Consider the following 72,089-nt stretch of genomic DNA (forward strand, 5'->3'; position numbering starts at 1 on the left):
TTCTTATACAAATGAATGCTTTTTAATGCTATTTTTTATAAATGCATATGTTTAGTGCTATAAAATTTGCTTTCTGTGGCACATAGTATTTATTTTGTGGAGTCAGGTTCCATGGCTTTCAGCAAAGACCTCTGATGAACAGTAACACTTAGGGGTGTTGGAAAGTGCCATTTTCCAACCTTGTCTACTAAGTAACAAGGCTTTTTTCTCCTGGCTCTGTGGGAGAAATCACTAAGGGCTAGGTTGGTCTAGAAAAAGATGTGGGGTTGAGCTAGGCTTTGAAAAATGGGTAAAATTTAGACCATCTGAGTGGGAAAAAACTGAGCCTCCAAGGTTGGGGAAGCAAGATAAAAGGAAATAGCTTCATTACCAAGGCCCTGGTCCACTTGTAATAAATTGGCTTTTTGTAGAGCTAGTATGTTTCTTTCTGTAGGCTAACAACCCTTCTTCTTGGCAGTAGGAACAAGGTTAAAAGTTCCAAATTCCTTGTTACTAATTTTCTTGTTCTTCTGTTTCAGGCTATTTCATATACCTATGTATATAGGTATTGTTTCCACATACCAGCCAAGAATCTATCAAATCAAGAGAGATTCACCTAACTCTAGATGTGTGTAATTAAGCTTCAGTCTTCAGGACCACTCAGGAGGAATCCATTTTTTTTTTTAGTTTCAGTTGTTGGCTATTTCCTCCTAAAGCTCTTCTGAACTCCTAGTTTCAGTGTTTGGCTTTATTGTTATTGGACTTGTGCCAAGGACCTTAGACCTATTTCCTTGACAATATTCTTGTTCCAGAGTTTATAGTCTCTTGGATTAGCCAAATAACCTCTGTAAATTGTTTTACCCTTCAGCTCTCTCTGTTGTAGGACATAGCATGTTGGATTTATGGGAGCCATATACTTAGAGGAACCTACAAATAACTTTTCTTCACCCACTACTTCCTGTGATTGCATCCCCTAAGCAAAGGAAAATAACTACAGGATGTCTCAGGTGGACCGCTGCGTTGTAGTATCTCTACTCTTCTAAAAAGAGTTGAGTCTGCTGGCAACAGCTTAAAAGGGATGATTCTAATAGGGAGTAGCTACTAAGCATCTTCTGGGAAGACCACTGAATGGTCCAGTATTCTAGATTCTGCAAAAGACTTGTTACCTTTTTTGTAGACCTTGGAATGGGAGGTTTGGGTTTAGAGATACGAAAAATCAATATTGTAAACCTCATACAGAAACTGAGGTACACAGCTGTGGAGCAACTTACTAATAAATGGCATTTGGTCTTAGTTAAAACACAGTCAGCTCCAGGAGGAGAATTTTCTACCCCATGATTTACGATATATCTTACCATTTGAAAATATCACCTCTGTGGTCTTTCTAGTTTTTATCTCACTGGTTTCCCAGCTCTGCTTCCCTAAGACATATACTATGAGCTTGACTAGTGGAACTGCTAGAAATGTAGCCAGCTTAGCTAAGGTCATGGGGGGAGGAAGGGGAGGGGCAGGGGGGAAGAAAATGGTCCCTAGGAGATTTGCTGGTATTCTCCATCTCTGTGTTTTCTTGATTTTCCATGGGTCTGCACCATTACAGTGCATCCCCCCTACTCTTTTACTTGGTACTCAGCTGCCACCACCAGGCTTCGGTACCCATAGTAACCCTTTATCAAGGCCACCATTTTCTCTCCCTTCAGGGACCATACTCTGGGGAATAGTCACTTCTTCTCCCAGTAGAACTGTATCCTTACATCCTGTGCTTGGAGACTGCTGCTTCTGACCCTCCCTCCCTCCACATAACATACCCCAAACCCCAAAACCTCCCCTATTTTTGTTCTGAAGTAAGAATTCCTAGTTACAACTCTGACGGGGATCCTAGAATTCAGAGCTGGGAGGGACCTTAGACCATTTTACATTTTACAAAGGAAGAAACAGGTTTAGAGGGATTAAGAGGGTTGTCCAGAGCAGGAATTTAAAACAAGGTTCTCAAATCTCTTTCCACTGGAGCACTTGTGCTGAACTAGAGCAAAATTTACATCTGCTATCAGAACAGTTTATAGCTCATTCTCCATGAAGTTGGGACAAAAATGATGAACCATATAATGAGACCCTTGTAATTCAAAGTTCTCAAGAGTAAGAACTTCATGGATACTATGTAGCTGTGTGATTGACGCTCAGAAAGTTGTATGGGATGATGAGGAAAGCATGTGCTTCTAACACCCTGACTGACATTCTATCCCAACTCTACTGATTCCTAGGATGTTCATAACTTTCCAGAGCACTGCAAACCCTAGAGTTGTTATGGTAATAATAATAATAATAATAATAATAATAATAATAATAATAGCATTTGTATAGCATCGATTATGTGCTAAGCACTTTGCAAAGATTAGATCGAATCATTTGATCTCCGCAATCCTGGGAGGTAGGTGCTATTATCAGCATTTTACAGTTAAGGAAACTGAGCCAAATGGAGGTACTTATTGTATTTATCTTGTACAACAAACACTATTGTATATATCTTATATATGTTGTAGGTGAATGTCTATCTCTGTGCCCATTTTTTCTCCACAGTAGAATGGAAGCTCCTTGAGGACGAGGACTTTTGTTTTCATCTTTGCATCGCCAGTACACGTACATTAGGTGCTTAATAAACCCTTTCTGTTTGACTATAAAAGGTATTCTACAAGTGGTAACATTAAATGGGAAGCAGTTGTTTGCTCTTGGTAGACTGGTAGAGTCTATTAACATGTTAAGTATTTAAACATAGGCCTCTGCTTAGGTCAGATGAAGATTTTCCCCAGTCATCAATGACTGAGGGCAACCTGAGTATGTGATGTTTTACTAACTGTACAAGGGCACCTGAGGCTTGACCTGTAATATCCTTAGCCCGGAATGCCTAGATGGCCCTCTCCTTTACCCTATCGGATCCCCTACTTTTCCTCTCCTCTTTACTATGTAGGATTTCCTACTGATACTCTCCTCTTTACCTCTCAATAATATGAGACTCCTCTGACTGAAAATTACTGACTTTTCAAGAATATACTCAATAAAGAATTTGGGGCTGGTACTAATCTAGTTTGCCATCTGTCAATTTTACTTGTATAGTGTTTAACACTTTAGGGTAAGATTTGGGTTGGAAACATGGTTGATAACCAGTAAAAATGAGGCGAAGAAAGAGGTAGGGAAGATAAAGGCCTTCCTCTAGGCAAAATCCTTCTATAGGGCTATCTCTGGGATAAATGCATGAAAGAGGATACAGCTCAATAGGGAAATTAGAAACCCATATTCCATTTCTAAGTCTGCTGCTAATTTTGCTATGATATTAACTTCCAAAGAACAGCGAATAAGATCATTACATTCAGGCCTGGGTGCCACACTTTAGGTGAAACAAATTACAGGTCATTCTAAGATTCTTGAGATTCACCAAGATAGTGAATGGTCGGCAAACCATCTCATTTGAAGAATGGTTGATGGGAACTGGAGATGTTTAACCTGAAGAAGAAAAAATATGATTGTGATCTTTTATTTTAAGGGATATAAAGTAAAAAGAGAGAAAATTTATTCTGTAATTGTCCTGTGCTCAGAACCCCATCCCAGAGTATTGTGGGGTGGGAGTCTTCTGTGATGTTAACTAAACTCCACTGGGCCCTTTGCTGTTTGAACCAATAGCAGAATGTAACGTCAGTTAGATATCGGTTATCTGATTAGAGTTTTGAGGGATTGTGGAGAAAAAAGACCAGAGCAAAAGGTAGTCTGTAGACTAGATATGTCAGAAAGATCCAGAAGAACTAATATTAAGTAAGGTCAAGTAAAGCCAGATAATCATAGGCCAAGAATTTTTGCCATTGTGGGGATCTAGCTCCTACCCTTCTGTCCTTTCAGATAAGCCTCTTCTACCACTTACATGGGACATAGTTCTGTCAGGACAGGTGACAGTTGGTGTCATGGGTGGGGATGGAGGCAGAGGTAGAACTCAACAAAGTGATCCAGTGTTGCAGGGAGGTAGATTTGAAAGCAACATAAGGTGGAACTTTTTATTAATTAGTTCTGTCCAAAAATGTAATGGGTTGTCTTTAAAAAATGGCATCCCTGGACACATTCCAGGACAGTTCAGAGGACCTCTTGTCAGCAATGTTGTAAAAGGACTTCCTGGAGTTTGGATTTTCTTTTTTCCATGACTACCCAAAGTGTACCATCATGCCCTATAGACTTGAATGAAGAGAATCAGACTGATTGAAATTTCTCCTCCTTTTTACCTCTCAAAATGCTTGTCCATGTCCTCCAGGATGCCCTTCTTCTGTCCTCTCAGTTAGTGTTCTCTCCTTCCTCACCTTAACTTGTATGTATTTGTTGTTATATCCTCCCTAATGAAATGTAATTTCCTTGAGGCAGGTGCTTTTCACTTTATCTGTCTTCCCCAGTATCTTGCACAGTGCCTTCTACATAGTAGGTGCTTAAATGTGTTTGTTAACTTGTTAACAAAGCAAAAAGAATTCCTTAACTGAGAAAGAACTATATTACCTCTAAAGTCTCCTATTCTATAATAAGATTCTGTGGTTCTAGCATAGGAACCAGACACTGGATCTCTCTCTCTGCCTTATAGAAGTCATCAAAATCCCTTGACCCCATAGCACTAAAGGCCCCATATAAAATGTAAAGGTGTTATTCATACATCATCCATGAGGAGAAGCATTTAATATATTTGTCTGAATCCCCCCATCTGGGGTTTTCTTGACAAAGATATTGGAGTGATTGCCATTTCCTTCTTTAGCTCATTTTACAGAAGAGGAAACTGAAGCAAACAGGGTTAAGTGACTTGCCCAGGGTCACACAGCTAGAAAGTGCCTGAGGCCAGATTTGAACTCATGAAGATGATTCTTCCTGACTCCAGGCCCAGTGCTCTATCCACCTGTGTGTTCTAGCTACCTTTCATTAAATATTAGTTCATTTTTGTAAACTTCCACTTTCTAAGCATCCCTGTCCCTAAATGTGTCCTTCATCTGTGATTAGTAGCACTAATGGACAGAGAAGCAGTTAATCTTGATTATTCCTGTTAAGTGGTTAGCAAACTTAAGGGGCAATGAGGTTATAGAACTATAACCTTTGCATTTCTCATTTTCAGCCTAGGGTTACAAATGATTATTGATAGACTTCTGGCCTATAGTTGAAGGGTGGACTATCTCTACTGAGGTGTAAGAGAATGGCTCAGAAATGAATAGAATCGATTTCTGGATTGATTTTTTTTTTTTTTTTGCTGATGTCACTGACTTGTATTGCTTGAGGTGGGGCGAGTTTCTGGACTGTAGTGACAGTGACTTTGGAGCAATGTTGTAAAGTTAACAAAAGGCCTTCAGAGCCTCCCCCCCACCTTGGTTCCCCTACCCAAGTGCTCTGTTGTCCCATATAAGGAAGAAAACTTTGGGGATGATTGGGGGTATCCATTTGGGGGAAGGCCCTAACGGGGAAGGATCGGGGAAGTCAGTGCCCCCAAATACGCATAGATTTCTCTCTTGCTATGATGGATTTGGCTTTCTGGTGTTTGAATAAATGTTTTGGTTCTGTCTTCCATGTGGAGAGTCTGTTATATTTTGCAGAACTATTCAGAACAGCGCCATAGGTGCTGTGAATATCACATTGGTGGACTAGGTGACCTCTAAGATTCTTCCACCTTTAAATCCTATAATCTTGTGAAGCCCTGAAGGAAGCCACCCCCTTTGAGTTAAACTTTGTTTTATTTAAGTGAATAGAAATCCTTGTTTAAAATAAAATTTTATTGATATCTCTTATTATTACATCACCCAAATGGAACCTCCTCCCAGAGATTCTATACTCTGTTGGGCAGCTAGGTGGTATGATGTATAGAGCTCTTAGCTTGGCATCAGGAACACCTGAGTTCAACGCTGACCTCAAACATTTACTAGTTGTATAACCTTGGACAAGACACTTAACCCCCTGTTTGCCTCAGTTTCACAAATGTAAAATGAGGATAATAATAGCCCCTATCTCCCGGGGTTGTTATGAGGATTTAGTGAAATAATATTTATAAAGTGTTTAGCATATAGTAGGCAATATATAAATGCTAACCATCATCGTCATCATTATTATCATTCCCTAGCTACTCAAGCCCCGTTAGGGTCATAACGTTATAGTATTTAGAGCTGGAAAAGGGTTATGGAAATCATCTAGTCCAATCTCTTAAGGCTCAAAGAGTGCGAGTGATTTTTTCAGGGTCGCACAAGTGGTTACTGGTTCAGCCCAATTTTGCTTAAAGGGACTTTTTTATCTGGTAAATAAAAGTGGAGTTATAAAGTATGTGCAGCTATGCCTCTGGGTGTAGAAATGCTAAAGAGGTGAATGGTAAAGTTACTGGAACACTTGGATTCAAGACAAGAAGACTGGTATGAAAGGAGGGTTTGTGGGAAGCAATTTTGCATAAACTAGGTGGGAGCTATAAGCTCCAAATGGATTCATGTATTAGATATGAAGGGAGACGACAAACAAATTACAGGAACAAGGAAGAAAGTACCTTTCAAACTGATGAATTGGAGAAGAGTTCATGATTAAACAAAGGGCTAAAAATATCAGAAGATAACAGACAATTCCAATTACATAAAATATAAAATATTTTGCAGGAACAAAACAAATTTGTAAAGATGAAAAACTTTGAGGGACTTGAGAATTTTGATCAATGATCAATCGTGATTCCAAAGAACCCATGATGAAATATGCTATTCACCTTCTGAAAGAGAGGGCTCAGGGCTCAGGACTCAGTTTGCAGATTGAAACATAATTTTTGGACATTGCCAGTACAAGAATTTGTTTTGCTTGATCATAGGTATTTGTTAAAAAGGTTTTGGTTTTGATTTTCTTTTTTTTTTTTCCAGTGGAGATTGGGAGAGACAGGAGGGAGAGAAAACTGATTTTTTTTTAAATTTTTAAATTAAATTCAAATCTTTTAAAAAATCAAAGAAGTGTTCAATCCAATGGTGTTGGGGTGAGGAGAGTGTGAGAGAGAATATTTCCAGTAGTGACCAAGATGTAAAAACAAAAGGCAGCAATAAAATTTATTTAAAATAAATAGGTTAGGTTAGAAGATTATCTATAAGGCCCCTGACTAGATGGGATGGGGCAGGAACTGTAATTGCTTTTCTTTGTATTGCCAGACCTTAGCACAGTGCCTGGCGAATAGTAGGCACTCCATAAATGCTTGTTGATTTGTCTTGAACTAAGAAGAAAAGGTGAAGCACAACTCTGGGAGGGTAGCCTCCTGTGGTTAACCTTCAAGGAAAGGCTCTTCAACTGTCCAAACCTCCATATCCAACTTGGTTCCCCACGACCCCTCCCCCTTTCGTTAAGGTAATTGGCCTAAGTTTGTTCAGCAGCCTCTGTAACTCCCACCTATCTCTAGGCCATTGCACCTTCTATTTCAGCTTATTTTTTTTTTAAGATCATGAAGTGCTCTATGAATGTAGGTGGTTATTTTAAGAATGCTGGCACAATTCTGACCTTCTGATAGTGGTAGCAGAGAGACCTTCAGAGACTAGCTCAGGGACTCTGATTGGAGTATCTAAAGTGGCCCTTGACTTACCTTTCACTCCTAGCCAATCAAAGGCCACCAGAATTGGGGTGTGTGCGTGGAGGGGCGGGGTGGGGGAGTGAGGGGGTAAGGGAGTGATAAAGGAGAGCTGTTTAGTTGAGACGGATACCAGACTGGCAAAGCTCAAGCATCTCTTCCTGCCTGGGAGCTCCCAGCTGGGATCGTTCCCTCCACCTCCCCTTCTGCCTTCCCCATAAACAGGTTAAGGAACCTGGCTTACTCCATTTCTTCTGGAGGGCGACTGCTCTGCTTCTTCCTCCGTGCCTTGAAAAGCTCTGATCTCCCTGTGGCCGGCTGTCGACCTTTTTGTTTTAATGCACCAGACGTTGAGAGGAAACCTCGCTCATCTCTGCACCCGGGAGACAAGTATCGACTATGCCTTGAACCGCCCAAGGATTGATCCAGTCTGTAGGCTCTCCTCACTTGCCTCTGGCTCCCAGCCATCTTAGACATTGTTATTCTGGGTTGTTGCCTTCGGTCGACTCCCCGCAGCAACTAAATTCAGGGAAGTTTTGAGGAGGGGAGGGGGAAATTCCTCTGAGATAAAAATGTTTGCTTCCAAATCCAATTCAGTTTCTCCTTCCCCTTCCATGGAACAGGCAGATGCCGATGCCCTGGACATCAGCACCAAAGTGCAGCTGTATGGCGTGCTCTGGAAGAGACCCTTTGGGAGGCAGTCAGCCAAGTGGTCCAGAAGGTGAGTTCTGAGGATGCTTGGGGCTTCAGCTGGAATGAGAGTGATGGAGGGGGAAAGAAAGCATGTTTTCTCCAGGGATGGGGGAGGAGTGGGGGGAGAGGGAGAGAAGGGAAGGGGAAAATGGCTCTTGGTTTTGAGGAAACCTTCTCTCGATCAGACAATAAACTGGGAGTGAAGACACTTGACATTTCAAACTGGCTCTGCCTGTGTCTTGTTACATGACCTTGACATCACCTTTTTCCACTTCTCATTTGCCCCTTCTGGAAATTGGTTTCATCACTTGACAATCTTTGTCCCCAAGTGTTCTAAGATAGTAGAATGAAGAGAATATTAGACTTCTGTTTAGGGGATATAAATGGAATTAGTACTTTGAATCAAGGACCAGTCCCAATGCAGACATTTTTTTCAGCTGTGAATTGGGGTCACCTCATACAGAAGGGTTGGGCTGACAGCACCTCTGCTTGGAAGAGATGGGAGGAGACTTCACCATCCCCATGTAGAGCCAGAAGAAATTTTCTTGGAGAGAGACCCTGACTATAAAACCACTTTTGGATTTCACTGACTTCATAAGCCTCACCACGTACCAGTATGCTAGGCTAAGTCCATATTTGTTGGGGACAGACTGGACCAGAGGCATAACTAGAAATTCTGGCATCCAGGGCAAATTCCATCAGTGGAAGGGTAGTACAGACAGACCTTAGAGGAGAGAGTCAACCAGATACAGTCCTTCCGGGAGAAATGGCAGCCTGGCCCTTCCTTTGAACTCCACTGGCCCAGTACCTCAATGCCTTGCCCTCTCCTGGGGCCTAACTTCACCCTCCAAACCCCACAGAGGACTCTGAACAGGGAGAAAAGGGAGAAGATGTTTATCTCCACACCAGCATGAGGAAGAAGTGCTCCCTGTTTAGATGCCTGGAACAAAGCTGCCCCATCCTAGTTTCAGCTCTAAACTGAATAGTTTAATCTTTCCTCTTCTCCCATATGCCCCCAAATCAGGTACTTACTTCAATCTCTTAGGCAAAAGATTAACAAGCCACAGTAGTTGGAAGGGTCTGCTTGTGAAAGTAATGCTTTTAAACGACTTGGGATGGAATGTTGTATATAAAATGTAGTGTATATGCATATATATGTAGTGTATAAAAACTAAGATTAGACTGTTCCCCCTCCTCCCCCTGCCCCCGACCCTGGGGGAGGTCTAACAAGAAACCTTTGGGAAGCTGGACATAGGGCCTGGAAAAAGTCCTGTGGAAATCTAAGATTAAGTGACCCTTTTGATCCCTGGAGGCAGTCAGAGAGCTGTGTACTCTTTTTTTTTTTTTGGAGGGGGGAAGGCAGGGCAATTGGGGTTAAGTGACTTGCCCAAGGTCACACAGCTAGTGAGTGTCTGAACTCAGGTCTTTCTGACTCCCAGCTTTGTGCATTACCCACCGTACCGTCTAGCTGCTTTGGGGGTATGAAGTGACCATATTAGATTGGGCTGCCTGAGCAGTAGTACTCCCTGGGGTTAGAGATTTCCTCTGACCTTCAGAGGCAAAACTATCCCTAGAATATGGCGAAAAGGGGGCATTAACCCAGGACATGTGGCATAGTTAACAAGAGAAAGAATCCCCTCCGCTCCCCCTCCATAGATGATTCCTTCATGCTGCCTATAGTCCTGGTGACACCTCCTCCTTCTGACCAACGCCCCTTCGTCATGCTTACACTCTAGGTTCCAGTGATCTCAGCTGTCCTCTGATAACATCAAATCCACCAATTTAGAGTCAGAGGGTTAGAAATGGAAACGCCTTCATCTTTCAGATGAGGAAACTGAGGCCTGGAGAAGTGACTTGCCCAAGACCACACAGGTGACAGAGTTGGGATTCAAACCCACAAACTCTAAATTGCAAGTTCTTTCTACTGCATCATGATGCTTCATGATTTCACCAGCATTATGCTGGGCAGGGGAGGAGGGGCCCCAGCACAGATTTGCCCCAGGACTTGAACCCTACTAAGGAATCATCCCACCCCACAGATACCAGCATCCCATCAAGCTAAGTTTTTGGAGAGTAGAGAAGAGTGCAAGTTTCTAATCCTCTGGGATTTGGAAAGGAAATAAAAATCTTCCCAGCATTGCCAGATTGTAGAAGAGACCCAGCCTCCCACTTTGCAAAGTGGAGCAGCTCTACTCCCTTCCCTCTCTCCCCATGGTGGGCCACACACAACTGCAATAAGCAATATCATTAGAACCATCAATGCCCTCTTGACAGCGCACTTGTCTTTAAAAGGTTCAGTGCTCTGGAATGTCAGGGGAAGCATAAATAACTAATAGGAGAGGATGAATCTGGTGCGCTGAGCTTTTCTTCACAGCTGTAGTCAATCCTCTTTTCTGAAATTGTTTCTGGCCTGGTCATCTTCTTCCTTGGTTCAAGGATGTCTTCTTCATCTTTTCCCAAGACTCTCAGCCATGACAAAAACAGCTGGATGCTCATTAAGTTAAATTCCTTCTCCTAAAAGCAGCAAAAAAGCCATAGAGACGTAAATAGAGACAGAGACAAAGAAACTGAAAGAGAGAGACAGAGACAGAGAGAGACAGAAAGAGAGAAAGATTCTCCCATCACTGCCCAAGTAGTTCTACATTTGTGGGAACTGGAAGAGGATGGCAAAGGAGATTTTCTGCTGGGAAATTAGTTTCTTTTGCAATTTCTAGAAAGATAAGGGACTATTTCTGAAATGATGGAAGGATTAGAGGAAATGCTGGGAATTGAAAATACGATGAATTTATATTTGCATCATTTATAAAACCCTTTGACATTTGTGAAAGGTTAACATATTTTAGTGGAAAAACTACTGCTGGATTTGGGGGTCAAAGGACTTGAGTTCAAATCCCCATTTTTCACCTCCTTTGCTATTTGATACCTGTATGACTTAATTTCTCTGGGCCTCAGTTTCGTCATTTATAAAATGAGAGGATTGGACTCAATGACCTCTAAGGTCTCTTCCAGGTCTAAATCTAGGAGCCCGGGAGCTTAAAGGATTGTAAACAGCAGGAGAGGTGGGTACCATTGGGGTAGTAACGGGAGTGACATGGCAAAGAGTAGTAGATCAGGCTCAGTGTAAATCAGTGAGTCAGCAGACTGGCTGGCATTGGGCCAGATGCAAAGCAGCATGTTCCTTCATGAGTAAGCAGTTTCCAGAGGTCTCTGATTCTGCATTCCCCTCCTCCCAAAACCTCCACAGAGGTAGGCAGCGGTATCACCTTCCTTCTCTTGTAGTCTCGGAGATGACTCTCTGAGGATGCACAAAGTGGGATCAGCTTTATTAATCTAAAGTACTAGTGGAGAAAGATCAGAGTTGAAATGTGTTATAGTGAGAAATAGGAAGGTAGGAAGGAAAGGCTTTGGGCCCAGAAATTCTAATGCCAGCTCTGAGATTTAATTGACCTCTGTCTGCTTGCAAAGCTGTGATGCTGAACTTCAAAGGACTGTAAAAAGAACCTAGGTTTTCTTCTAAAGTCCTTGGCCCCTCCATAGGATATAATCTAATATGATTCTAAAACTATTGGGTCTCGCTTTTTCTTTCACCTTCTAACTTGGCCTTCCCCAACAAACATTGGCTGGGAATTTGTTGTGGCTCGTGAACATAGCAATGCCAATATGGATGGCTGATACTAATAATGGGCAGCTAGGTGGTGCAGTGGATAGAGCACCTGGCTTGGAATCAGGAAAGTTCATCTTCATGAGTTCAGATCCAGCCTCAGACACTTACTAGCTAATGTAACCCTGGGCAAGTAATTTAACCCTGTTTGCCTCAGTTCCTCATCGGTAAAATGAGCTGGAGGAAAGTAATGGCAAACCACTCCAGCATCTTTGCCAAGAAAATCCCAAATGGAGTCACAGACATGACCGAAAAATGACTCACCAACAATACTAATAATAATTTCTTCTAATAATAGTGATAGGAAACAGCTAGATGGCCCAGTGAATATAGCGCTGGAGTCAGGAAGTCCTGAATTCAAATTCATCCTTTGACACGTACTAGCTGTGTGACCTTGGGCAAGTCACTGAACTTCTGTTTGCCTTAATCCACTGGAGAAGGAAATGGCAAACCACTCCAAGATCTTTGCCAAGAAAATCTCACGAGTCATGAAGAGTCAGACACAATTGAACAACAAAAATTAGCAGTAATATGACATCTTTCTTTATTGAAAATGGTCTTTACCCGCTCTCTGTGATACCTCCCTCCCCTACCTTCCACTTTGAGAATTATGTTCTGGTTACTTAGTGGTCACACTGTTGATACTGCTAGGTGAAGCCCTTTGAACAGTGGTTTGGTAATCCCTTGGAACCCTCCAGAATAAAAGGATCTGCTACGCTACCCTAAAGAGTTCAGCAAAGATAACTAATGCAGGGAAACAACAAATACCTCTTTAGAAGTAAATCCCAGGGGAGTCAGGAACCCTAAAAGAGTAGGTCAGAATTCTTTAGTTCTCCTGTTACTGTCCAAACCCCCTAGCCTGACTAGTTCTCACACAATTAAATTCCCGGCCGGGCTTACACATAAGAGGTATCATTGACTATCTGTGTGGCATGATAAAGGCCCTGCTAAAAGCTGCTCCCTCTCCAAAAATATTTCTCCCACTGGCTTGTTGCTGTGCCTATAAATTCCCTCTATTTGGAGTTAAGACCTTAGGGGTTTCAAGGGTCCACTTTTTTTTTCAGGTTTGGGATAGTTATTTATTTCTTCTATACATTAGTAATACTCAACATATGTAAGATCTATAAGCATGCATTTACAGAAAGACAAAACAGGATTCAGTAATTTATAACAACTTTTAGACTCTTCTAAGATGTTAAGGCCCCCAAACCATCAAAACATAAAGCCTTTGACAGAACTGCTGAATAGGCTTTTTTTTTTTTTTTTGCATTGCACCTTAGCTCCATGTGGTCCAAACAATTCAAAGCAGGTACATGTCTTCTGACAAATCAGACCAGGAAACTGAGCTCTATTTCCCCCATCAGTGGTGCCCTTTCTAATACAACTCCTTCTGCTACCAGTTAGTTCAGAGCAAGGGACCCAGGATCTTCAACACCTTGAATTCACAAAATAGTCTTCAAGATTACATGTGTACATCTCAGCATCACTCTCTGGTCACCTGTACTTTGGAGAGAAAAAAACCCCCACAAAGTAGAAAAGGGAGCCAGGGGCCCCAGGCCCAGTCTAAATTTCCCTAGCCAAACACCTGCTCTATCTAGATGCCTTTTTGTGAGCATTTGTCATGGGGCCAAAGTGGGGGAAAGGGTAGCCCCTCCTCCCATCCAAGGGTCCACTTTTAAAACTGAAAATGTTATGTGGAGAAAGCAAGCTTTAAGATGGGCACCTAGGTGGTGTAGTAGATAGTGTGCTGGACATGGAGACAGGAAGACTCCTTTTCATGTGCTCAAATCCAGCCTCAGATACTTTCTAGCTATGTGACCCTGGGCAAGTCACTTAACCCAGTTTGCCTCTGTTCCTCACTTGTAAAAATGAGCTGGAGAAGGAAATGGCAAACCACTCCAGTATCCTTTCCAAGAAAATCCCAAATGGGGTCACAGTGTTGAATACGACTAAAAAATTAACTCAGCAACAAACGAATTCTGTTAGTTTGCCTCTCAAGTCAATAACCTTGAAAGACAATCTATTGATAAACCCAAAATATATAGAAGTGAGGAAGTAGTTTGACTAGACTTTCTATGTATATGTCTCATGAAAAAACGTAGATGAGAACTGCCCAGAATTAAGAGGTGTGGAGGGAATAACCACAAGAAAGAAATCATAGATCACTCAAAGTAAATATAAAAAGGCCTTTGTGGAATTAGACAAGAAACTATGGTGTATAGGAGGCAGCCCTGTAGCAGAAAGGTCACTACTTTCTGATTTGAAGTTAAAAGACCTGCATTTGAACTAGCCATGTGACCTTGGGCAACTCCTCTCTAAGCCTCAGTTCCCTTATCTGTCAAAAGAAGGTAATACTAGCACTGCTGACCTTGTGGGCTTGTGAAACAGGTGCTTTGTAAACTGGCTCAGGACAGATAATTGTTAAATTTTCAGTGCGAGTTTTTAACCTATGGAATGATACAAATTTGGGCTTGATTTGTTGGTTGTCTAGAATTAATATGATGGAGAAAATATTAATATTAATAATGCAGAATAAACCTGAAAGTATGTCCTGCATACATTTTTTTGTTTCAGAGAGCCGGGTGTTAAATCATTTACCAGTATACTTCTGTGTAAAACATTCTTGGTATACCAGGATCTGTGCTGGTTTGCAATGAAATGAAATGAGACATATATGGATCATCTAATTGGCAAATTGATGGATGTTTACTTACTCGTAACATAGAAAGGATATTCAATGAGGCCTGTCAATTTTGTAACATCTCCCGTATATGACTTCTTTCCTTTGACACTTTTCCTTTGACATCACTATCATGGCATCATCACCTAAGTGGACAAACTGATCTTCCTAAAGTGCAGGTCTGACTATGTTAACTCAAGTGGCTCCCTATTACTTCTGTGATCAAATATAAAATCCTCTACCTGACATCCAAAGCCCTTCATAAACTACCCCTACCTCCTACTTTTCCAGTTTTCTTTCTGCTTATGCCCCACTGCGTGGTCTTTGATCAGGGCCTCCTTGCTATTCTTCAAACAAGACAGTCCATCTCCCAAATCTGGGCATTTTTACTGGGTGTCCTCCATGTCTGGCGTTCTCTCCTGCCTCATCTCCACCTCCTGGTTTAGTTCAAGTCCCAGCTAAAATCCTGCCTTCTATAGGAAGCTTTTTCTGATCCCCCTTAATTCTAGTGCTTTTCTTCTGTGTATTAGCCTGTATATACCTTGTTTGTACATAATCGTTTGCAGATTCTCTCCCCCACTAGAGTATGAGTTTCTTGGGAGCATGTGTTTTGCCTTTCTATGTTTCCCCAGCACTCAGCACAGTGCCTGGCACATAGTAGGCCCTTAGCAAATGTTTCTTATTGTTGGTTCTTGATACTATACTGGTTCATCCCTCTTCTTTTCTACATAGCAATAATAATAATAGCTAGTATTTATATCGCTAAGGTTTGCAATGTACTTTACATATGTTATCTCAAAGGTATGTTCACTCTAATTCCCTATTCTGTTACCCTTATTCCCTAGGCCACTTTTTCCACTCCTGCTCCCTTCAGCAATTTTTACACTGTGAGTCTCAACCCCATAGAGGAACAGAAAAGCTGTGTCCATCTGGGTGCTTTAGCCCTCTGAAACAATCCAGTCAGTCAACAAGCATTGATTAATTGCTTACTATATTCCAGCTAAGCTCTGAGGATACAAAAAAACCCCAAAAAACCCAACACAGTCCCTGCCTTCAGGGAGTTCATATTCTGATACTGGAGGACAACATGCAAACAATTATGTGCATATAAAATATAAACAAAGGAATTATGGTAATCTCAGAGGAAAGGCACCAAAAGGGGAGGGGGGCTGCATAGGGAGAGGTGGAGGACTAGGGGAGAACCAGGAAAAGTTTCTTGTAGAAGGTAGGAATTTAGCTGAGTCTTGAAAGAAGCCAGGGAAGCCAGTGGGGGTGAAGGAGTACATTCCAGGTCTGGAAGAGGGGGTGGGGAATGGAACAGGACAGTCAGTGCAAAGATACTAATGAGCGATGGAGTATGTGTATCAATGTGTATAGTTTCTTGTTGTCAATATTGCCAGCACTTAGCTCAGTATCTTCTACATAATAGGTAATTAATAAATCCTTGTTTAACTGAATTGAAATTAGGGGATCTCAAATATAATGGCATTCATCCCAGAAATTGAAGCCAAGCGGGAAATTGGGTTATCAAAAGTAAAAAACTAGGACAGTGAGATGTCAGCAAAAACATGGGTATGTAATGTAAATAGATTCCTGGTTTCATGTACAATTCTCCTTTTTTTTTTAAAATTACTCAACTTTTTAAAAAAATTTAATATTTTATTTTTTACATGTAAAAACAATTTTTAACCTTCATGTTTTACAATTTTGAGTTCCAAATTCTCTCCCAACCTCCCTCCCCTCTTTCATCACAGAGAGGGCAAGAATTTGATAAAGGTTACGTATGTGCAGTTATGTAAAATATATTTCTATATTAGTCATGTTGTGAAAGAAAGTGTGTTTACTTTTACTAGCAATTCAGAGAACACATATATCCAAAACAAACAAAAAATTTAATCAAACAGTTAAATAAAATTACATAGAATGATCCCACATGTACACATAGGGTATACTTTCCAACAGACTACCACATCCATAATAAAAATATCTGCTTCTTTTCAATTTCTGCCTGTTGCTCCATGTTTCTACCCTCTGGGGCCAAGCAGAACAAAGTGAAACCCTTCTCCACGTGATAACTTCAACTATTTGAAGATAGCTATCATATCCCCTAATAAATTTTTTCTCCAGGCTAACTAAACATTTCTTGTTCTTTCAGCTGGTTCTCATATGACATGGACTGAAGGTTTTTTCGCCATCTTGGTTGCTGGATACTTTCCAGCTTATCATTGTCCTTCTTCAACCATGGTTGAACATGCCCCCAGAGGTTCTGGGCTATCTCTTAGAGGAAGAAGTAGAAATGTTAGTAACCTATTGATACAACAACACAGGAATGCCTTGGGGGCCATGTCATTCCAAAATTTGTAGTGACTACTATTGGGAGCTAGGGAGGTATATGGTGCCAGTGGAAGATCTTTACCATTCACTATAGCATCAACCCTATACATTCTCTTCTACCCAAGGTACTTTCTTGACTCTCTTTCCTTCTCCTTGTTCTCTTCCCCCTGGTCTCCACTTCAGGTTTTTCATCATCAAAGAAAGCTTTCTGCTTTACTACTCTGAAAGTGAAAAAAAAAGCTTCGAAAGCAATAAATATTTCAACATCCATCCTAAGGTGAGACCATCAGCATTTCATGCTAGGAGCTGAGGATGGGGGCCTGGGGGTAGGAGAAGGGGGGAGCAGTTTGGGGTGGGTGGGTGGGAAGGGGGGTGTTAAAGTGAGGAGAGGGCACTACAGGGGCAGTGAAGATCCTATGTCCTGGGTTTTCACAATAGTACTGATTTCAAAATAAGGAAAATAGTTTTAATGAGGCTTTGCAAAACTAGTAGCTTTTGCCAGACTATGTGTCCTGGTTTTGTATTTGGGTAGGATAATAAAAAACGTCACCATGGGTAAAGTGGACTTGGGTCTAGGTAGGACCTCATACTTGAAGGAGTTTGAGATTGGGGCATCATGGAATCTCTGGGAACTGCCTAGGAACTAGGAACCTGTCTGCTGAGAAATAACTGGGTCATCTAAATCCTCCTAAGATAGGAAAGTTGCCCAGGGGGCTGCAAAGAGAGTATATTAGTCTTCTTCTTCAGGTACCCCCTCCCTTCACCATTAATAACTCCAATCCTCTGCTTAAGGGCCCCTCTATCTGGTTTCCAGTCTGGGGTTCTCAGAATAATGTGTTTCAATAGAATACCCCAGTCAGTCTGACTTCTAGGCTAAGGTGGGTGATATATTCTGGTCATCCAATCAGGGTGTCATACCTCTGGGGGGCTGTCTAGTGGAAGCCAAAGAAGAACCCAACATGCCCTATGCGATGAAGATCTCTCACCAAGACTTCCATGTGAGTAAAACTTCCTCTTCCCTGGCTTCCCAGGCTAGTACACTAACTCCCCCTGTAACATCTTCCAGATCCATAGATCAGGAACAACTCAGGCAATGCCATTGGCTTCTATCTACTCAAAAAAATGCCCAAACGGTTTGTGTCACATCTTGATCACTCTCTACTGAGATAATTAGTGAAGGACTATTGGATTAATGAAGGGCTATGACCCTCTCACCCTCTTTCTTTCTTGGGATGCCAAACATTCCCAGCATTGTCACTGACCCATCTGAAGAATAGACAACATTACCAAAATTTCCTCTGTTTTGGAAGCTGTGTTTTCCTGTGTTTTGGAGGAGTGTGGGTGAGGGCCAGAGGGTGTTTATCGCACATGTGCCTCTGACAGGACGAGAGACAGTTGAAAGGTCAAGTGTTCTTTGCCCATGTGCGCCCTGGTGAGACTTAGCAGCGTGTGGATAGTGGAATATTTTTAAGTTTTGGAGGGGGGTGTTTACATGGACTTGAGGAGGACCACAAGCAGGAACAGACCCTTCTGTCAAGAGAGTACTTACTCTAAGTATTTGGCTACTGTCCTTGTTGAATTCAAGGACCTTACCTGCCCACACCAGTACGGAAGAGAGGAGAGCTAGGAGAAAGGAGACAGTCATGCTGAGCCTTCCTGATGGACACTGATTCACATGTGCCAAACCCAGTGTCTCCCTCTGCCCTTGCTTTGTTGTTCCCTCAGGGCAACATTGTGCTGGCTGCAGAATCAGAGTTTGAACAGATCCAGTGGCTGGAGATGTTGCGAGAATCTGGCAAAGTGTAAGTGTCCGGGATGGTAGAGGAAGATGGTGTCCAGAGAGGGTAGGAGGGAGGTGGTTGCTTTGGGGGAGGGAAGGAGGAGTAGGGATCTACCAGCTGTGGACTGATTCTGCTCAACCCAGCCTCTCTGCCACTCATCACTCCACAAGTGATCCTGGGTGCCACAGGGAGCTGGAGAGGTTGGGTGTAGTAGGTGAAGATAGAGGCAGTAAGGGAAAGATAAAGAAGCTTCTCACGGAGGAGAGGAAACAGGAAGACTTGGCAGAGGATTGTCCTCTCTTCCTATTCAGAGAACTTTCAGAAGCCACAGGTCTTCAAAGACTCTAGATGCCAGAGCTGAGAGAAGTTTTATGCAAACACAGTGTTCAACCCCTCTGACCTGACACAGCTGCCTTGTGGCCCCTTGGATGAACAGAGCCCTAATTAAGACCTTTTTTTTTTAATTTTTGATTCTTGGGACAAATGGCATAAAAGGGGGGGTCCATTTGAGGGAGGTGGGGAAAAGAGAGATCCTGATATACCAATTCAAGGTCACTGCTGGGAGGGTGCTATTTGGAGGGGCATTGGAAGAGGCAGAAATCATGGGATTCAAGCATGGAGCATGGTTGAGGGGGCTTAGTGAGAGGCAATTTGCTCACTACCATTTGGCAGCGTAGGAGACTAATTATTTTTGCTAACTAGATGCTAAGCCTTATTTTTACCTTAAGGCAAAGCCCCAGTTACTCAACCTTAGTTTGGCTTCGAGATTGAACCCTAGGGAGAGCTAGAGTTGATGCTTTCTGAATCAAATGTTCCAGGCCATGGAATACCCCGGTCCCAAGACAGTCCTCTCTTCTCTGACATGCTTAGATTCAGAAGAACTTGCAAGCTTCCAAGTCTGTCTTCATTCAAATCTCCCTGTCCTAATTCCTCACCCCTCAGGCTGAGGTACGCCTGAGAAAGAATTTCTTAACCACAATGTCTTAAAGTCTTACAATTTGCTACGGGCTTACACTGGGAACACAATGCCACAGATTTAGCAACAGTTACTATAAATTTATTTAGTTAGTTAGTTTTCAACATTCACTTTTGTAAGATTTTGGGCACCAAATTTTTTTTCTCCCTCTTTCTTCCCCTCCTCCCTCCCCAAGACATCAAGCAATCTGATATAGGCTATACGTGTACAATCATATTAAACATATTTCCACACTACTCATGTTGTGAAAGAAGAATCAGAACACAAAGGGAAAACCATGAGAAAGAAAAAAAAAGTGAAAATATTATGCTTCAATCTGCATTCAGACTCCATGGTTCTTTCTCTGAGTGTTTACCATCAGTTACCCTGATGAACCCATATCTCAATTCCTAGGTGCTAGGTGAAATATGTAGAAGACACTGGTTCTTGGCATTGGCAAGATGGCATTCTGAAAGAAATAAGGACATATGCAAAGCATGCCTTTTTTTAATGGTCTTGTACTTGTTTCTCATTCTTCTGTGTCTTCCCATCTGCTCTCCTTCCCCAGGACTTGGAAGAATGCCCAGTTGGGAGAAGCCATGATCAAGAGTCTAGAGACCCAAGGTCTGCAGTTGGCCAAGGAGAAGCAAGAGTATTTAGGTGATGCTTTGATTTATGGTGATGCTTTGGGGCTAGACTGTTTCGTATAACTGCAGCAAGTTGTGATCACAGTGGGTATGTATTTGGCGTGTGTATTTGGTGTAGCAGTAATGGCAGTCTATAGTGACAATCTGGGTTATATGGGCAGAGAAAACCCAAGGAACAGTCTTTAACTTGGAGCACTTTGAAGTACACTGAGATACCACTTTTAACTTGCAACAAAAAGATGATTTCCCCTTGTTCTCAAAACACAAATAGGGAGAGCTACCCTATCCCCCCTTGCCTGGGCATATTTTGGTCCACAGTTTCAAATTAAGGCCCATTTTAGGATTTAGTCACATGGTTTTAGATCCTCATGTCAAGGCCTCCAACAACAAGCTATCTTTATCTCTATGACCCTGGGCAAGTCACTGTGCCTCAGTTTCCTCATCTGTAAAATAAGGATCGTAATAGCACCTTCCTCATATGGTTGTTATGTTGGTTAAGGTCTGGCTTTGGGTGGTACCACTTATTAAGTAGATAATGTTTCCGATGCCGAGTTCTGAAACAGAAGCAGCTAGTGGATAAAGTTCTCTGCATGGAGTCAGGAAGAGCTCAGCTTAAGTCCGAGCTTGCATACTTACCAGCTATATGACCCTGGGCACTTTTCAAACCTTAAAGCACTATATGAATGCTAGCTATTGTTATTATATATACAGAGAAAAGGAAAGTAAGACAGGTTGTTGGTTCTTCTCAATGGTTCATACCCCATTGTTAATCTCAAAGGATAGTGGCTAGATCCATTCTCTGCCTGCTTTCCCTAGATCAAAACAGAGAAAATAAGGAAAGAGAACATGCTTAATGCTCAGGTCTGGTGGGCTATTCAAGGGAGTTGGTTAGCTCTCTGGCTAGAATGAGCCCTAAGATTCACAGAAGTCTTCTCTGTGGGGTTGAGGAAGACAAAAAGATCTCTAAGGCCCCCTTCCCCTCTAGTTCCTGTAATCCTGTGTTTGCCTCTGGGGCCAATCCCTCTCACCATTAATATCTCACCTTTGTTTAGGAGTATGTATATTTTTATCATATGCATGTGTGCTTTCTTTGGCAGACAAATTGATGGAAGAAACTGAAGAATTGTGTCTTCAGAGAGAGCAGAGAGAGGTAGGTGGTTTCTGTAGTTGTACAAAATCCCCCTCTCTCTCTTAGGCCTCTCAATCCGTGAAGGCCTTTGAAGCAAAGCTCAGATATTTTCTTGGATGGTTTTTAGCACTAAGAAGAGTCCCAAGTGGGCAGTAACCCAGGTTAGAGAGGAGTAGCCAGATGAGAGGACTATGATCAAAATGTCTTTTAGCACCTCCTTAGCAAAGTACGTTAAAGACACAGCACTCTTATTTGTATTAACTACCCAGGAGATGGGGGGTGGGGTGGGGTGGTGAGGTCTGGCAGGGAGATAGAGAACAACCAGATTTAGACTACTTTCTTGCAACTAGAACCATGTAACAATGGAGTGGGCTGGTTTGATAGGTAGTGAGATCACTGATGGTATTGAAGTAGAAGCAAAATCATCCATTCAGCAAATTTTTATTGACTGACCAATACTCAAGGCAGTATAGGGTAAAAAAGGAAGGAAGGGAGGGAGGGAGGGAAAGGGGAAGGGAAAGACCCATCATGGTGCCTATTTGACCCAAGAGGGAAAACAAAATATATACACTAAAATAATTACAGTACAAGGTAGAATGTGCATTGAGAGACACAAAAGGCTGTGGTAGTTCAGATGAGGGAGGAATTACCTCCAACTATGCACATCTGAGAAAGACACATGGAAAAGATGGCATTTGAGCTGGATGATAATCAATATTGGGTATCACAGGATAAATTCTTGCACTGAAAAGAAGATTGGTTCCAACTGACTTCCAAGGGTACTTCTGACTTCCCCTTCCAGGATACAGTTCAGGGAGCAACCAGGCATTTGCCTATGGAGTAACCTGTACTATTTCTCTTTGAGACTGCTACAAAATCTATAGCTAACCACCCTAGAAACTGCCAAATTTCCAGGAATTTACATAAGCTGTTCGGTGGAGGAACAGCACAGGTGGGAAGAATCATGCAAGTGGTGTCCCTGAGACCAGGCCTTCCAAGTCGTGGGTGGGGGGCATCAGATTCTACTTACTGGTTTCTCTCCTTTCTCTTCTGGATCTTCTTCCCACTCTCTCTCTAGGCAAAAGAGACTGTCTGTTTTGGCCAACCCCCACGAGGCTCAGCCCTTGCCCCTGAATAATGATAACTCCTTACTCAGTCTCATTTGTTTCTTGGTTAAGGACTGGCTTTGGGTGGTACCATCCATTAAGTAGATAATGTTCCCCATGCTGAGTTCTGAAACAGCAGCAGCTAGTGGGTAGGGTTCTGGGCATGGAGTCAGGAAGACCTCAGTTTAAATCTGCCCTTACACACTTACTAGCTATGTGACCCTGGACAACCGTATTATTAACAGTATTCTGACAGACAGATATGGATGATACAGACATCTTAGCAGGAGGAGAGATAGCCTTATCTATCAGAGCCACAGAATCTGGGGCAGCAGCAGGCTAGAGGAAAATTTAGACAAAACATCTAGGACTCACGCCATAGAATGAGGGCAGCAGTGGCCCATTTCAGAAAGGCCCCATTTAAAGACATATTGCACTAAATGAGACTTGTCTGAAATGAAATACCTATTATGTAGACTTGGAATGTCAAGTGTATTAACCCTAGGTCCAGATGGTGCCACATTAGGTTCTTAGTCCACTTATCCTGGGGCAGGAAAGAGATGGATAAAAAGTTTCCTTGCTTATGTTCTCTTGGATATAGAAATCTCTGGATTTCACATCCAGAATAGTGAGGCAGAATTCAATTCAATTCCTGCTTCTGTTACTGAGTCCCATGAACAAGGCCTTTCCTGTGCCCCAATTTTTCTACCTGCAGAACTGGTCTACTAAAAATCTCCTTTCCTCAATCCCCAAAATTATGGAGATTGATGAATTTTGTTTTAAAATACCTTGAATCTTTAGAAAGAGTTTTTTATGTCAGGAACTGTTTTATTTATTCTTTGTATTAGAAAAAATTCTTTGCACAGTGCTTGACACATAAGAGGCATTTAATAAATTCAAGTTGAGGGAATAAATGAATGAATGATGACTCCTGTCCTTAATATTGTTTTTATATTCATCTATGTATTGTTCAGTTGCTTTAGTTATGTCCAACTCTTTGTGACCCCATGTGGGTTTTTCTTGGCAAAAATACTGGAGTAATTTCACATTTCCTTCTCCAGTTCATTTTACAGATGAGAAAACCGAGGCAAATAGAGTTAAGTGACTTGCCTGGGGTCACACAGCTAGTAAGTGTCTGAGGCCAGATTTGAACTCAGGTCTTCCTGACTCCAAGCTTGATACTTTATCCAATGCCCAAATTTCTTTTACATGAACATAAAAGGTCCTGAAATGCAGGGTACAAGGCAAGAAACTGGCATATGGTATACAAAGAAGATTGAGATGAGGGCAGATGTGTTTAGAGCTATAAGAATGAAACAAGAAGACAATGTGGGGAAAGAACGTAGGACTTGGAGTCAGGAGACTCGGATCTCATTTTGGGTTCTTGCATTTTGGGTGAGGCACTTGACCCGCCGGGCTTCCTTTTCCTCTTCAGCAAAATGAGCTGGCACTGCTTATATCACAGGGCTATCATGGAGAGAAGAGCTTTGTAAACCCTGAAGTACTATAGAAATGTACTTTCTTACTGCCCACCTATGGATTTAGAAGATTTCCGAGACTGCTGCTATCCCCTCTGTGAGCCTTAGTATGCTGAGAAATGTTCACAATCTGCATTCCCTCTCCATCACCAAAATGGTGTAGGGTTCACTGTGTGAGCAATTTGTTGTTCAGTCGTGGCTAACTCTTCATGGTCTTTTGGACTACACTGGCCATGAGGTTTTCTTGGCAAAGAATGGTTCACCGTTTCCTTCTCTAGCTCATTTTACAGATGAGGAAACTGAGGCAAACAAGCCAGGTTAAGTGACGTAGCCAGGGTCACATAGTTAGTAAGTGTCTGAGGCTGGATCTGAACTCAGGAAGATGACTCTTCTTGACTCCAGGCCCAACACTCTATCTAGTGCACCACCTAGCTGCCCTTTGGGGCTCTAGAATTTTCTCTATTTCCAAACTTCCTTGCCCCAGACCTCAAGGATTCCCAGAAGAGCCAATTCATCTCTGTGAGTTCTAAGAGCTTTAAAAATGATTATGGGGGGCTGGGAAGAATCACAGGATTTAGAGTTGAAAGGGACTTCAGTCAAAACCTGGTTTGACTTATACATACTCCCCACCTTCCCCCAAAAAACATACCTGACAAGGGATCATCCGGCCTCTGCTTGAAGGCCCCGTAGGTGGGGGAACCCACCACTCGTTCCACTTTCAGACCACTCTAATTGTTAGTAAGTTTTCCCTAACGTCGGATCTTAATTTGCCTCTTGGCATCTCCAAACCCCTGCTCCTGGTTCTGCGCTCTGGTGCCACACAGAACAAGGCTTCCACATGCTAGCCCTTCAAGCATGGCTATTGTGATCCCTCCAAGCCTTTTCTTCTTCAAACTTAATATTTCCAGTTCCTTCAACTGATCCCCAGATGATACAGTCTTAATTTCCTTCCCCATGCTGGTTTCCCTCCTCTGGACACTCATATCAGTAAGGCGATAATAACACTGTAGATGATGATTGTCAAAATGCCTGTGTGGTTCCGTACCGCAAAGTACCTGAGACTCTCCACAGAGAAGGTAGAAGAAGTAAACCATTTATTCAGACAGCAGAGAGCCAGATCCCACGAGCCATTTATCCAATCTAGCAGAGCAGTAAAACATGCCACACACAATAGCACCCCATGGAGCCTCGCCATCCCAAAACCTCTCCGACCCCTGCTGGGGTCTCCCCAAAAACAAACTCACAATACAGCTAAGACGGCCTGTTCAGTTCTAACAATCACGAGGAGGGCCATCAGCAGCCATAACTGCTCGCGCTCACGCTCTCACGCTGTCTCTCTCCCCATTTCCTGTGACACAACTTCCTTTTCCTGTCAGGAAGCTCCTCCCGCCACACGTAACTCAGGCTTCCTGTGACATGAGCAGGTCACACGGCCTAACAACAGGTGGGAAAGATCTTCAAATCTAAATTGCTCCTACAACGCTCTAGCTTGTCAATGCCTTCTTTAAGCCACAGGGCCCAGCGCTGAGCACAATACACCAGAGGAGGTCTGATGAAGGGCCGTCATAATTCTGGAAGCAGTGCTTTTCTTAACGCAGCCCCAAATCACATTAGCTTTTTGGACTGCCGTATCTCCCTTCTGACTTATCTTGAGCTTTAACCCTCAGATCTCTTTCAGCCTCTGCCTCCTGATCTGGAGAGCTGGAGACCACTGAGAAGAGAGTTGTTTGCTGCTCTCCTTGTTTCAATTGTCATTCCTAGCAGCTCTCCTACATGTTCCAAGATAGGGATTTTTAGACTTTTTCAAGTTGTTGGTATTTTATACTAAAAACCAAATTTTGAGACCTTGATACTATGATATTGCTAACTCACATGTCATTTTTAAGTGAAATTCTTGAGGCAAATACAGAGAAAATACAATTTATGTTAGTTCATAGTCAACAATCTAGACTTCAGTGCAGGGCAAGGTGGGGAGGCGGGGAAGGCAAAGCGGGGCAAGAATCTGAAATGATAATAACAATACTATTACTGCTTATAAGAAAAAAAGAAAATAGGGCAACAACGTCGAAGATGCAAATTCCACGTGAAATTTCTCTCCCTTTTGTGTGTGTAACGCTCTCAGCACTGCTACTGGCTGGTTGGGTCCCCAGAAGTCAGATGCTATTACTCTCAGGGGTTCTGGGAGTAACCTTGTGTGTAGCTCACAAGCTCCCGCTGGTGTGCTTCTCCTTAAGAATCACCCCGTAGACTCGAGTAGTTCTTTCGTATAAGAATTTACTCAAATGCTGTAGCAAGAGTTATAAAGCATTTCCTCATCAGGGTAGGCTGCTGACAGACTGGATTCAGCAAGCTGCTTAGCCACTGGACTATTGCCAGACTAGACCAGGCAGACGGAATGCTCTGCTGGAGCTGCCCTGTCCTGGATTGTTCTTCTCAAGGTATGATATCTCTAAGAGATGAGTCATTCCGCTGGATTTCCTGGGATCGTTCTTTGATGACCAATTCTCACCACCCTCATCCTCTGGCTCTTTTCATGGGAATTGGTATAGCACTCCTTTCATTAAGGCAATTAGCCTAGGAGTGGCAGAAGCTTCTCTTTTAATTTCTTAGAGCTTTGTCACCTTCAAGTGGAACCTAGGAGAGATCTAGCCACTCTGTTCTACAGTGCTTCCTGGTTCAAAGGTGGTTTTTCTCAGAAAGGAAGTCCATTTTTACTTACCATCACCAGTCAAGTTATACTTTCTAGCTTCCACTTGGTTCTTACACAGATGATTGGTTGGCAACAGAGATTTTAAAGCTGTCTGCGTCCTGGGGAAAGTTCATTCTCTTGCTGACCTCATCATATGTAACTGAGATAGTCAGATTTCAGACTTTTTCTAAAGTGTGGAATATTTCCTTTACATGTGAAAGGACTCTTTCTTTACATTTCCTTGTCTCTTAACCTTAAAGCCTTCAACTTCTTAGAAGTCTAAACAGGGTACACCTTTATAAGTTGTTAATTGCCCAGGCCTCTGCCTTCCTTCTGTTTCTGCCTATCAAGTGGTAAAATTTGTACCTTTTAATCTCTGGAAAAGATCTTTGAAACACCTTTGGAAGGAATATCCTGCTAGGGCTAAAAATAAGCACAGTTTAAAGCTAGAAGTAAGGAAAGGAGTTGAATTCAGAAATAATAATGCACATGCTGGCAATTTAAAAAAGAACCCTTTTTAGAAAAACATAGAATGCCTTATATCTCCTGCAAAATGTCTCAGAGTTCTGGAAATTAGGGTGGCATAATGGAAAGTGTGCTAGATTTGGAGTCAGGAGACCTCGGTTTCAATTTCTGCATGTTACTTAATACCCATGTGAACTTGGACAAGTCATTTCTTTCTGGGCCTCAGGTTCCTTATTTGCACAGTAAGACCTCTGGAATAGATTACCTCTACGATCTCTTCCAGCTCTGGGTCTATGACCCTATAAATCTTCCCTCAAGTTTCCCCTGGGCTTCCCTCATTCTGCTCAACCTTTTTTGGTCTCAGGACCCTTTTAAGGACCCTTAAAAGTTATAAAGGACCCCAAATAGCTTTTGTTTATGTGGGCTATATCTATCAATAATAATTGTATCAAAAATTAAAATGGATAAAATTTTAAAATAATTTAAAATTTAAATTTTTAATTTAATTTTAAAAATAAAATAAAATAACAATAACAATCCCATTACGTCAATATAAATAACACATTTTAATGAAAAATAACTATATTTTCCAAAACAATCAAATTTAGTAAAGAAGAATGACATTGTTTTATATATTTTGGCAAATCTCTTTAATGGCTGTCTTAATAGAAGATAACTAGATTCCTGTATCTGGTCCTGCATTTAATCTGTCGTGAAATGTTGTTTTGGCTGAAGTCTATGAAGAAAATCTGTCCTGACAAAGATACGTAGCTAGAAAAGGGAAGAGTCTGTTAATAGTTAAATAACATCATAGTATTGTTACAAAAATAGGTTTGACCTCATGGATCAGGGTCTTAGGTGGATCACACTTTGAGACCTGCTGTTCTAGAGCACATATTTGTGCACATGGGGATCCTCAATAAATGTTTGTTGTTCAGTTGTTTCAGTCAGGTTTGACTCTCTGTGACCCCATTTGGAATTTTCTTGGAAAAGATACTGAAACTGAAGTGGTTTGCCATTTCCTTTTCTAGCTCATTTACAGATGAGGAGCTAAGGCAAACAGTGTTAAGTGACTTGCCCAGCGTCACAGAGTTGATAAGTGTCTGAGGCCAGATTTGGACTCAGGAAGACGAATCTTCCTAATTCCAGGCCTGGCACTCTATCCACTGCACCACCTAGCTGCCCCAATAAGTACTAACTGATTAGTTGATATAGTTGAAGTTGCTGCTCAGGTTCTCTTTGGTAGCCAGTTTAATTCCCCTTTGCTTCAGAGCAAGCTTCTTCTGGGCAAAAGATAATGAAAGCTGAGGTCCTGAGAGGCCTTTTTGGCTTATTCCTTTCCTAATGTCTTGGGAGGGATAACTACAGGTCTCTGACATTTGGATTGGCATTTTCTTTCAAGCACTTACATGAAGAATCCCATACCAAAAACTCTAGTTGGTTGTTTAAAAAACAAACAAAAAACAAACGTAACACTGTTCTATAATGTACCCAGAAGCTAAAGAGTGAGAACAATAACAAATGAGAGTACAGGCTGTTTGTAGGGAGAGTGAGGTGAAGAAGAGTTCTAGATTTAGAATCAGAGGACCTACATTTAAAGACTGGCTCTGCCATTACAGTGTCCTAGCTGGCTGACCTTAAGCAAGGTCACTTTTTTCTCTGGGGTTCCATTTGTTCCTCTAAAATGAAGGAATTGATGCGTATGTTTCTAAAGGTTTCATTTTTCTTATATTCTCTCCCTGCCTGCCTTTGCTTCCTCTTCTCCCCCAAAGTGCAAGAGAAGTTGATTTTTGTTCATTAAATTTTTTTTTAATTTAAAAAATATATAAATAAAGTGAAGGAGGTGGATTAAAGGATCTCTAAGTCCCCTTCCACCTCTCTAAGAAATTGAACTCTGAAAAACTGAAAATCCAATTAGGGTACAGAAGAACTGATATTAAAACATCATCTTTCTCTCAACAGAGAGGCGGGACGCTGACTACTCAGACAGAACCTTGTGTATATTGATTCTGATTAACTATTTTTCTTATGCAACAAAGGCAGAATCTGCATATGATGCTCGGAGCACTTCAGTAATATAAACAGCCCATTTTGGCTTGTGTCCTCCTATTCCTTAACCCTATGGAAAGTCTTGTTATTGTCGTTCAGTCATTCCGGGCACGTTCGACGCTTCATTGATCCCCTTTGGGGTTTTCTTGGCAAAAATACTGGAGTGGTTTGCCATTTCCTTTTCTAGCTCATTTTACAGATGAGGAAACTGAAGCAAACACAGTTAAGTGACTTGCCCAGGGTCACACAGCTAGTAAGTGTCTGAGGTCACATTTGAATTCAGGAAGATGAATCTTCCTGACTCCAGGCCCAGCACTCCCTCCACTGTGCCACTTAGTTGCCCCCAAGATATTAGCAAGTAGACTTATTGTTGTTTAGTTGTATCTGACTCTTCATGACCCCAAGGGCCATATTGTCCACGAGGTTTTCTTGGTGAACGTATTGGAGTGGTTTGCCATTTCTTTCTCCAGTGGATTAAGGCAAACAGTGAGTTGCCCAGAATCACATAGCTAGTAAGTGTCAGAGGCTAGATTTGAACTCAGCCCTTCCTGATTCCAGGACCAGCCCTTTATACGCTGAGCCACCTAGAAAGTCTTCCTGTTGCTATATTCATTATCCAAAGAGGGAGTATGGTATCTCATTTGTCCACAAGGTGGCGATATATTTAAGCAACCAGCCAAGAGAGCCATCAGTTGCCCTGGCTTCTGGGTGGAATATCCCTCCTCCTAAGCACCAGAGGCCACTCAGTGTACAAGACCTTTAGACTGCTCCCTTTCCCAGGTTCTCTCCCAAGGCTGCCAGGTTCTCAATTTAACTCTGGGAATACAAATAAAATATCACTAAAAATATTAATATATAAAATCTCTGACTTTAGCCCCCATTCCATTTCCCCTCTCAGTATCGGAATACTGCCTTCAGTGTCACACGCATGCACGCACGCACACACACACATGCACACCCTATTCTTTGAAGGATAGAGTCATTCCATTTACTGTGACGATATAGATTATGGGACTGAAAAGAAATAAAGCACATCCTCTTGCCTTGAGCATCCACCCAACTATCTCCTAAAATTCCTCCTGCACCTAGAGGTTGTAGAAAGGTGAGAGAAGATTTGTTTGTGTCCATCAGGGATACAGGCCAAGCAAGACAGATCAAAGGAAAAGAGAAAAAGAAAGAGTTGTCCTCTTCTCCATCTCTTCGACTAAAGGAGTTTTGTTTTGAAACTACCAGTTTCTGGGGGACCAGTTATTGGTCCCCCACCTGTATGCACTGGTCCCTGGTTGGCTCATTTTGCATGTATCTGAACACTGGTCTTTATTCCTGAATAACACACTCCCAAAGCTCACTGCCATTTGACCATATGCTGGACAATCTCATTCCCATGTGTCTCTGTTTCCTGCATCCCAAATATGGTGGGTAGGAAGTATCTCCAAAGAGCAAAGGAAATTGAGGTCCTTGAAATCTGCAAGCCTAAGCAATACATTTTTACCATTCCTAGTATTTTGCCGTGTGAGAGCTTCCCCACAGGAATGAAACTCTATTGTAGAAACATCTGCTGTACTTTGTTACAAGGAAAAAATAAGCAACAAGGGGCATATCTAGAAATCACTGGTATAAAAACAATAAGGATCATTAAACTTAAGAAAAAGTAAAATAAATCTTATAATCCTATGGTTTCAACAGTGTCTACAGACGTCCTCCGGTGCATATCAATCAATAGAAACAGACCATTCCGAAGGCTTCTGATCTTTGCTTTAAAATTTTTTTTTAATGTTGGGGAAAATGATTAAAGCTTATTATGTTGCTTAATCCTTTTACATTTCAGGGATATGCAATAGCTCATGCAGTTTCTCTAAAAATGTAACTGCGTTGGGTTCTCCAGTTAGAAGATGCTGGGATCAATTAAACAAAAGCATTTATTAATCACTTACTATGTGAGAGACATTATGCTGGTCCTGGGATTACAAATACAAAAGTGAAATAGTCTTTGCCCTCAAGAAGCTTACATTCTTCTAGGAGGTACAACATGTTCACAAGGGAATATAGGATACACAGAAAACAAATACACAATGACGTTTTTGGCCAGGGCCCGTTCTAACAACTGGGGGGATCAGAAAAAGTCCTATTGAAGGAGATGGTGCTTGAGGTGAATCCTAAAGAATCTCCTCAAGATTTAACTCTGGAGCCAGGTCATATGGAATTGTCATTTCTTCTGAGAGAAGTCCCTCATTCTTGGAACCCTCTCTATCTCTACCTCCTAGCTTCCCTGGCTTTCTTCAAGTCTCAGCTAAATTCTCAACTTCTGCAAGCAGACTTTCCCAATGCTCCTTAATCTCAGTGCCTTCCATCTGAGACTACCTTCAGATTATCCTGTATATATCTTGTCTGTGCGTTATTGTTTATATGTAGTCTCCCTGTTAGACTGTGAGTAACCTGAGAGCACAGATTGTTTTTTGCTTTTCTTTGTATCTCCAGGGCTTAGCACAGTAATGGCATGTGCTGTAGGGTTTGTTTTTCTTTTTTTAATAAATGCTAGTTAACTGATTGACTGAGAGACAGAGACCAAGAAAGAATGGTCCTCCTTGATGGCAAGCCAATCATGGCAGTATCATTTCCATTCATGGAAGTTTCCCAGCTCCTGAATTGGTGATATCACACAGAAAGCTTATCTCCTCCTCCTAGTGGATCAAGGAAGGACACAAGAACTTGACTGGATCTTGCTGAGAAATTCCCCTTTCCCCCTTTGTTTCCGTTCAGGAGCTTGAGCGGCTCAACCAGATCCTGGAGGCTGAGAAGCAACAGTTTGAGGAAGTGGTTCAGGAGCTGAAGATGGAGCAGGAGCAAATCAAGAGGTACTGATTGTAGTGCCCAAGGAAATGGGTATTCAGACTCTAGACAGAGCAGCTAGACTAGTTCCTTATGGCATCATAGATGGCCAGAGTTGGAAGGTTCCTCAGTGGCCATCTAGGGCAATCTCTTCATTTGAGGAGATAGCCGAATACCTTCCATTTCTGAATTCTCTGTCTTAAAAATAGGAGCAATACATTAATTTGTAGGCAGGTTCTAACTATATGAGGGCATTGCCCCAATTTGACAATGGCCAGGGCTGCGCCAGTAAGTTCGTAAGGCTCAGAGATGGAAGTGGTCTTAGAGATCTCACCCTCATCCCTCTCATGTTATAGAAGAGGAAACTAAGGCCCACGGAAGTTAAGAGGCTCTCTCAAGATCACACAGGTAGTGAATAGCAGATAGAGATTCAAACCCAGGTCCTCTTTAAAAACAATAGGCATCAATCAAACTTATTTAATAAAAAAATCCATTATTTGATCCTGTAGCTAGGCTGTGTTTATATGACTTAATCTTACACAAACCACTGGGAGAGTTTCTAATCTTGCTTTAAAAACAATAAATGTGGTTTTAAAAAATGATACTCGTTCTAGTGTATCTTCCAGTTCCTCACATGTTTATTACTCTATGACTATTTTCAGAATCTTACTAGTTCAAATTTCCTGCATCCCTCAGAGCAGAAAATGAGAAATTAACACTTGAACTCCACCAGTTAAAACAGCGAATGATGGATGAAATACTTAAAATCCGGGCAGATAATAAATTGCATTTCAATCTAGAAAAGAGCAGAGCAAAATAATTGTATTTGTTGAATGAAAGGAAGCAACTACAGTCTGTTTAGTACTTTTCAGTTTCTAAAACCACATCACATACATTTAATCACGTAACCTGAGGCTTACATGTTTGTTTAAAGAACCTGGAGACTGAGACTAAAAGTTCAGCCTCTCCTTCCAAGAAAGGAGAGCAGGAGATGCCTAGAGCAAGGGGATGATATCAGAGAGAGAAAGAGGAAAATGCAAGGGAAATGGAGGGGCTCAAAAAGCCACTAAGACAAGTGAAGGCAAGGAAAACAGTTACTGGCCTAGAACTGATGTACTGGGTTTTACCACGCATCCAAAGGCAAGAAGAAATTTTATTTCATGAAGGATTTGATCATCACCTATAGGCAGTGGTAGTGCAGTGGGTAGACCTAGCCAAATACTAATTCAGCCTCTGTCTGCCTCAGTTTGCTTAACTGTAAGATGGGGATCATAATAGAACTTACCTTGAAAGGTTATTGTGAGGATCAAATGAGATAGTGCCTGGCACATAGGAGGCCCGTAACAAATAGTTATTCCCTCCCCTCTGCTAATGATAAGTATTTACAAAGAGACCACAATGAAATAATTGCAGCTTCTACATCACCATCAGTTGCTGAAGATGGAGCAATAGAAAAATTCTGTGAGCATCTTGATAAGATCCTCCATATTAAAACAACATACCCTGATGACTTCAATGCAAATGTGGGAAAAGGTGAAGATAGGTAGAAACAGGAGTATGTTGGAGCCAGCTCCAATTGGCTTTCAGAGCAGATAGTTAATATTTTCAATGTGAGCATTTATACCTAGGAAATAAGCAATTGCTACAAATCAGGACTTAATTTATTATTTATTGATTACTTGGATTAAGAAAATGTTAACAATGTTAAATGTTAAACTTAAAAGTATGTCCTCTGTACATTTTCCCCCCCTGGAGAACCTGGTTGTTAAATATTTACCAGCATACCCCTGGGTAGAAATATATGGAAAAGTATGGATCAGTAGAAATGAGAGAGAGAAGTCAAAGACTTGTAGATTATACAGAAGCCTCATGTCTCTATATTGTGAATATTTCCTTTTAAAAAAAATTGCTAAGGCACTAGACATGGTGAACACTAACTAATGTGATAAAGAGTAAAATTAATATTTTAAATGACAGGAAGAGACTTAAGGAGTTATCGCTGAGTCAGCTGTCTCAACACGGTTAGAACATCAGTGTATCAACAGTAAGGTCAGAATTTGAAATAAACAAGAAAAAAGATCAGCCATGAGAAAAAATAAACCCACATAATTACTATTTATCCTTGAATCATTTAAACAAACTATTGAAAATAAAAAATGGGAAATCGATAACAGAAATAACATCTACACCCAGAATAATAATTTCATCCATAAGTTTAAACAAATGTAAATCAATTGTTACGACAGGCAGACCCAGAGAGTTCAGAAAGCACCTTAGTTAGTAAACACCTGACCACTTGTTGAATGCAGGGATGGCTGCCAAACACAATATAGGGTTAGAATATTAACTCATATGTAAAGTCTAGGGGCAGCTAGGTGGTGTAGTGGATTGAATCCCATTCCTAGAGTCAGGAATACTCAACTTTGTGAGTTCAAATCTGAGCTCAGACATTTACTAGCTGTGTGACCCTGGGGAAGTCCCTTAACCTGTTTGCTTCAGTGTCCCTAGGAGTTAGGGTACAGGTGAAGTTTATACTTTGTTCTTGCTGTGTTGAAGCTGGAGCTGATGGCAGTAGAGAAAAGAAAAGGAAACCCTAGAACCCTGAGGGGTCAATATATCTGCCTAATCTGGGAGAGTGAGCCAGAACACACTTGCTAAATGTGGTACCTCATCTGGTATTAAATTGAGTCATTCACTTTTGAGGGACCCCTAGTGAGATTCTCCAACTCCAGCTTTCATTTTTTGGGTATCTTAGTTTACAAAATCCTAGGGAGATTGTCAATTTAAAAAATAGGCTGTATTTAAATTTAAAATTGTTTTTTTTTTTTGGTGTGTGTTCTACTACAAGTCAGCCCCATCTGAGATGATTTTGCACAATTTTTCATTTGTTGATTTGTTCAATAATTATGTATTGCTATTTACTATATTACTGAAACCTTATTGATATTGGTCTCGTATGATGAGTATGAAGTTCAGATCATTAAAATGCTGGTGCTCACCCATGTGCTTATATTCTTGTTTTAAAAGGAAACCTAGAATGCGTATTTTGGGGGCAGCAAGGTGTCCCAGTGGATAGAGTACTGGGCCTGGAGCCAGGAAGACCCAAGTTCAAATCCAACCTCAAACACTTACTAGCTGTGTGACCCTGGGCAAGTCGCTTAACCCTATTTGCCTCAGTTTCCTCATCTTTAAAATAAGCAAGAAAAGGAAATGGCAAACCACTCCAGTATACATGACTAAAAACTAGTGAACAACAACAGAATACTTATTTATCGTGAGAACTGTGTGCCAAGCAGTCCATAGGATAAGGTTTGCTTGTGTGCCTAGAAACCCCAAGTAATCAATTCTTAGCATTTAATTCCTTTCAGTTGAACCCATCTTTGGGCTTGCTTGACTTTGTTTTGCTGTTTTCTCTAACTCAGCCCCTATGTCCTGTTATTGGGTAAATTTGGAATCCCAGGAGGAATGCCCTTGCGGGGGCAAGGATTCATTTGGGGGGAAATTTCAGATGATCTTTGTAATAAGGACCCATGTCAAATGTGTGGACCTCTAAGGGGATTGCCTATGGTATAGGGACTCAGAGAGAAATCTTGGTGTGCCTGGGATAAAAAGAAGCACTTAGAAAATGACCCCCCTCCCTTTATATAAAAAAAGCAACCAAAAGAACATCCGTGACTGCCAGTACGTACATGCCTACTCTCCATCATCTATACATAAACAGAGGGCACTGGGAGGGAGCAAACAGGCTTTCCCAAGCAATATTATTAAACAATGGACCACAGCTTAATTGCCTCAGAACTGACTAAAAGATGTAGAAAACATAAGATCCTATTATGTTAATCGTCTATCAATTTTGAAGAAACTTTAGACTCAGTAGAATAAAATACTACCTTACAGACTCATACAATAAGGTATCTTTCTTCCATATATCAGGATCATTTAAGATTTCTTAGAAGTTATAACAGCAGAAGCAATTCTGTTCAATGACCCTTGGATAATAAATGTCAGATGAGGCATAAAACATGGAGATGTATGCCTGCCGAAGGTATTTGGTACTGTGATGGAGGAGACTCATTGCTGAGTTCCCTGTGGATGGTAATCCTCCAGATGTTTCCTTTTATAGAGATGGCATCATGCTGATTGTGGCAAGTCCTAAAGAATTGCAGAGCTTCCTGAAAACGATATGTAATCACTCAAAGGAGTTTAGTTTGTTCATCTACAGGGGAAAGACCAAATGGGTGAAAAGTGTCTATTGCCCAGATTTCAACATGAAAATGAATGGACACCCAATAGAGCTTGTCCAACAAGATATATATCTTGGACAGATTGACAGTAACCTGGTTCCAGAGTTGAAAAGGAGTAGGGGGGTTGGACAGATTCCTTTCAGGAAATTTTTTAAAAAGGGGAGGTGGGGGGACATTTTTACGGACTCCTAGTTTCCTAACTAGGTAGCACAATCAGGAAGATTCATCTTCATGAGCTTGAATCCAGCCTCAGACACTTAACCTGCTGTGTGAACCTAGGCAGGTCACTTAGCCCTGTTTGCCTCAGTTTACTCATCTGCAAAATGAGCTGGAGAAGGGAATGGCAAACCACTCCAATATCTTTGCCAAGAAAACCCCTACTGGGGTCACAGAGTGAGACACTTACTGAAATGACTCAACAACAGCTTCCCATAGCAGCCAAGTGCCGTCTTTTCAATACATTTACCAGTATGACTGGATGGCAGAGAGATTTGGAATAGCACTGCCTATAGAGAATTAAAGATGAATATTACACAGAGGCCAATAGAAAGGCATGTAGTTGTCGTGGACAAGCTGCAACATGTAATGAATGAGGAGAAGAACAAGACGAAGTAAAAGATGTCATCAGGGAACTGTGTAACAGAAAGAAAAGATAATCTAGTCACTTGGAGAAAACAAGGAATGACAGATGTATGGTCAGAATGCTCCACTTGTATCCTTTTGATATCAGGAAAAAGTGCTTCCAACATGTTGGACTGATCCCCAGTGGCCTGCTTTAGGAAGGATATGGATGAGAGTTGTGCAGGATGGACAGATATGGGTAGGTTGCCATCTGCATCTTCAAGGGAATTCCCAAATTGATAAGATCATATTATTGTGATCAATACATTGAATATTGAGTATTATGATCTTGGCCGTTATCAATAAGTACAAATATTTCAACATAAAAAAGAAACATGATTGTGTTTTTTTAAACTGTGAAATTCTGTTAGGTATAGTGTGTTTTTTAAGCATATTAAATTCAACAAGGTAGTTTTGTCAAATCCTACCACCAACGTCATAAACCCTCAAGTAGATGCTGAACAAATATTTGTTGTATTGAATCATTGAAAGCTTAGCATGTGGATACAGAAGATCTTCCAGAATATTGATTTGCCCTAGCTGGTCACTGATTTGCCACATTTGATGATTGTATGGGAACAAGCTGGGTATTTGCAGATAAACTTATATTGGAGGGGTCTCTGAAGCTCCAGATCATGCATAAAGTCTCTCAGGATGCTACAGAATGGGTTCTGTGAGTTGTATAAATGGTACCAAGGTAGTAGATGCTCCAGGAAGAAAGAGACCAAAGTTAAGAGACGTACCTTCAAGGGACTTACATATGGGTTTGTTGTTATTTTTTTTAAGTTTTTGTTTTTCTTTTAAAATTCTGCTGATTGGAGGGTACTGGTATCAAGCTCTCTGTCTCATTAGGGAGTTGGAGCTGACAGCAAGATGCCTCAAGGGGGTGGAGCAAGAGAAGAAAGAGCTGAGAAACCTCACTGAATCCTTACAGCAGACATTGGAAGTAAGTAAGGAGGTGGTTGGCTGGGAAGGGCAGGTGTTGCCATTATTTTTCAGTTGTGTATCCTGGAAATTAAGACTTGAACATTTAGAAGGGGAGGGGGACTGGGAGAAGAAAAGGCCATTGCTTTGAGAGGTCTTCTTGAATGCTGGCCTGCAGGAACCCTCCCTAGCCAACAGGCCCCAAAACATTGGCTTACTTTACTTCCTAGAACCCACAGACCTATTCACTTATTATTACAAATTCTGAGTTTGTAGAAATGGACAGTGGCCTTGGTTATGATACTGTCTAGTAGAAATCCAAAACCCCAGTAGACTAAGTGGTTATAACAGTGACAAAGGTAGCCAATTTACTGGCCACTTTCCTCCTGAAGCGCATTGCCTCAAAGTAATTTGTGCATCAAGGGAAATTAGTAACTCCACTACCAGTCTTCTTACCAGATTGCCAAGTAGAGAAGGGAAGTGTTCTTGCTATTCTTTGCATAGGACACTTCATGTCCCAACCCTTGGCATTTTTGCTGGCTATTCCCCACACATGGAATGATTCCCCCTTCTCATCTCTAACTCTTGGCTTCCTTCAAGTCCTAGCTAAAATCCCACCCTCTTACAGAAGCCTTTCTTGATCCCACTTGATTCTATGCCTTGCCACTTTTGATTTTTCCCATTTATCATGTATATATCTTGTTCGTACCTAGCTATTTTCATGTTGTCTCCCCCATTAGATTATGAGCTGCTCAAAACTGAGAACTGTTTTTTACCTTTCTTTACCCCAGAGCCTAAGACAGTGCTTGTCACATGAGAGGTGATTAATGAATTCATTGACTAAATATTGATACTAGAACTGATACTAAAATTCACTGCCATTTCACCTCCACATGCCATTATGGTCACTGCTTGGGACCACCCGACTGAGATTTGCCACTTGGCTATTTGGTAAGGGTTGGGATTTAGGAGGATATTTTCATCCCTGAAAACCATATGAAACAATATGCTAAATTCACAGAAGAAAAGGGAAAAAAAAAGTGATCTGTCCCCATTCCCTGAACTGCATCTTGATGAAGGCAGTAGAAAGAGTGATTAATCTGAGTCACAGGTTCAAATCCCACCTCTGTTACATACTACCTGCATGACTTTAGGCAAGTCATTTAATTTGTCTCATCTATAAAATGAGAAGTTTGGACTAGATGACTTCTCAAGTCCTTCCCAGCTCCAAATCTGTGATCCTATGATGCCATAAGTCATTAGACTTTGGATAGCCATGGAAAGAAGGATTTGGGATGAAATAACTTCTTCTGTGGAAAAAAAGAAGAGACTTTGAATGAAATTCAGAAAGGGATGAGAAAGGAGAGCAATACTCTCTAGAGACAGAAGTCATAATGATAATTGATAGTATTTATATCATACTTTAAGGTTTGCAAAGCTGTTTATAAATACTATCTCGTTTTATCCTCACAACAGTTCTGGGAGGTTATCATTAGGAAACCTGAGGCAGAAAAAGTTAAATGACTTGCCCAACTGAACTCATGTCTTCTTGACTCCATTGTCAGCTCTCTAACCACTATATTACCTGGCTGCCTAAGGGAGCTGCCTCATTCATGCTCTTTCCCCTCCATCCCCACCCTAGGAACTCTCCATAGAGAAGAAAAGAACCTTGGAGATGCTACAGGAGAATGAGAACCAGTCAGAGACTCAGGCCAATCAGAACGAGCAGCCCCACCCCAATGGGGGTCTCCATTGCAACCTGCGGCAGATTGAAGAGAAGATGCAACAGCTTTTGGAGGAGAAACTCCTTGCAGAGAAGAGGTGAAAGAATACAAGATTGGCAAAGGGATCTGGGAATTAGAACTTCAGCTGGGAACTAGGACACTTGAGTTCTGCTGCTAAGTAGATGAGCAATTTCCTACCCCTTGAGACAAAGGGAGATAAGAACAGTCCTCGCTGGTTGATAGTTAATGTGGGATGGAAAGTTGTGGTGCTAAAATAATCTCTTGGTCATAGAGCTTCTCCAGGCAGGTGCGCAAAGGGCTGGGAGAATTAATTCTCTGACATCTCCTCCTCCTCCCCCCAAGACACACTCATACCCCTCCAGGGCTGTGCTCTGATTGGATCATTTCCTGAAGTGCCCTCCCTAACTACCTTATTGGAGGAGTGGACTGGGTGAGTAGAGATGGTCATAAGCCTCTCCTTGAGACAGGATGAAGGAAAATGAAGAAAGATCTCGGGCTTTGGAGGAAGAACGGGAGTTCTATTCCAGCCAGTCACAAGCCCTGCAGAACTCTCTGCAGGAGCTGACAGAGGAGAAGCAGCAGACCGAGAGGGACCTCAAGGTGCTAAGCCTTGGCCACAGGTGCCTTTTTTTACCCAAATTATCTTTGGGATATTAGTGTGTGCTAGACCTTTCCCCCACATTCCTTTCTCCCCGTGTGGGTTTCTCCATCTCAACTCAATCCAATCCCCCCAAAAATTGTTATATACTATATACAAGGTACTGGGAATACAAAGATGAAATGTAAAACTCTTGCCCTCAGGGAGCTTACATTCTACTAGGGCAGGGGAAAATATAAAAAGATAAGTATATACCTAATCATTAGAGGGTGGAGAGAATGCCAATAACTCAGGGAATCAGGAAAGGCTTCCTGTTGGAGGTAGCACCTAAGCTGAGCCTTGGAGGAAGCCAAGAATTCTAAAAGGGAGAGCTGACAAGGGAATTCATTCCAAGATGTGGAGCACATCCTGTGCAAAAGATTGGTGGTGGGAGATGGAATGGGAAGTTTAAGGAATAAAAAGTGGGCCAATTAAACTGGAACATAAAATGTCTGACAAAGAATAATATGAAATAAGCCTAGAAAGGTAGGATGGAGCAAGATTGTGAAGTGCTTAAGTGCCAAGCTGAGGAATTTGTATTTTATCTTAGAGGCATTAAGGAACTACTGAAGGTTGGCCCTACCTCCTAACTATGGTTATTAGATGTATGCACCATGCCTTTGGTGGCTGCAAGCAGTGTGGGAAGGAGGTTTCATCTCTGTCAGCAAATTCAGTGAGCATTCTGCCTTAATCAGTTAGCAAATATTTCATGAGCACCAGAGAGAGAGAGAGAGAGAGAGAAACCCTTCAGAAGATTAAAGTCTAGTAGGGGAGATGAGGCACATCTACAGAGCAATAAATGATATATCACCTATACGTACAGATAATAGTTGCTGTAGGAGTTCAGTGGAAAGAGAGATCATTTCTAGCAAGGGAGATCAGGGAAGGCTTCATGGAGGTGTTATGTACTTCCTTAATATCTGTTTCTCTCCTGTGTCCCAAATCCCACACTTCAGGCTGAGGTCAAGGTCCGGATGGACCTCGAGAAGAGGCTTCGGGAGGCAGAAGGAGCCCTGCGGAGCCTGGAACAAGGGCTCAACTCCAAGGTTCGAAACAAAGAGAAAGAAGAGAAGATGAGGGCTGACGTCAGCCATCTGAAAAGTAGGTCTCCTTTCCTTCTACCCTGAGGCTAACCCAGATCCCAAACTTCAGACCTGACCAGAAAAATGCTAGGCAGTTCCTCTTAGAACCTGGTAGGGTAGGTGAAAAAACACTGACTGACCTTGGAGTCAGGGTGTGCCAGGTTTCAAATTCCACCTCTAAGAGTTGCTGCCTGATAACTTCTCTGATCCTCAGTCTCCTTGTTTATAAAATGAGGATAATGCCTATCTTGTGGGGCTATGGTGAGGATCAAATGAAATAACTTTATGTGAAGTGCTTTGGAAACCTTAAGTCCCTGTATTAATAAATGTTGGCTCTTCTCGCCCTCTCTTTTTCCCCTCTTCTAGCTCTCCTCTCCTCCTCTTCCTCTTCTGATTCCCACCCTTCTTCCCCTCTTCCTCCCCATCTTTTACCTCTCATCCCACTCCTCTCTATCTTTTGCCCCCTTCCCTTTTTCCCTCCTTCTCCTCCTGCTGTGTCCTGATCAGAGATTTGCCCTTTGGGTGAGATTTGTCCTTTCTTCCTCCTTCTGATAAGGTAGAGGGTAGGATATAACCATTTTCCTCTGCCCAAAGTACCCAGGGTCATTATCTATATCAGGGCTTTTTAAATTTTTTCCACCCATGACCCTTTTTGGCAGCATTTGTTGACATCACATGGCCTGAGGGCATGTGCAGTACAAAGTGCAAGGAGTAAAGTTGCATGATGCAATACTGGCAAGCACTGCCAGAAACACCTTGGAGCATTTGATTTTTACCATATTTCCCCACATATAAGACACACCTTAATTTGGGGGCCCAAAATTCGGAAAAAATAAATGTATTACATAAAGTAATTGAACTCAAGTTTTATTCATCTGCTCATAGCTTTCAGGCATCTTTTGGGCAAGTCTGGTGTGTGTACGCATGCTTAGTCCATTCCATTTCATGAACCTGAGGCACCAATTGTGTCCTTCTTTGAAATCAGTAACTTCTTGCAATTCTTCTTGCCTTATGCTGAACCATCTTTGTGGACACAAGAATTCCAGTTGCCCTTTGCTCTTCAATCCATACCTTCAGTTCCTTCTCTAAATCAGGCCATTTTGCTGACTTGCCTCTCATGGCCTTCTTCTGCCATGGTGTTTTCAGTAGGGTTTCTTCTTCCCATAGCCAGTCTCGGATTGTTTTCTCAGTTGGAGGAGGACCGAACTTACATTCAGCAGCATGATTTCCATTCACTTTTGCAAACTGAATCACTTTTAACTTGAATTCAGCACTGTACGAAAATCTTTTCTGAGCCATTTCTGGGCAGAACGTGGCAAAACGTAACCTGATATACCAGTAACAAATGCAAAACAATGAGCACAAAGCCAACAGGTGCAACAAAGTAGGAAATGCAAGTAAAAAAAGCTACAACCACTGTATGAGATGCACCCAGATTTTAGACCCCAAATTTTTTGAAAAAGGGTGCATCTTATACATGGGGAAATACGGTAGTTAATTTTTGGTCATTGCCTATTCGGAAACCTTTTACTGTGCCAAATTTTTGTGATCCACAGTTTAAGAAGGGTTGATTTCTATATCACCAACCACCACCTCCCCTAGTTCTCTGCATTGTAAGGTTTTTGTTTTTATTGGGGGGGGGTGTAATTTTTGAGGGTCGGGGGGAGTGGAAGCCCTTGATTTTCTACTCTGACCTAGAGTTCTTTGGGAGGCTCAGGGTGCTGTGATGTCTCATCAATTTCTGCTATGGCCCTTTCCCACAGGGTTCTTTGAAGAATGTATACGGAATGCTGAGCTGGAAGCCAAGATGCCAGTTATCATGAAGAACTCAGTGTATATTCACAAGGCTGCTACCCGTCGTATCAAGAGCTGTCGTTTCCATCGAAGGAGATCTAGTACATCCTGGAATGACAGTAAGTGCCTTCTAAATTACCCTATGGGATTTGGGCTGGGGTTGGGGGTGGGTTGGTGGGAAAAGACAGTCACATTTTGGCCTTCAGTGATATAGTATGGGGAAAGACCTTGCCTTCTCACTCCAACCCACCCCTACGGTCTTATCACCTTGCCATCCCTCTTATAGGGCTTCCTTCCCCTCAACCCCCTAACATTTGAAGGGTTGCCCTGTCTCCCCTCCCCCTCCCCACAATTTTTGTCCCAGACCAAAGGATTACTAGAAGAGTGCTATTTCAGACTTAGAATTCAGAGGTGGGGCTTAATGTGTTGATTTGAAATGAGCTCTTCAATGCAGATGTAATTACAATACTGGTATAATTATCTTAAATTGAAAGAAGCAAGCATAGGAATAGTGAGCAGAGCCAATGGAGAAGAGTTTATTGATAAGAGTGAGGTTGGGTGGGTCTTGCTGTATTTTCAGTGAAACCTTCCCAGTCCTTCATGACATCCCAGTTGGAGGCCAACAGCATTGAGGAGCTCAAGGAGGTGGCCAAGAGGCTGAGTCGAGACCAGCGCTTCCGGGAATCCATTTACCACATTATGGTGTCACAGCCTGGGCCCACTCCTGCCCTTCCTCGGGGTGGGAAGTGATCTCCTGTCTTCCTTCCTGGCATCCCCACTGTTGCCACCTCCCACCCCCGGAGTGGAAGTAAGGGCAGGAAGGTCAGCCTTCTTGCTCTTTCTCCGCTTTGTTCAGGAGCACCTTTTTCTCCTTGTGGGGAAATCACTACATTAGTAATGCCACTCTTTCCCACAAAGGACAATGGTATATATGTATGTCATTCCCCAAGTCTTTCCTATGCCCAAGTCAGTTTTTCTGATCTTGGATTAGTTGGTCTTATCTCTGCCACTTACCTATGTACTAATTCTTTGCCTAAGGACACCAATCTACATGTTACCTGATAGGTAGCCTTGGTAAGGATGGTTGTCTTGAAATGTATATACACACATACACACGCACACATATATGTATGTATGTATGTATGTATTTGTCTTTATTCCTTTTTCCTCCACCTGCTGACTATAAGTAAAGGAGTTATACCAGCTGCCTACTTACCTGCTATCCTCAGTGAATTCCCTTGGGGCCTCCTTGCTGCACAGATATATCCAATCAGTCATGCAGGAGCTTGCTATCTCTATATTTTCTCTGTACTGTACATATACCCCTTCCTGTCTCCTTTCCTCTCCCTCTCCTTTACTCTATCAACCTCTCTCTCTTCATGTTTTTCTATTCATACCATGTCCATGTTTTACTTCTGTCCCTGGCTCTATCCCTTGTCTTTAACTCAGTGAGGGCTTCCCTGCCACTTTTAATGCTTCCTGGTGCTAGATTTTCCCCACCCTACCCAAGGGCTAACTCTCCTGTAGCCCTTGGTCCCTTACTCTAAGCCATAAATGCCAAATAGGGGCCTCTGAGGATCTCAGCTCATTCCCATGTCCTCACGCGTAGAATCTCTCACCAAAAACTCAAGGATTACAGGTAGGTAGTTGGTCTTCCATGGTGGTCCCTGTGTTACTTGACTCACCAGCTGAGCCCAGCAAAATATTTCCTAGACTCCTGCTCTCCAGAGTTGTCTCAGATCCACAGAAGGATGATGTGGCCAGGGGAACCAGTACTTGACCTTGTATGCTGAGTGGGTAGCAATGTTCTTGCTGGATATGGAAACTGAAAAGAAGAGTTCCATAAAAGGGGTCATTATAAGAGGAAGTTAGGTCCAGAAGATAGGAGGAGGTGACTTCTGCATTATAAATCCCCTTCATTGCCTCCTTGTAAAGTGATGGGAAAGTTGAAATGTAAAGGCTGGTCTTTGATGAAACTCCTTGGGGGCCATGGATTCTGTTGGATCATATGTCTGAGGTGCCAGGTCCGTGTGTGATCACAAAGACTTCTTTCTCTACCTGCTTATGCCTTTTTTACTCATAGGACCATAAATGGAATTGACCTCAGAGGGCACCTAATCTAACTGAGGACCAGGGAGTTTAAGTCATTTGTCCAAGGTCATACTGTTGTGTATGTCAGAGGTGAGGTTTGAACCTAGGTCCTCAGACTCTTGAGCCAATGGTCTTTTCCAGTATGCTACAATGTAACCCAAACTATTGGGACTCTTTCCCTTATAGACCCTTATAGGCTCAGAAAGACTGGTCCCATAAAAATGACTCCTATCAGTCCTTGAAGACAGGGACACAATGCCAGTGACAAGGTATATCAGTAAGGCAAGATTCATGACCTTGAGGATGACCATGAACATGCCTGTATGGTTTGGAATTGCAAAGTATGAAAAACTCTCTAGGTAGAAGCCAGAGGAAGTATAACATTTATTTAGATACCAGAGGATCCAATCCCAAGACCAATGACTCCAATCTGACATAGTAATTATATTCCAAAACCAGTAAGCCCAAACTTAACATAGCAACAAGGAAATTATAATACAGTACTATAGCAAGGAACCTTCCTGTAACCTTCTCCCCTACTAGGACCTTCCTGTAAACAATCACTCATGAATCCTAATTGTCTGCTTGCCTGCATCCTCTCCCGCAGTTCTGAAAGCCCTTTCAGTTCTCAGAGTCCTTGTAGTCTCCTGAATTCTCTGGATTCTCAGTTCTCCAATATCTCGATGCTGTAGATTCTCAGCTCTTTGATCTCTGCAACTCTCTTGTCTGCACTCTCCCCTCTGTAGTCAGTCTCTCTCAGTGCTGGCTGCCTCAATGTCTTCTTGATGTCTGCTTCTCCATTCTGCTGCTTTCAGTTCTGGTGCTCTCAATTCTGCTTCTTTTACACTCTGGACTTTCTTTATATACAGTCCTAGCTGGCATCTGATTGGCTAGAACTCAGTGCACATACAATTAGCACCTCTCCTTAGGGCCCTTAGGGTTTCACGCCTCTCTGACCTAAATAGCAAAAGGGTGTGGGCCTGGGGCCCTTTGCTTAGTAAGTAAAAGGTGTAAGCCTGCCTACAATCAAGCCTCTCCTAATCAAATTTCCTTTAACTGGCTCTACCTGAGACACTTCCTTTAACTAGCTCCACTTGGGCCTATTGAATGGGCTGGAAGGATCTTTAATCACCTTATCAACACACAAGGGTTCTTATCCAGAATGTGTCATCTGTTGTCCAAAAGAGTCTAAAACCTGTTGGTACAGTTTCCATGGCATGATACTACCTACCCAGAAGCAGTTCCTGCATTAAACAAAGTATTTAGGTTCATTTCTCCCATCTTTGGATAGGTAAGTCTATCCTGCTCTTTCTTTTCAAAAACCACTCTCCATTATTTGTCTGCAGTCACTGTGCTTGTCCTTCAAATAAAGTGTGACCCAAGCAATCAGATAGATAGATGATAGTGGAGGTACAGAATCTCTGATATTGAGAATCAGTGTGTGAAGAGTTAGTATTTGTGATGAGCTGAATGCTAAGGAGTCAGACCTTGGTACTACAATAGCCAAAACAGACAACGTAGATCTATTTCCTTATTCTCCAGGGCTGCAGAATTTTCCTTCCATCAGAAAACCAACTTTCTGCTCACATGCCCATGCATGTCCACCTCTGGTCCGCATCTGGCTCCTTCTCTCCTTTGTGCAGATTTTAATTGGTTAGGCTAACTCGAACAGTTCTTTCTTTGTGATGGGGACTCAAATTCCTGACAGGGGTTGGCTCAGAAATAAACTCAACAAAGCGTATTGGAAAAAGTGCCAATATAAGATAGAAACCTGTACAAACCTGAAATTGTCATGTCTCCTATGCAGAGTTAGTAGGTTTTGCAAATGATGGAGGCAAGCACATTTTTTTAAAATAAAGAGAAAGGAGTTTAAAATTTGAGAAAGCTGAATGAATAAACACGTGCTCTTGGGGAAGTACTTTCTGGAAATTTTCACATGAATGTATTTGCTGGGCAAGAAAGCAATAAGGGCATAAAGGGAAATGAAAGAATGTTTCTGTGCTCGGGAACCAACCTTATTACTTATTTTTCTACTTATTTTCTCTATGTGCGGTATGATAGGAACATCTTCTATTCAGTCAATCAACTTACCTACAAGTATTTATGGGAACGGGAAAAAATCAACTTCTCTGAAAAAAAAATTATCTAGTTAGAGTATTCTGGATTGGTTTTTAACTTTTAAAAGCAAAAATATTTCTTGGCCAAAAATGCAGTGCTAAACAGTAGTTGGGTGATTGCTGGAAGAATGCTGCTCCCTGCAGGCTACACGCAAACTTGGCCACTCCCAAGTAGTTCCCAAAAGTCCATGTGTGTATTTTATAGTACAGTGCTAGGCTAGCCCCCTTAGCACTTTCCCATTTTTGGACTCTGTCTTAAATAATCCTATATATATATATTATATATATATATAGTACTATAGTACAGTCTACTAGTTTCATTATCTGTGTTCAGTCCCTGAGATCCTAAATGTCCTTGTGCAAGAAGGGTACCCAGCAGGGCTCTTTCCCAATGAGAGAGAGTGCCAGAGGGAAAGGGTTGACTTGTCAGCATGATATCTGAGCACCACTGGTCTCCACCTGGCCTAAAGAGATATTCATTATAGAAAGCACAGAATACCCAGATTTGGGATCTTTCCATGCCCAGTAGGGGAGGGACTGTTGTCCTCTTTGTTCTTTCACTATCCCGCTCTAGCCTAGAACGGTTCAGATTTTGCAGAGGTATGCTTTTTGAGCCATCGAGTATTAAACTCTCTATTTTAAGCTGTTCTGATAAGTCGACAGCATTTATTAAAATACCTACTGTGTGCTAGGCATGGTGCTACATGCTGGGGATACAAAGAAAAGCAAAAGACAGTCCCTGCTCCCAAGGAACAAAAAGTCTAATAGGAGAGACAATAGCAAACAACTCTACAAATAAGATATAGACATGGTAAATTGACAGTGTAAAATGCCAGAAGCTGAGTTCTTTTCCCATTTCTACCAGGGGTATGGAATGTTTGCCTCTGAATTGCATCACTCTGAACATGGGAAAATAATCACTGGTACTTGCCTCCTTCTCTTCTCCACCTGAATGCAGTAATGGAATTGTAATGCATAGGGAACACTCAAGAAAAACAGTATATAATCACAAAGTGATATTAGCATGCTCCCAACCTAATCTTGTAAGGAAATTGTAGTAATGAGTTTTTCTGCCTCCAAAAGGCAGGGTTAAACTGTATCTTCGCAACTCAGTTCTCTCATTAGCTGGAGTGGTGTGAGTAACCTCTCTGAACCTGTTTCATTTGTCAAATGAGGAGGTTGGGCTAGATGATCTCTAAGGTCCCTTCCAGCTCTAAGTCTATAATCCTAAATATGGCATCTAAAGGGGAAGAGAGAGAGAGAAGTAAATGTGATTGTGGGTGTACCTTCTCCAATAGAGATTCACTTCTTTCATTTTCTAGGGCATCAATAGCCAAATGAAGCCCTCTCTGGATCTCTGACCTAACAGAAACGCAGCTATTATCTTTGTTTTACTTTGTTTGGCCACTGGAGAGCAGCACAGTTTGGAAAAAGGCCTAATCTAGCTAAACAGAGAGACACTGAAACCCTTAGGTTTATATGGTCCATTTCCAAGTTTGGGTAGAGGCTAACTGCTTTCCCCTTTCCACCCCACCTCTCATTTACCAATGGAACTCTATCATCTTCCTGGGAACTACCTAAATGAGGAAGTTCCTTGTTGTTTAATATTTTAAATGGATTGCAGGCCTAGGGAAGCAGTGCTGTACAAACTTTTCCAAATACCATTCTGTCCTGGTATCACTGATCCTCTTCATATACCCTCTTCTCCCTCTCTTCCCTAGACCTAGGCTCCCATATTGGGTTACCAAAATTGGAACTTAAAAAAAAAAAGCCATAGTGAGCATATTAGTAGGAAGTAATATCTGTGATCAGCATGACCAGCTGCTGGTTGCTTGGCTGTTCTACTCCTACACAACTCTGCCAGCTCTGTTGATTCCAAATCTAACCGCAGTCCCCATTCTTCCATTCTATTGATATAAAGGAATCAGGATATAGCTCAGAAAGTTCCTCCCTTCCCCATATACCCCTTATTCACCCTTGCCAAAACCCAGGAAATTTGGTTAGGGGCCAAATAAATTAATGCCGCTATACAACTCTGTATGGAAAACTTGGCATTTAATAAATATTTATTATTTTATATGTCGTTCTGTGGTTTAACTCTGAATATGGCAGCACTGTGCAATCCTATCAAATGGTTAGCCAAGAGGTTTGGGCAATCTAAGGCTTTATGGGATGTCGAGCAGTTCTTCCCAGCCAACTCCTCAAGGCTGCTGAAGCTGCTTGATAATCTCTTCGCGTAAAGCCCAGCATCAGTGAGCAGGTGCATACATCAAAGCGCCAGCCTGTCTCCTCTAAGCTCACAGGGAAAAGCATATGGGGGCTCACTGCACATGCATCTCAGGCTTATTGTCATGCCCCTCAGCTCTGTCTCTGTCTTCCCTAGGGAATCTCATGCTTGCCTTCCTTTCAAAGTCCTAGCTGCCTCTGTTATCCTAACAAAAAAAAAATATGCTAAACAGTAGGTTCTCAAGGCCTCGAAATCAAGCCCAGAGGTCTATTTCCATTGCATCAGCCTGAATTTGGCTGTAACTTGATTATTATTTGTCCTTCATTTTCAAAGAGGACCAATAACTTCACAGGTGATACCTTGACTTTCCAGTGAATTAGATTTAAGTGAGGCAGAGTTGCACAAAGTCATCAGCCTTAAGGAAGAGAGAGTTCTTCCTGAATCATCAAAGTCCAGTGGCAAGACAAAAGTCAAGACGACTTGTGATGGCCCAGAATGCACCTTGGTGTCTTCTACGTCTGACCCAACTAAGCGCTATACAGTCCCTGCTTCAGCCGCCATCATGGCCATTGGAACAAATTATTCTCATCTGCCCATCCTGTCAAGGAAAATCTTTACGTGCTTGGGGTAGACATCCCCGAAACTCGCCAGTGGTTTGAGGCCTGTTGGTTACCTTTAACCTGGTTTATCCCATCTGCCAAGACAGTTTTACGGGAGTGTGGCCACCGTGCATGCTACACAGCTTCTTGGAGCCATAGGTCAGAGCTGGGTGGTAGGTGGATACTAAAGGTAGACGAGCAGACCTGAAAGGGCTCAGCAAGCCCTCGTATCAGAGGTGACGGTCCTCCTCGAACACCTTGGAGGGTCACTGGTTGTCGCTGGTTCATAAATGTTTTGGTGGCAACAAAGCAGAGAAGACTATTTCCCTTAAAGAGGCCAATAGCCTTATTTATTCAGTCATTCAATAGTCATCAAGCACCTATGATACGCTAGGCCCTGAGATGCCAGGACAAAATGAAAAAGTTTCTGCCCACCAGGAGCTTACTACTGGGGGCTGGGGGGGGCAGGGAAAGGGAGAGTGGAACATACACCAATCAATACAAAATCTATATGAAGTAATCGGGGAGAAAGTTGGGAAAGGGCACAAGCTGTGGGAGTGGGGAATAGGTGGGAAGAGGCAAGGATTCTTATGGGAGCCCTCGGAGAAGCTAGGAATGCTAAGAGGCCTGCGTAGAGGAGATGAGAGATGGAATATGGTATGCTAAGAATGACTATGAGATCCCAAGATCGCAGATTTAGAACTAGAAGGGACTTTGTCGTCGTTCAGTTGGGTCTGACTCTTTGTCATCTCATTTGCATCTCATTTGGGGTTTTCTTGGCAAAGGTGCTGAAGTGGCTTGCCATTTCAGTTTGCGGTCTGGGGTGAACCCCAAAATGCAGGGGCAAAGGGAAGGATCTGCCTTGAAAGAATCCAACTACTCAAGCCTTCAATACAAGTGGGCCAGATTTTTCATATCTGAGCAATTTAATACGGGTGTAAGGGGTTGGTGCCGACCCTAGGGCTGTTAGGACCCTAGCACTTGGCCTGTTTCCTGGGTAAAACCAGACAGGCTTAGTAGGAGTTGGAATGGCAGGCGCCATTTAGCAGGCCTCCTACACATGCAAGCAGAGTCTGTCCACGAGGGACACACAAGCCCAGAAGGAGGGACCCAGCTGGCCATTACCTAATGTTCTTGAACCGTTGCCTAACGCAGGCCTTCGTTACTTTACTTACTGGAACATCTTTGATACTTTACGGGGACATCCTGCCTTGTGCCTCACGTAGCTCATACAGCTCTGATACTATTTTGCAACATGCTCAGCATTCCCATGCCCCCGTAGATACTGTAGGACAGTATCCCCCTTTGTTCCCATACCCCTACAGAAACTATCTTGCAACAGTCCTAGTCTTTCCCATACGCTTGCAGATCCCATAGTGTACCACACATTGCAACAATCCAGATCCTTCCCATGCCCATATCGATACCCATACCAGAACAAAGTGCAACAATATACCCATACTGCAACATTTCTATCCTGTCCTTCTGCAACATTTCAGTTCTTCCCATGCTGTCATCCCCTTACCCATTGGCCACCTGCTTCTGCTCTTGTTGTGCAAACCCTATAAAAATATAGGATTTCTCCCAATAAAATGGAGTTGCTTCCACCTTGACTCCCGCCTCATCCATTGCATCCCAAGACTGGGGTCCTTGCTGGTCGGGGACCCCCAACATGCGGGAAAGATGGACACTTTTATACAGAAAGATCTGGATGGGATTAAGGAGTGGCAAGCAGCCTGAGGTGGGGGCCAGGTACAGACAATGAGGGCCACAGTAAAAGGGCAGTTAAAAGGATTATTGACTGAGATGGGCCAGTGCCTCAGGCTAACCAGAGATCTAGGCTCTGTGGGAAAGTACAAGGGCTTTTCCTTTTTGGAGTCCAGATCCCAAAGACATGGTCTTTTCCTTTTAGGGGTTCAGATCCCATCCCCATCATTTCCTTCTCCAGTTCATTTTACAGATGAGGAAGCTGAGGCAAAGAGTTAAGAGACTTGCCCAGGGTCACAGTATCTGAGGCCTGATTTGAACTCAGGAAGATGAGTCTTCCTGATTCCAGGCCAGACACTCTATCCACTGTACCACTTAACTGACTCAGAAGGGACATTAGAGGTCATCTAAACCAGTCTTCTCAGCCTAGCACATGTTAATTAATGTTTATTGATTGATTGGCAGATGAGAAAAGTAAGACACAAAGAGCTTAAATGATTTGCCCAGTAGTAAATGGTAGAGTTGGGATTCAAAGCCAGGTCCTTTAATTCTAAATTCAACCCTCTTTCCACTGTTCCACACTGCCTCAATATAAGAGTAAAGCTTAAGCGTCAACAACACAAATGGACAGAGAACACATTAGGGACTTAGTGACTAAAATATTATGATGATGCTGATGAGGTTTGGGGTTGAGGGGTGCTTGAGACCCCAAAATACCGACACACCAGGTCCTGCCAAAAGAATACGACCCAAGCCTTCTCAGCCAAGGAAAAAGACAAAGTTTATTAAGGGTTTGCCATAATGGGTTGCTTTAAGAAATCCCACCCTCTGTGACTGTTTTCACAAGTGGGCCAGATTAAATCTGAGCTGAGCTAGATTGAATCTGAGCACCTTCATGGAGACAGGATGAGACTTATATATGCAAAGATTGTAGGAGGGATCTAAGGTAGTCCTGGAGTGATGGGAGGAGGGGTTTAGGGAGGGTCTTGAGGAGGAGTCTAAGGAGGAGCTTGGTGGGACTGGGATGAGGTCAGACTCCAGGAACCAAGAGAATGGAATTAAGGGTGGGAAGTAGCTGAAGGCTACCAGGAGATAACAAGACAATGTAGGGCTAGGCTAGTTTAAGGGTAACAGATTTGGGCATAGACACTTTGACAAGATCAAGGGTGGAAACTAGCCAGACAATGGAGGGGCTAGGCTAGTTTAAGGGTAACAGATTTGGGCAGACACTTTGACAAGATCAAGGGTGAAAACTAGCCAGATCAAGTGGGAAGATTCAAGGAGAGTTCAAGGGGGTTCCCAGAGACTGTACTCCAGGTTCAAGGGGGTTCCCAGAGACTGTACCCTCATCAATACTTTATGTGTAGGAAATAATTCATTTCGATGTAAATAGGGATTGAGCAAATTTAATTGGATGTATTAATGTTCAAGTCCTTTCCAAATTTCAAAATTCCTAACAGATTTCAAAGGGTTCAGATGGATCCGATGGACTAACATTCTACAGGAAAAATCAATAGAAAACAGAAAAACAGAAAGCTATTTTGGAACCTGAGGATTTGACTGTCTGGCAACATAGAGCACAGAGAGCCATTCCAGTCAAGCCCCTGAGACAGAATCACTTTGGGGGAAGGATAAAGCCTCAGTTTTCTCCCCATGCACTTATTCCAAGCAATCGTTTACATAAGATTCTCAAAGGAGTATGGAGGTGGCAGGGAGGGGAGCCAAAAACCAAAACAAAACCTGACCACCCTAAGGGAACTTGGAATGGCTTCCAGAGGGAAGGGCTTTTAAGACATGAACTGTTGAGATTTTTAAGGGCTTAGGGGTGCTTAGGACCCCAAAATACTGACACATCGGGTCCTGCCAAATGAATTCAACCCAAGCCTTCTTACAGCTGAAGAAAAACAAAGTTTATTAAAGATTCACTATATTGGGTAGAGTCTTAAGAAACCTCACCATTTTGTGACTGTTCTCTGACAAGCGGGACAGAACAATCTTAGTCAGGTTGATGTTTACACTGCCTTATAACTCCTGGGGTTAAATTACCTGGATCTTTGAGGTTCAAAGTGTTGCAACTCTAGAACCTCATGCATCCCATAACACTCTGAGTGCAGCCTGAACCCCAAATTAAAATGGAATTGGGAAGTATTTAACAAAATAAATAAAAATACAGTAAAGCATAGATACATTTAATATGTGGCTTTATAGGTCAATGTGCAACCCTCAAGAATCAGGTTGGTTTAGGGATCCCCATTTCTACTTGATGGCTTTGCTACAGCATTTCAGATCAGGGTCCTGATAGGTACAGGCCCAAGCCAAGACCTTCACTCCTTACCCCAAAAGAATTTGAGTCCCATTTGTCCATAGGACCTGGAAAACTCCACCTTGAACTCTCCTTGAATCTTCCCACTTGATCTGACTTTTCATGCCCAAATCTGTTACTCTTAACCTAACCTAGCCCTCCATTGTCTCTTATCTCCTGGTAAACTATAGCTACCTCCCACCCTCAATCCCATTCTCTTGGTTCCTGGAGTCTGTCCTCTAGTCACTCCAGTCCCATCAAGATCCTCCTTAGAATTCTCATCAAGATCTTCCCTGGACCCCTTCTCCCATCACCCCAGACTACTTGACCATCCTGGATCCCTCTCACAGTCTTTCTGCATATAAGACCCATCTTGCCTCCATGAAGGTGCTCAGATCCAATCTAGCTCAGATTCTATCTGTCCTACTTGTTAATAAAAGTGTCACAGATGCTCAGATTCCTTAAGAGTCTAACCAATGCTCAGGCTCCTTAAGAGCCTACCCTATATGGTGAATCTTTAATAAACTTTGTTTTTCTTTGGCTGAAGGAAGGCTTGGGTTGAATTAATTTGGGCAGGACCCTGGTGTGTTGGCATTTTGGAGTCCTGAGTACACCAAACCTCAACAGTACCAGGGACCCTTAGGATCCCTATAGGGCTGTAGTAGTCTGATGATTACTGTCTTACACTTGTCATTGCTATTCCCTGGGTATTCCAAGGTCTCCAATGAGACCAATGGTCTCAACAACAGTCATAGGATTTTCTTGGGACTGAACTTAATTTTAATGAAAGATCTTTATAATAAACAATGCACAATGAAGGAAACTATGCCAGAAAGGTGTTTTCTTTCTATCCTTCAGTATCTTTTGTTCATCTGAAATGATTATTTCATACAACTGTAACCTTGTGTCAGCATGTGGTCCTGTATCAGGGTAATTAAAGAGGTTTAGCCACTTTCCCAAGATTCAACTGGCCACTGAAGCCAGGTATGAAGATTTCTGAGATTGTTTACAAAGAATGCCAAGCATTTAACACTAAATTTGTATTTCTCTATTCTCCCTTTCAAGTTTCTGAAAGTAGTGTCTGTTGCTAATGCAGCAATTGTTGCCCTCGATAGCAATGCAGCTGAGATGAGGTGAGAATGACTGTCCTTAGTTAAGACTAAGATCAAGTTGGGTGAGATGACCCCTGCTGACCCAAAGACAATTTTTTTCCTCCCATAGCAGTCAGCTATATATATACTCATGTACATATTTATGTATGTCATCTATCTTATCTATCTCATCTATCTATCTATCTATCTATTGCCAAAAGCCAAAATCAAAGGTGGAATAGAGGAGAGGAATTGCTCCTTTGTAGGCTCCCTTGGGATCCTCTATCTCTTGCTATCCTTTGCTGCTCAGACATTCCCCTATCACCCTGGCAATGTGTTCAAAATGCTACATGGCAATCCAAATATGCTATACAACCACAATACATCAAATCATTTGGTAAATGAATAGTGAATAAACTAGAGAATGTCCAGAGGATAACAAGGAAGGTGAAAGTCTTGAGTTCATGGTATTATCAGCGTAAGGGCAGGATTTGGATCCCACCACTCTGTGGTAGAAAATAGAGTATATGATAAATAATAAGGTGTTAATGTGTCAACAAGACTTTAACAACTTTTGTTCCTTTTACAAAGTTTCCTTTCTTTGAGGGGATTACAGCTAAGTCATATTATTAGAATTTGAATTGCATATTTCCTTTGGACTAGAGCCAATTACCATATTTTACATAACACAAAACCACTTTATAGGATTCCTTACTCACACTAACCAAGATTTGGCTAAAGGAAATCTGACCATCTGTCAAGCAGAAAATCCAAGCCATGTTTCTAAAAATCATTAAAAGGGTAAATTGCAAGGTCTGCAGCCCATGCTAGGCAATCAGTTCTGGAGGAAGAATACAGCTGCCTGAATGAGAATTGCTCTTGGTGGAAAGGAGTGGAGTTTTCCTTTTCTTCTCTTTTCTCCTTGTTGTTTAATCAGTTAGTTATGTTTACCTCTTTGTGACCCCATTTGGGGTTTTCTTGGCAAAGATACTGGAGTGGTTTACCAGCTTGTTTTAAAGATGAGGAAACTGAGGCAGAGTTAAGTACTTGCCCACTTCTGATCTTCCTGAGTTCTGACAGCTAGGTGGTACAATTGATAGAATGATGGACCTGGAGTCAGGAAGACTCATCTTCCTGAGTTCAAATCCAGCCTCAGACACTTACTAGCTATGTGGCCCTGGGCAAATCACTTTCTTTTGCTTCAGTTCCTTATCTGTAAAATGAGCTAGAGAAGGAATATCAAACTACTCCAGTATCTTTGCCAAGGAAAATCCCAAATGGGCTCACAGCATTGGATACAGCTGAAATGACTGAACAACGCCCTATGCATTGTGCCATCTAGTTTCTCTTCCCCATCCACTATTATGTCTAACAGGGGAGGTACTCTTCCAAAATGAGACATCTCATTCAATAGTTTGAGCGTCAGTTCAAAGTCCAGTTGAGGGACACACTCTCCCAGACAAAGAGAGGCTTTGTCACTTGAGGTCAAAATTCAATTTTCCAGGGACAGAATCTCTGACAGCAAAAAAGAAAACTAACTATGTACACAAGACAGAGCTAATCCCAGCTATTAAGAACTGAGATTTAAAGAGCAGCACATCTTGGGAGCTATTCTGAGCAATCCAAGCAGCAGAGATACAGCATTGAAGGGGAAGCTTCATAAGGACTCTGTGAAGAGAAAAAAGAAATAAGATTCCTTCAATATCTCAGCTGTGAGTTGCCTTGGTGTAACAGCAAGGCAATAAACACAACATCAATAATAATCATGAATATGCCTATGTAGTTCTGTATTGCAAAGTATGAAAGACTCTCCATATAGAAGGTACAAAAAGTAAAACACTTATTCAGACACCACATAACCATATCACATAACCAAACAACCAGCTCCCACAACCAGCGAGCCCACTTTATCATAACAGCAAGGAACTTAAAACACAGTATCACAGCATGGAGCCTCGCCATCCCAAAACCTCTCCAACCCCCTGCTGGGGTCTTCTGACAAAACTCACAGTACAACTATCACAGGTCAGCTTTCTTTACCTCAGCTCTAACTATCATAAATGGCAATTAACAGCCATAATGGCTCTCTCTCAGCATTTCCTGTGACACAACTTCCTTTTTCCCCTCAGTAAGCTCCTCCCACCACATGTGACTTGGGCTTCCTGTGATGTAAGCAGGTCACATGGCCTATTAATGGGTGGGAAAGATCTTCAAATCTAAATTGCCATTACATTTGGCCCCAAGATCTTTCTTATCCATTACATAGGGCAATGGGAATTCTGGGATAACTGGTGTCAACAGAACCTTACACAACAATATAACAGATAACACAAGATAAGCATATAAAACAACGTCATCATTCCTCCCTCGAATGAATGGGGCTCAAAATCTTGGGGTAAGGGGTAAAGGTCTTCTCCTCCATAGCTTCTTCTTGCTGAAATTGAACATAGAACTGTCTCTGCCCCAAGAGATGAAGAGTCCCATTTGAGAAGTCAGTTCTTTAGCCCTTTATCATCTTTTTTTTTGAGGGGGGAAGGCAGGGCAATTGGGGTGACTTACCCAAAGTCACACAGCTAGTAAGTGTGTCGAGCGTCTGAGGCCTGATTTAAACTCAGGTCCTCCTGACTCCAGGGCCAGTGCTCTACTCACTGTGCCACCTAGCTGCCCCAAAGTTAGTTCTTTAACAAGCTGGCATCCAGAACTCAGGTGACACCAGGTTCAGGAATGACACATCACAATTGTGGACAGGACCAGAGGTGACATCTGAACACATCAGAGGGTGAAAACTGGCTTAAGTGATCAGGCATCTGCAGGTAGATGGTACTAAGTCTGCAGAAAAAATCTCACAAACAAATTTGACAGGCAAAAATCCAAAAAGAAACAAAGAGACTATCATAGCCTCATTCACGATAGAATACATGAGTCAAGGATACAATTTCATAATCATTTTCTCCTGGGTAAACCACTGTTACAGTATTATCTTTTCCATGTGCTATAATTTCCGCAGCCTTTGGAACATTGTCCAGCTTACCCAGTTTTACCCATACCCATACCCATACCAGTTTTACCCATACTTTAGCTCCCAATTTTATTCTGTCAGTAGAACCAAACCCTTCTTTTCCTCTAATAGTTATTTTGGAAGGAGGGTGAGTTTTCACAAGGGATATTATTTCACAAAGAATAATAATCAATTGAACTATTCTATCATTTTTACAAAACTGTATAGGTTCTTCACCCAAGTTCTGGAATGTCACAATAATTTCTCCTTGATAACTAGAATCTATCATTCCAGCCAATCCATGTATTCCCTGAGCTGCTAATCCTAATTTAGGTAATATCTGTCCAAAATGATGCTTAGGGATTCTCATACATATCCCAGTAAAGATTTTTCTTATCTCTTTTCTATCCAACCAAAAGTCCTCTAAATAATGTAAATCATATCCTACTGAACCAGATATTCCTGGATACGGTAGTGCGACATCTTCCCTCATAGTCCAGTACTCAATATTTGGGATCTTATGTGTTTGCTGTTTTCTAATTTGCAGATTTGGGGTCATCATTCTGGCTGGAGGTGTACTTCCTCCTAATGGTCTATTATTCAAATTATGTAAAGCAATGAATAAATTATCCTTCCAATATTGGTATGAATTATTAGAACTTAACTTTCTTAACTATTCTTTCAACAATCCATTCATTCTTTCTATCAACCCAGATGCTTGTGGATAATATGGAATATGATAAATCCATTCTATATTGTCTAATACACAATATCTCTTCATCTCATTATCTTTGAAGTGTGACCCATTGTCACTTTGAATCTGCATTGGGGTTCCATAATATAGATGTACAATATCTAGAGTTTTACAGGTGTTTTGCTGGGTTGCATTCTTGTAAGGACATGCCACTAGTACATCTGAATAGGTGTCAACACAAGTATATATAAATTTGCATCCTTTATCTTGGGGTAGTGGTCCAATATGATCTATCTGCAAAATCTAGGCTAGAACTTTTCCCCTTGCTATTTCCCCAGTTACTACTGGGGAACAGTTCATTCCTTTTCCAATTTACATATATGACATTCCTCTGTTAACTTGTTCTAACAAGGCATGAGAGATACTAATGCCTTGATCTTGTGCCCACCTGTGTGTGGCCTGGACCCCTAAATGGCCAGTTGTTTGGTGGACCCATTTTGCTAGTACTAGGTCATCAGTTGGTGTCACACTGGGGACAAGATGTTCAGTAGCAGTCTTTGATAGTGGATCAGCATGTGCACTGTACTCATGTTCTGGCATAGTGAGGGCCATGTGAGCATCATGAATTTCCCAATTTTCATTTTTCCACATTGGCATCCATGTAGCTAACCCATTAGCTACTGGCCACGAATCAGTGAATATATGACACTGACCTTCTTTTTCTATTTTAATAGCTTGTTGTACTGCCATAAATTCAACATATTGACAACTTCCACCTATCCCAGTACTTTCCAAAGTTCTCTTAGTACATGGGTTATAGTCTACTGCTTTCCAATGTCTTTTATGGGCCAAATATTTTGCTATCCCATCAGTAAACCATGCATGTTTCTTCTGTTCTTCAGTCAATCCATCAGATCTATAATTTCATTTTTCCAAGGATTGTACTAACTGTTTCCTTGGTTCAAAGGGTTTGTCATTTCCATCAGTGTCTATGTTTGGTATAGATTCATGTAGAGCAGAAATTCCACTTTTGCCTGTTTTTGATCTATTCTGAATATACCATTTCCATTTAATTATGCTAACCTCTTGTGCATATCCAATTCTGTGAGATGCTGGGGTACTCATTACCCAAGTCCTAATCAGGATTCCAGGCCTTAATATCATTTCATGGCCCAGAGTCAGTTGTTTAGTCTCTACCAAAGCCCAATGTGCAGCTAACAACTGCTTTTCAAAAGGTATATATTGTATAAGGTAGATTAAGGTAGTTTCCTTGACCAAAATCCTAAGGGTACATTTCTGCTTTGTTGTTTCTGCATAAACTCCAATTCGCATAATCATCTTGTCAGTCACTTGTAATTCCACCAGGCTACTTTGCATAGGCCATAAATCTAGAGCCAACCGTATAGCAGCTTTGCCTTCTTCCAAAGCTTTACTCTGTCCAAATCCCAAATCAAATTCATATTTTGTCCTAGTAACTTTATATAAGGGTTTCAAAATCTGTCCTAAATGTGGAATGTGGTGTCTCCAATATCCAAACAGTCCTATGAACTTTTGGGCCTCTTTCTTATTGGTGAGGATAGGAAAATCTTGAAACTTTTCTCGAGCTTGTGGGAAAACTTCTCTGAATTTCTTTGTATACTCCAAAATTTTAGTTTGAGCTGGTCCTTGAATCTTTGCAGGGTTAATTTCGCATCCTTGGCTTTTCATATGCTCAGTTAAAAGTATCAAACTCTTCTCCACTTCTTTTACATTTTCTCCCTGTATCATAATGTCATCTTTGCAGTGGGTAAGCTGTACACCAGGTAACTTTAAGTCATACAAATGTTCAGCCACAATCCTATGATAAATGGTTGGGCTATGCAGATATCCTTGTGGCAATCTGGTAAAAGTATATTGTTGGCCCTGCCACATGAAATCAAACTGGTCCCATTGTTTAGAAACTATTGGGATTGTAAAGAAAGCATTGGCCAAATCAATAACTGCATACCAAGTCCCATCATATTTCTGGATCCTCTCTATTAAGGTAACAGTATCTGGAACAGCAGCATACAAGGGAAGCATCACTTTATTCAATTGTCTATAGTCTACTGTCATTCTCCACATTCCATCTGACTTTCAGACTGGACAGACAGGATTATTCCATGGAGTGGTTGTAGGGACTAACACTCCTGCTTCAACATATTCCTTTATAGTATTGACAATTTCATCTTGCCCACCTCGTACACGATACTGCTTCAAAGTAATTACTTGAGAAGGTTCAGGTAAAGTAATTGGGTCCAGTTTTACTTTTCCCACTAAAATTGTATTAATTCCTATCTTCCTTGCTGCAAATTGACACCTACCCTCAGGTAAATTCAGAGTCATACCTTTCAATATATCTATTCCAATGATGTATTCAGGAATGGGTACAATGACAACAGTGCATTCTTTCTTAGGCTATTGTCCAATTTTCACCATCAGTTTAACTTGTCTGGCTGATATTTCAGCCCCTTCTAGTCCTGTGATAGTAATAGGAGTTCCATGCTTAATTTTGTCAGAGTTTCCATAAACCAAGGTGGCCTCTGCCCCAGTGTCTATCAATGCCCTAGTTATAGTATTTGATCCATTTTTCCAATATATAGTCAGATTAATATGGGGTCTGCAATCCTGTCTGTGTATTTCTTTAATCTGAGCTGGTACTCAGCCTATTTCCTAGTCTCCCTGAAAGTGTGACTCTCTTGGATACAAGAGTTCAAGATCTGTAGGATTTGTAGGGGCAATTCATACTTCTCTATTCTATCTGCTATTAGGCCCCTTATCTTGGTACATTTTGTGTAGCTCATTAGTTGAAATACCATCTGTTCTTCTGAAATCTACCCCTGCTCTCAACAAAGTAGTAAACATTTCTTGTCACTCTATTCCAATGTTGAATCTGCTGGATATTTACCCTTCTCTCTTGATGAAACTTATCTTTTCTCCAGTCTCCTAAGTCACTTGACTGTGAAATCTTATCCAGCACCTGTGAAAGAGGGCTCCCTACTTCCACAATTAGCAGAGTCAGAATTACATGTTTATAAGTGGGGGGGGGGGGGTGCCATTTTAACGACCAAATTTCTGTGAGAGACTCCCAAGGAAGTTTCATAATAAACTTTAGCATTCCCTATCATAATAGCAGTCTTTATTACGTCCCCTCTTAACTTTCTCATATAGTCCCTAAGTGAATACCAGGGTCTATCTGCAGTAGGCCACATAGTATCATCAGGATATTGTCTCTTACAACCAATAGCAGCTAAAGCTAACAGATTGGTTGTTTGGTTACCTCCTTGCAAATGATAATCCCTAACAACTTGCTGTACAAAAGGATTCTGACTAACAATTACAAATTTCACACAATCCACAGTATCTACAGACACTCCTGCGGTCCCTTCATCACTGATTCTCACCGTCCAAGATATTAACAATTCTCCCATTCTCTGGGTGAACCTACTCAAGATATCTGTGATTTCCTGCTGTGTAAAATCCTCCAACATTTCTCTGAACACTGTATTATTTTCTTGGGTTTCTTGCCTCCTTTTTCTGCCTTCTTTCCTCCTTATGGAGCACACTTCTAGCTGAGGGTTTAACAATGTCTCATTCTCTGTGTGAGTAGCACCATGTAACAAAGTATCATCACCTGCCTCAGCTTCTGATGTATCATCCTCTCTAGATTCTCTCCCCCTGTCACCATGGTAACCAGACTGGCTGCTAGACTTGATCTGGGCTGAACTGAAATGCACTCTTGACCTCTTTGGCTCCCTCTGCCTTCTAGCTGAATTTACAGCAAAATCGGTAGATTCCTGAACAATGATCTGTTGTTCTACCACCTGTGATTCTTCGCCTTCTTGTGGTATAGAAGAAATATTCTCATTTGAGTTAGCAGAGGTTTTAGTAACTGAGTTCTCTCTCAGAATAGTCTGTCCCTGCTTTCGTATATAATATGGTACACTACTAGTAAAATCCAGCCTCATCTAGAATTTCTTTCGGCATTTCTCTACCTAGCTTAACTGTAACTTCTTTCAGACATCTTTCCAAATCTCTAGGTTCTCCCCTCTGTAGCTTCTGTTTTCAGACCTCACACAAACCAATGCCTTTAGACCATTCCCTTGCTAGGGAGGAATACGTTACATCATCCCATCCTGGGATAACCATTTCTTCCTCTAAATCCCTTTTACCTCTAAACAGAGATCTTATACCTTGTGATCCCATTCTATACATCACCAAATAGTGTAACAGCAAGGGAATAAACACAATATCAATGATAATAGTGAATATGCCTATGTAGTTCTGTATTGACAAGTATGGAAAAACTCTCCATATAGAAGGCAGAGGAAGTAAAACATTTATTTAGACACCAGATAACCACATCCCATAACCAAACAATCAGCTCCCACAACCAGTGAGCCTGCTTTATCATAACAGCAAGGAACTTAAAACACAGTATCACAGCATGGAGCCTTGCCATCCCAAAACCCCGTTCTGGGGTCTTCCCACAAAACTCACAGTACAACTATCACAGGCCATAATGGCTCTCTCTCAGCATTTCTTGTGACACAACTTCCTTTTTCTCTCAGTAAGCTCTTCCTAGAACATGTGACTTAGGCTTCCTATGATATAAGCAGGTCACATGACCTATTAATGGGTGGGAAAGATCTTCAGATCTAAATTGCTATTACATTTGGCTGAATGTGTTCCCTATGTACATGCCTCACTTCCTTCATACTCTGTGTTCACTCTTCTTGTGGATGCCATGTATGTTTGTGGGAAGCTGTATCCTAGGTTTCATGGGGGAATGTTTAGTAGCTTTTGTTCTTATTATGCCATTTATTTAATGTCCCTGCTAAGACCTAATGGTATCTACTGACTGATTATGGATGGGATGGAAGCACATTGGTGGAGGCTTGTGAGTAATAATATTGGGAATGAGTACACACAGCAGGGTGCCTCTACAATCTAAGAAAATAGGTGCTGAATGAAGGACCCAACCCGCAAACCTATGAATTTGAAGTTGGGAGTCACCTAAAGGGGTTGCTAAATCAGGATCAGTTGAAGGACGGGGGATAGTTGAAAGAACAGTTGGAAGAAGTACATGGAAGAAGTATGAGACAGCTAGGTGATCAGTAGAAAGAGTCTTAGAGTTGAAGTGATCAATATTTGAGTTCAAATCTAGCCCCCTGGGTAAATTACTTAACTTCTCTGTCCTCAGTTTCTTCATTTGTAAAATGGGCATAATAATAGCACCTACCTCAGAAGGTTGATGTGAGGATCAAACCTTAAAGTAGCATATAAATGCTAGTTATTATTATTCATTACTTGAATCCAGAGAAATAAACCAAGAGCAATGGGTAAAAATCACAAAGACACACATTTAGGCTTGGAAAAACTTCTAAGAATTAGAGCTGTTTACAAGTAGAATGGTCTGGCTCAGGGGACCTCCTAGGAGGTCCTCCAGCAGAGGTTGTTATAGTATTATAATGAGAATTCCTTTGGTTTATCTGTTGGACTAGATGGCCCCTAGGGTTCTTTTCAACTCTACAATTCTTTTTTTTTTTTTTTTGTACAGAGGAGTTGGCATTTGAATTAGACTCTAGAGGTTGGGTAGCAATCCAGCAGAAGTATGAGCAATGGCCTGGAGTTAGGAAAACCTGGGTTGAAATTTTATTTCCAACACTTAACTATTTGCATGACCCTAGACGAGTCACTTAACTTCTGTGTCAGTTTCCTCAAATATAAAATCAGGATAATAACAGCACTTACCTCACAGGATTGCTGAAAGTATCAATGAGATCACATTTGTAAAGCATTTAGCACAATGCCTGACATTAATTAATTAAATAAGCATTAATTAAAAATTAACAATTAATACATGCTTATTCCAACCATCCAAGTATCAAGTACATTAAAGACAAAGTTCATGCCTTGAAATGGGGGGAAAGGGCAGGTATGATCATGTTGCCAATAAGATGCAACTCAAGAAGCATGTGGAATCATGATATGATGATTGTCCAGAAGCACAAAGAGTTTCATTGATCAAAGATGCCTCATGCTTAGTTAAGAGGTTCATATGGTTCTGTGCCCACTGAAACAGAGCATTGCAGCCCCTCAATCTTCAGACTAATGATAAACCCAGTCTGATGTATTGTTCTCAACTTGATTATTCAGTTCATGATGTCTCTGAGGATAATAACATGCTGAAGAAATGAATAAATCAAAGAAAACACCAACCGGCATCAAAAATTATTAAAAATTGAACTCTATAACAACTGTAATCAGAAACCAGAGGAAAAAATGGATTTTCCACAAGGACTACATGAATACTTAGAAGAAATGAAGCAAGAGATAAAAGAATAGTGGGGGGAAGCCCCTAAAGAAACCATTGGAAGGAGAATAAATAGCTTAGAAAATAAAATGTAAATTTACCCAACTAACAGACATCCTGAAAACTAAAATAGAACAAACAAAAATCAATAACTCCGTGAAACAAGGGAGAAATATTAGATCCAAATGAAAAGACTGGAAAAAATAGGAAGAAAATGCAAGATCTGATATTTTTAAGTGACCTGTAAAAAGTCAAGTATAGCTAGTATAAGAGTCATTGGACTCTCCTCTTCTCCCCCACCCCCAACCCCCAAAAAAGTCCTGGACATGATATTTTTAAAAATCATAAATGAAAAGTCCCCAAATCTGATAGAACCTGAGGGCAAAGCAAAGATAGAAAGCATCCACTGATCACCTTCTGAAAAAAAAACCCCAAAAGGAAAAGTCCCAAGAATGTCATAGCCAAAATGCAGAGTGACTGCATCAAAGAAAAAATACTTCAAGCATCCAGAAAAATAAAGACATTTTAAGTACCAAGGAACTACAGTCAGTATCACACAAGAATGGATTTTTAATGGAAGAAAGGACTTTCATCTGTTTCTGATAAAAAGACCAGAGTGAAGTAGAAAACTTTGAAATGCAAGCATTTATGAGTTCAAAGAAACCTAGAAAGGTACATTTATTTAAGCAATTGGAAGGAGTTGTGCTAATATTCTAATACAGGGAAAACAAACAAGTGTCCCTTCAGAACTTTAATGTTTGAAATGTACTGAAGGAGTTAAATAAGAAAAACAAAGGTAGTGGGGGTGGATTGGATTCACTTCTGAATGTCTGAAGAGGAGAAGGAAAGGGAGAGATATACTAATGTAGAAAGGTGGAAGAAAGGAATGGAACTTGATATTTCTGATTGGAGTATATCAGAAAAATATACAAATATGAAGGAGGAGCAAGGGGACTGGATGTCTGATGAACTTCATTTTTTAAAAAGAAATTATTTTTCCCCAGTTACATGTTAAAACAATTTTTAAGATTTTTTTTTTAAAGTTTTGAGTTCCAAATTCTATCCCTCCTTCCTTCCCTCCCTTGCCCACTTCCTGAGATGGTAAGCAATCTGATACAGGTTATACATGTACGATCATGTAAAATATTTCCATATTAGTCATTTTGTACAAGAAGACTCAAACAAAACAACACAGAAAAGAATTGAAAGAAAAAAGTGAAAAATAGCATGCTTTAGTCTACATTCAGATATCAATCCTTTCTCTGAAAGTGGATAGCATATTTCATTATGAGTCTTTCGGGATTATCTTAGATCATTGAATTGCTGAGAATAGCTAAGTCATTCACAGGTGTTCATCATACAATATTGCTGTTACCATGTACAACATTCTCCTGGTTCTGCTCACTTCACTTTGCATCAGTTCACATAAGTCTTTACAGGTTTTTCTGAAATCTGCTTGTTCGTCATTTCTTATAGCACAATAATATTCCATCACAATCATATACCACAGCTTGATGAATTTCTCTCTTATCTGAAATGGACAAAGGAAGGTTGAATACTCCCCTCTCCCCATCCCTACATACACCTAGAAACAACAATTTGGCATAAAAATGCATCAAACTCAATAGAGAAACAAGTGGGGGTGGGGAGAATAATATCAGGGAGTAAATAGTCACAAATAAAGCAAACTTTCTGATTTTAAAAGAAGAGTTAAAAGGCAGCTAGGTAGAGCAATAGTTAGAACACTGGACCTGGAGTCAATCAACCAATCAATCCAACAATAAACATTTATTAAGCACCTACTATGAGTCTCGTACTGTGCTAAGAGCGGGGGAATAGAAAAAGAGGCAAAAGACAATTCTTGTCTTCAAGGAGCTTACCGTCTAAAGAAGGAGACAACATGTGAGCAAATACATACAAAACAAACTATAAACAGCATAAATAGAAAATAATTAACAGAGTGCTGGAGCTGGAGTTAACAGGGTTTGAGGACGGCTTCCTGTAGAGGGTGGGATTTTAGTGGGAACTTAAAAAAAGTTAGAGAGGTCAGTAGTCAAAGCAGAGAAGGGAACACATTCCAGGCATGGGGGATAGACAGAAAGAATGCCCAGAGTTGAAAGATGGTGTGTCTTGTTCATGGAGCAACCAGGAAGTCAATATCACTGGATCAAAAAGTACAAAGAGTATGTGTCAGGTGGTAAGATATAAGAAAACTGGAAAGGTAGGAGAGGGATAGGTTATGAAGGGCTTTGAGTGCCAGACAGAGTATTTTGTATTTCTTCCTACAGGCAATAGGAAGCCACTTGAGTTTGTTGAATAAGAGAAAGACATAACTGGACCTATGCTTTGGGAAAATCACTGTAGTGACTGAATAGAAAATAGATTGGAGTGGGGAGAGACTTGCAGGCTGTTGCAATAATCCAGGCGTGAGGTAATGAGGGCCTGTACTAAAGTGATAGCAGTGTTGGAGGAGAGTAGGGGCCTATTTGAGAGATGGCACAAAGGTGAAATAGATGGGCCTTGGCTACAGCTTGGTTGTGGGGGGTGAGAGACAGTGAGAAATCCAGGATGACTCCTAGGTTGTGAGCCTGAGGGACTGGGAGGATGGTGTTGCCCTCTACAGTTATAGGGAAGATAGGAGTTTAAGGGGAAAGATAATGGGTTCTGTTTTGGATATATGGAGTTTCAAGTGCTGAAGACCTAAGCTGTGTGTCCCTGGGCAAGTCACTTAACTCTGTCTGCCTCAGTTTCCTCAATTCTAAAACGAAGATAATAATAGCACTTAGCTGCTGGGGTTATTGTAAGGATCATTTGAGGATCAAATGATATATGTAAAGCTGTTAGCACAGTGCCTGGCACATAGGGGTGCCTAATAAGTGCTTGTTTTCTTCCCTCTTCCTTCCTTCCTTCCTTCCTTCCTTTCTAAAAGGTGCATGTGTGTATGTGTGTGTGTGTGCGCACGTGCACGAGTGGTGGGGGAGCCAGAATCTAGAGGAGGTTACCTTAGATTGTCTGGTAGACAATTGTGGAATGGCTGAATAAATTGGGGTATATGAATGTGATGGAATATTGTTACGCCATAAGAAATGATGAAAGACATGATTTCAAAGAATCCTGGGTAGTATGACCTGATGCAGAGTGAAGTGAGAAGAACCAGGAGAAGAATTTATGAAAAAGACAACAACACCGTAACAAAAAATAACTTCAAAAGATTTAAGAACTCTGATCAATGCAATGATTGTATCTCCAGAGGACATATTTTGAAGCATATTACTCATCTCCTGACAGAGAAGTGATGTACACAAGGTACAAAGACATATATTTTTGGACATGGCTACTGTCTGGATTCATTTTACTTGATTTTGCATATTTGTTATAAGGGTTTCATCCACCTCTCTTTCTCTTTCTTTCTCTGAATTAACTAGGCGACAATGGTTGGGAGGGGTAGGGGTAGCAAAATGATGAAAAGAAGAGGGTCATTGACATTTTTTAATGGACAAAAGATAAAAGAAAGAAGTTCAGAAGAAAGCACAGACAAAGATGGTTTTGAAAGTAACATGTAGAATTTATTGTATAGTTTTGTAAGCAATGTAACTAGGAGATTCATGGTTTCATATAGAATCTTTTTTATGTTCTGTTGTGTGTATGAAAATGCTTTTTTCTTTTTTTTAAGTTTGGAATAATTTTTTTAAACATAAAAAGGAAATAGACTAAGAGAGTAAAAATGTCAATGATGTTATAACATTTTGCAGTTTAATAGCAATATCTATGTTTTACATTCTAAAACATTTTGCCTTATAAGAGTTCTTGTGATTTCGTAAGAATGTACTTGTCATATTTATTCCAATTGATAAGATTGCTCCAAAGTGGAGTTAGTCTTATTCTGGTCACATACTTAATATTTACCTAATCTGATGTAAGTCTTTACACCCAGCTTTTCACTGTAGTGTACATCACACTTTTGTCTGTTCTGTAGACACCATGAGCTCATAGCTCAGGAACTTCCAATTCACAAGTTCTCCTCATTAATGATTTACTTTCAGCCCCTGTTGCAAAATGCCTTCTGCTATTTCTATCACCTGTTGCTATGTTTATTACCACTGACTGATGAAGTAATAGGATTATGCAAAGGCTAATGACAATGCCAGACTGACTGTCTCCTTTGGTATCCTTCCCCCTACTGGTGTCCCCTCTTGCCTCTTTCCTTCCCTTTCTTCCCTGTTCCTGATCCAGCATGATACACTTGAGGGACAGAAATTGTTGCTGTTCAGTCATGTCCAACCCTTTGTGACCTCTTTTAGGGTTTTCTTAGCAAAGATGCTAGAATGGTTTGCCATTTCCTTCTCCTGCTCATTTTATAGATGAGGAAACTGAGGCAAGCAGGGTTCAATGACGACCAAGATCACATAGCCAGTAAGTGTCTGAGACCAGGTGTGAACTCAGAATGTCCTCCTGACTCCAGGCCCAGCACTACTCTATCCGCTGTGCCACCTAGTTGCCCCAAGGCCAGAAGTTACTCTAATCCAGGATAAGAGTAACCTTTCGTGGATTCCCTTTGAAAGTCTCTTGATGGCTGCCCTGTTGCCCTTCATTCTCTTTTACTTATTATTCTCTTATTGTCTGGTAGTGGCTTTAAGCTCTATTTCATATGCCACCAAAGGGAGGATGCTTGGGACTACTGTCTGTCAGTAATCCTGTATTGTTAATGTAGTTTTTGCTTGATGGGAAGATCTTTCCCATCCATTAATAGGCCCATGTTACCTGCTTAAGTCACATGGAAGCCTAAGTCATATGAGCCTGGGTCACGAAGGTTGTGATGCCTTCTGACCCTGAAGAAGTTTGGGGCTCACTCATGGGAAGAGTGCTCCTGTCCAGATGAGACTCTGGGTAGCCATTAAGGAACCCCCTGGCTTTGAAAACTCAGATGTTGCTGCTTCTCTCTCTGGTAACTGTGTATTGCTATGGACAGACAGTTAGAAGCCCTGTTTGTGTTATTTGGTCTGTTTAATTTCTGCTTGTCATTTCTGTTTGTATTTGCTCTGAAGTTCAGGATGTTGACTTTTCCCCGAACTAAGTGAATGGTGTGTGTGTGTGTGTGTGTGTGTATACATATATATGTATATGTATATGTTTGATTAAAGTAAGTGTTGACCCCTTTAAAGTTGCTTTCCTTTAGAAAAGCATATCAAAGAACCTGTGCTAGCAGCCCCCCGTGTGCTGGTGTTATTGGTCTTACACCCCGACAGCAGCTGCAAGCAACATTATTGTTACAAATACAATCTTAGGTTCCTTTTGAAATGTGTTTTATACCCAAGTCCTTTCTACCATATCCAAAACAGACTTCTTTGACTTCCCTACTGCCTAAGTATATAAGCATGTTCTTATTACTCCCTCTGGGAATACTATAGTGCTTTGCAAGTTCTGTCTCCAAAAAGGTCAAAGAAACATCACCAATACAAGAAGGTCACATTCATAACATCCAGCTGGGTAAGATGTCAATACAAAAATTGCCTTTTGCCTCAGTGAAGAGGACCATGCTGTATCCTGTTGACAATACGCCTGCCATGCTAAAAGTAGCAGAAATTGCCTTCTAGATTTAAGCTTTCTCCTGAAAACTGGCTGCTACATCTCCAGATCCAATTCAGAATTCAAGCCATAAATAAAACTCACCCTTGGGGAGGTGGTGGTTTTATTGGTTCTTCTGCTTAATCATAGACATCCTATATGAGGGTTAACTTAGTTCTTTTCAAAAATGCTCATTTTCTAGCCTTGAGTAGGTTATAAAAACGTAAGAGGGAAGAAGCTACAGAGATGTGCGTTAAAAACAAGGCAAGCCTTCGTGAATGAATTTGTAACCTGAAAACTGAGTAATTAGGAAATCAATTTACCTGGAGGTGTTGGGGAGGGTTGCTCATGCATGTGTATACCACACCCCACACATACACACACCTCTCCTCCTTAGGTCCAGTGAGGGGAGAAGCGGCAGGCATCTCTTCTGCAGCTTGTTGAGAGGCTGTTCAGTTCACTTATACAATAAAAAAATTATTTATATAGTAAATTTTCTAACTAGTGATTGTTATGGAATCCATGACTGCTCACTTCCACATCTGCTTGAAGTTGGAAGCAACGGAACATTCTGTGTGGAACCTCTTGGGACTGTAACTTTGATTACAGCCTTTGATTTAATCTGAGTTTGAATACAGATCAAAAGACCCAGGCTACTGCTGAGTGTGTCATTTACCCAGGCAAGGAAAGCTGCCAAGAGCCACCCACAGGAACCACTGCCTGATAGTTTGAATATTATAGTTATCCAAATGGATTTAGCTTGCTAGGTAGGTTGAGAGGATATGGCCTTAGGAATCTCATGCTAGGAACCTCTTCACTCAGTTTCCCACCATCATACTGTTCCCCCTTTTAAGAAAAGTGAGTCTGGAAAGAGACTGTTAAGGGTGAGGATTTGAGAGAAACTAAACAGACCTTTCCTGTCATAGCTAGAGGTAATTTGGAGAAGATAGACAGAAAGAGGATAGCAACATCTTTGTGAAACTATCGTGATCTTTATCTTGTGAAAAGACTATATTTGTTATCTTGAAGAAACTAAATGGAGTAGGGCTGTGTAATCAAAATAAAGAGAAGTTATCTACATTTGTAATTGAAGTGACTGGCTATGATCTTTCTCACAACTAAAATGTTGTAAATAGCTTTTTTCCGCCGGCTCCGCCATATTCCAGTGAGTTGCCAAAATGACGAACACAAAAGGAAAAAGGAGAGGGACACGTTACATGTTTTCTAGGCCCTTTCGAAAACATGGTATTGTCCCTTTGGCTACGT

General features: G+C 41.5%; 2 protein-coding genes across 3 annotated transcripts in view; both read left to right on the forward strand.

The window, feature by feature from the left end:
* Positions 1-7,910: 7,910 nt before the first annotated feature.
* PLEKHD1 (pleckstrin homology and coiled-coil domain containing D1) lies at positions 7,911-49,383 on the forward strand. 2 transcript variants are annotated; one of them, XM_036734663.1, is made up of 13 exons: positions 7,911-8,276; positions 17,107-17,200; positions 17,832-17,921; positions 18,649-18,725; positions 20,228-20,319; positions 21,404-21,456; positions 31,983-32,077; positions 37,769-37,862; positions 39,483-39,661; positions 40,053-40,185; positions 41,179-41,323; positions 43,068-43,217; positions 48,629-49,383. In XM_036734663.1, the coding sequence occupies exons 1-13, from the start codon at positions 8,128-8,130 to the stop codon at positions 48,637-48,639; spliced, it is 1,362 nt and encodes a 453-aa protein (XP_036590558.1). In that variant the 5' UTR covers positions 7,911-8,127; the 3' UTR covers positions 48,640-49,383. The 2 variants fall into 2 exon arrangements, with proteins under 2 accessions (XP_036590558.1, XP_036590557.1); XM_036734662.1 differs by lacking the exon at positions 48,629-49,383 and adding an exon at positions 43,679-44,309.
* A 22,585-nt stretch (positions 49,384-71,968) lies between these two features.
* Positions 71,969-72,089, forward strand: part of LOC118828205 (60S ribosomal protein L21-like) — a 554-nt gene continuing 433 nt past the window's right edge. Inside the window, exon 1 of the mRNA XM_036734664.1 lies at positions 71,969-72,089. This exon is cut by the window's right edge and continues 433 nt beyond it. Within this exon, the coding sequence (XP_036590559.1) occupies positions 72,002-72,089 (88 nt within the window). The 5' untranslated portion in view covers positions 71,969-72,001.

The sequence above is a fragment of the Trichosurus vulpecula genome, chromosome 8 (assembly GCF_011100635.1).
Source record: "Trichosurus vulpecula isolate mTriVul1 chromosome 8, mTriVul1.pri, whole genome shotgun sequence".
Lineage (NCBI taxonomy): Eukaryota > Metazoa > Chordata > Mammalia > Diprotodontia > Phalangeridae > Trichosurus > Trichosurus vulpecula.

What these genes read in the sequence shown, in the direction of transcription:
- PLEKHD1 (XM_036734662.1), top strand. Translation starts at nt 8,128, where the DNA reads ATGTTTGCTTCCAAATCCAATTCAGTTTCTCCTTCCCCTTCCATGGAA. An exon ending in AGACCGAGAGGGACCTCAAG is followed by an intron (nt 40,186 to 41,178) that starts GTGCTAAGCCTT and finishes CCCACACTTCAG; the next exon opens with GCTGAGGTCAAGGTCCGGAT. An exon ending in TAGTACATCCTGGAATGACA is followed by an intron (nt 43,218 to 43,678) that starts GTAAGTGCCTTC and finishes CTGTATTTTCAG; the next exon opens with TGAAACCTTCCCAGTCCTTC.